Genomic DNA, 72,089 nt, shown 5'->3' with positions numbered 1-72,089 from the left:
AAAGATCCCTGATTTCCACAGTACTGAGATTCTCTAACTCATTCAAAAATTGTCTGCCTAAAGTGGCACACCCACAGAAGGTGGGAGATCCTCTCTCTCTCTGGGCGTGTCTATCTATTAGGTAGTTTTTTGTCGGGGCAAACGAGCATATACACCACTCAGACATAGTTGAGTCCATTGTACTAAGCTCGGGTTCCCTTTTTAAGTTTCTTTAAATCTACTCGACCTCCGAATAAATCTGAGTAGACCATGTGATGCCAAGGAGCCAAGGTGGTCGCTTCTTAACACATCAGTGCAAAAGACCTCAAGCCTGATTGGGGCGAAGGCCGGGCACAGAAAGTGCTCCGCCGCCTCATCCTCCTCTCCCTCTGTTGGGCAGAGTGCATTGTCTGAGATTCCAACCTTTTCCATGTGCTTCGCCCCAGGAAGTTGACTTCAAAGCCTATCCAAGGGTCAGACATGTCGTTACCCGCGATATCCACGTGTTCCGGGACCCATATTAGCAACAAGATATTATGTCCACCGACATAGTTCAACCTGGATTCACAGTACTCAACTACCCTTGAATTGATTGGAGGGCTGTCTAAGGCCATGATCGCTGCTTTGCTGCCGGTGCAGTCTCATGTAGATCTGCCTCTTCACCTGCTTTCCACAACAAGGTTCATCACTTCTTGAACCGCATACACCTCCGCTTGAAGCACAGATACCTGCATTCCAAGAGCAAAGTGTAGTTTGGTCCCGCTGGACTCTACGTATACACCAGAGCAGGAGCCGTGCTCGGTCCTGAAGCCATCCGTGAAAATGCGAAAACAGTGTTTGCCGGGCTGAGTTTGACCACAGTTGAGCCTCTGGCAGCGCCACACTGCATCTCTTGTCAAGTACGACTCTTGATGACATGGAGTCAAGGGGCATGGCGAGGATCGTTGGATCGCAGTCCGAAGCCGGACAGGGGCTATATCAATTCCCATTGTGTTTCAGCCTGCAGATGGCCTTCAAGTCCGCCCTTCGATGAAGACATTAAGTGGTGGTAGACTAACCAGACGTAGTCAGAAAAGGTCCTGTGCAACAGATGGGCACAGTGTGCGGTAGTGCTGATAAGATCCTCCTGACTCGCACGAGAGAGAGTCTACTCATCTACCCATTATTCAAGCTTACAAATTTCTAAAAAAATAAGTAGATTACAAGACTTATAAGTCTGTAGGATATGACTATGTCATTGTTTGTATACTCGTCAGTAAACGTGGAACCAAGTACCGTTAGTTCATCGGCTTCGTAGTTCCCCTCAATGTCGAAATAGCCAGCTATTCATGTTACTCTTGAATGAAAATACTCAGTCATTATCGCCGCCTGGCTATCAGTGAAAATGTAGCTATCATCTTATGATATCGCTTCACACTGCGCCTGTGTCACGGCTTTTATTATTTCCATCAGTGTAGCCAGAAGAACCCTCCAGTAGTCAGTGAGCCGAAAGCTAAGGGAGATCCCAACATTTTCGGAATGTACACCTTCACGCACCCTACCCTCAAGTTTTGAGCCATCTGTGTATACATGAATGGACTCGCCCTGTGTTCGTCCCAATCGTAAAAGGGGATTGGTTGATTTCATTTTGCTTTTTAAATATAACACGGACCATTTATTAGCCGTTTAAGTCCAATGATCAGTGGGTCTTTCTTATAATAATTTGAACTCTTAAATCACTCAAAGTATAACAGAGTGCGACAAATTTTAGCAATTTTGTAAGACACGAGAAAATCGATTTGTTCGCGATACTCTAACTTACTGGTAATAGAAAATGTGTCTATTTAGTTTTCCACCATCAAGATTCAGTTTTTCACGTGTAGATTTTTTTAAAGGACATGAAAATAATACCCAGCATTAAATAATTTTTATTATGTAAAATTATATGACATAGGAGTATCAAATGAAAGATGAACTACCGAGAGTTGAAAACAAAAAAGATATTTTATGAAAAGCCTTGCAAAAAATGTCTAATTTTTTTTTTTAATTTTCGTCATAGAAATATATGTAGGTATCAAATGAAACAAGAATAACAAGAGGATTGAGTTTTTTTTTTCCAAAATATATTTTTTTCCTTGCCCAAAAATGTGAAAATTTTATTTCCTTTTTTTTTTGGAAAATTTTTGTCCTTCAGTATCCACCTACTTTTAGCTATTGGTTAATGAATGGATGTACATTGGCCAACCCCACCCTTTGTCAATTTGATACTATAAAATTAAAAGCGGGTAGTTAAGTCTGATCTACTAGTTATCTTATAACTGTAAATACGGTCCATAATAGTCTTTATTGGAATTTTAGTTTGGAATAAGTTCTATGAAAACTTCAAGGGTATTGCATGATGAAAATGTGCCAGAAAAATGTTCAAAATTAAAAACAAAAATTTCAAAATTTTCGCCAAGGATTGCTATGAAAAAATATATTTTTTTGATTTCTCTAGTTATTATCTTTCACTTGATGGCCTGTGCTTATGACGAAATTTTCATAAAACATTTCAAAATTTTTTTAAAGGGTTGTCATGAAAAAAAGTAAAGAAATTTTCAATTCTCTTGACATCCATCTTTCATTTGATTCCCATATATCTATGCCATATAATTTTATTAAACTATTAAAATTTTAACTGAAACTTTGAAGTCCTTTAAAAAGTCTTGACGCGATGACTACCAGTAACTTACACCATCGTGCACATATCGACTTTTTCTCGTATGAGAATTACTGTTGTTCGTTGTAATAGACCTAAAATTTTTGAATATTTTCGAATTTTTCTGAAAAATGAAAATTACATTCTAAAGGAAAAAATTGATTTAACTCAATAAGTTACACAAATTTTGTAGGTAAAAAACTCGTTTATAGCCAGCTTAACTTACGCTTGTTATTGTTGCTTGCTTTTCCCTTTCTCTCTCATTGCTGGTACCATACGCTCATAAATACGATTAACGGCGTTAAATGTTTTATAGAATCCCTTATCATGCAATATAAAATAACTCATCAAACTCAAACAGCCTTCAATTTTCTCACCATCTCACCATTCTTCATGGTGTAAATTAGTACTTGTACGCTGTAAAGAGATCCCAACTACCTTTGAGCCAAGTGTCGTGCCGCTGATGTCCTTTATTTATCAAACAATAAAGCAGCATGGAGGAACTGGGAATATGCAAAGCGAGTGTGTGTTAGCGTTGAACGGTGGCAAAAAGTACTCGTTGCCATTGAGTGTAATTAATTTTATTCCTATCTTATAAATTCAATAAACAAACAGTGGCCTGAACTGACAGTAGACAAACATGAATGGGGTGATGGCGAAGAATGTGACAGCTGCAATCATTGGTAATGGCAGGCGTGCGATAACCCGCTTTGCAGCCCCAATGAACAACGTAAATGGAAAAGAAATATACCCATTTATATATTTATTTATATATAACGCGTACATATACACACAAATATGTATGTGTATGTAGGTGTTCACACATTTACTGTGGCGGTTTGAATAAAACATTGCATACAGAATTCGAATATAAAGTAATTTCTCTACTTTTGTGACTTAATTGGGCAGGATTTATATTTTAAAATAAAAAAAATACAAATTATACGCGAGAGTTTGGGAAAGTTATTCCAGCAAAAAGCTTAACTGAAGAGTTGCGGAAAGTACATAACCGTAGGAGTAGTCACATTTGTTATTTCTAAAAAGTTGATTGCAGAAAAATTCTCGGAAACTACTTTTCGGCTCTTTAGACTGTGAGAGCCAAAATTGTAACGATCAGTTTATTATTTCTCATACATTATTAATAGCAATAATTTTTAATAAAATGATCGTTTTGTAGTGGACTGCGTTTAGTATAGAGCGAAGCCATGCCAAATGGTCCAAGTATTTTTGACATTGTCGCCGATTTTTCTGAAAATTGATTTATTTGTAGGGGTGTGAATAATAAGCAGCAAGCTGAAAAAAATTTGAAAAAATTTTTGAAAAAAAAATTAAAACAAAAAAAATTTAATTTTGTGATTTATTCAGTGATGAAAATTTTGCTGTAGAGTTGTTTAAAGGGAAATACTACTCATATTTAATACCTTTATATCATTTAAAAAAAAAATTCAGTAAAAAATATATTATGTGTGCTATAAAAAAAATGCAAACAAAAAATTTGTTTGTCAGGAGAAATACCCGCTTCAAATTTTTTTTGCAACAAAATTTTTTTGGTAAAATTTTTTCGGTAAAAAAATATAAGAAACACCCGTTTCAGCTTTTTTCTTATTTTTTTGCAAACAAAATTTTTTGGTTGATTGTAATATTTTGAGAAATACCCGACTCAGTTTTTTTTCTTATTTTTGTCATTAATAGCTAACCCTGTGTTTAGTGCGCCCTAAAAGTTTCATTGTTGGATTGTCATAACTTTTCAAGTTATATTCAAATACGTGCAGAAAACTAGTAAAAAATTAGTATAAAATACTGTTTCAGCGAAGCCCTAGCAAACGTGCTAATGTATCACGTGCGTTTTCGAATCGATCGAATCACCCCTACGTACATTAGTAAGCAGAAGTACATAGTGGAAAAGTTTTGAAGAAAAATAAAACTGTTTCCAAAAAAAAAAAATTGTTTTTTAATTGTATTTTATCCTAAAAAATTTTAATTTTTTTAGTATTAAAAAGAACCGAAGTTATTCCTCTTTCCATACTACAAAATCCATTCTAAAAAAATCGAAAAACCACAAAAATTGTTTACCAAATTCGCTTTGAATAAGATTGACTGGTCCTCCTTATTATATCAGTAGACGGATATTGTTAGGCCTACCGTCATTGTCTGATAGAGGAATCTACTTCTCACTAATTTTTGTTTATGATGTTATCAGTGGCAGCATTAACTGATTTATACCTTCCAAACTCATACCTCGCACCTCAGGCTTCAGGTCTTTGGTACTGACGTGTTAAGAAGCGACCACCTTTGCTCCTTGGCACTAAAAAGGGAACCCGAGTGCAGTACAATAGACTTAATTGTGTCTGAGTGATAAAAAAAAAATACAAAAAGTAGAAGAAAATGATTTGATCGTACACAGGTTAGTTTTGGAGAAACACTTTTTGAAGTGCGGTCTAGAAAAGTCAAGCTATCGAATTAAAAAGAATTCAACAAAACTTCCAACATTTTAATCCGAATTTTTTGGAAAAATGTAGATGTGCTGTTTTAAAGCTCATTAAATTTTGGTTCAATAAAGTGCAAGTTTAAGTGATTTAAAAATCGCATTGTTTTTTGCAAGTTTTTTTACGGACGCTGTTGGGTGTTTGCTTCCATATATATAACAAAAATTTCGAGCATGCATTACAAGAAAAACTGCATAAGATGGGCAAGAAAAAAATTCAAAAATCAACATTTTTTTTAATTTGCACATAGTTTTAAACTTGGATTTACATGGGTTTTGTGAGAGAATTAACTCCATTTTCATATAAAAAATATTAAAATTAAATAAGAAACAAATAAATTGTCAAAACTTGCCAGTAAGTGCCTCTTTTAAATATAATTGGTTGCGTTACTGGAATCTTGCCCTTTTAATGCACTTACATATACATGCATGTATATATTAAAATTCCCACTAACAAAACTTTACTTTGGGCTTTGGGTTTTGGGCTCAGTTTGGGCTCTCTCATAATTTGTTCTTGTGGTTATTAATGAGTTTCCCCTTAACAACCAAAAATTCCCCCTCTACATTGTATACACAATTTCGTACACCTCAACGCTCTCACCTACATTTCCTTGGCGTAACACTCTGAAATTGTCAATTTGCACTTGGTTTCCTCTCATCCTCCATTGCAATTTCCTTCTATTGCCTAAAATCGCTCAAATAGTAAATGCAAGGGCCCGAGTAAAGACCAAGAGACGTAACGTTTTTGTTGGTTATTTGGCAGTAAAGTTCCTCGTTGCTTGGCAAATGATGAGTGAAGTTAGAATTATACGGAATAATGGAAAAAGTAATTAAAATGATTGCTGATAATGTGGCGTAATTTTGTGCGAAGCTATGAAATAAACGAGTTAAGTACTCATTTTGCTTCGCTGGCATTGTGAGCGAATAAGCGGAAATGATAAATGTGTCTCGTGAAGTGAAGTCTACGAAACCTGATGGCAAGTATTCAAATAGAACAGTTGAATGGAGGCATTGTGTTTGTGTTTAAAGCTAAAAGATGCACACAAAAGGGATAAGTATTTCAATAATTAATTCGCTGCTAATCCAAGTTGATATAAACAAAGAAGTTGGTCTGAATTTAAACTGCAATAAATAAAACACAAGCATTTTTTTCATATAGCGCGTCTTTTGCTGACCCAAATTGAAGGTGTGAATGTGAAGCATGTGCCGACTCGAAAGGATAACAAAGGCTATTGGCATAAAGTTTTATGTGTAATGTGACAAATACCAAATGAAAATAACTCAAATGGAAATGACACAAAGGGTAGACTAAAAAATATTCAAAAGATTCAAAATAAAAAAGGGTCTTCAAGAAACAAGAAAATAGTTTGAGTTTCGAAATGCCCAAATGAATAACGAGCGCAAAATCCTTAATTGGATTAGGCGATCGCAAAGAGATGCAATAAAACCGTAACAAAAAACCGGCTGAGAATATTTTCACTTGTTTTTATGCATATGCAAGTACAGTGAAGGACTTAAGTCTACGTACAGCAGCATATTTTCTTATTTCTCAGAAATAATTGAAAAAACTGTTGATATAATATATTTTTATTTTTTTTTGTTTTTTTTTTTAGAATTCTTCTTTGTAAGAAAAATATTAACAAAAGAACAACAAAGCGGTATGCCAAAAGTCCACTTACAGTTCAATTAGCTTAAAAAAACAAATTTATTCATTTTAAAACTAGCTTTTTTGAATACTTTTAGTATCCAATGGGTCTAACGCCGTTATCAATCACTGCCTCAAGGCGTCGTGGCACTGATCCAACTAATTGGGTTAGCTGTTCTCGCTATACTTTGTTCCATGCCTGCATCAGCTCTTCCTTTAACAATTTTTCGTCAGTTATTATACTTTGTCGAATAGTAGTACTGATCTATTTTTATATTTACTTTATAATGATCCATAATACCTTAAATAAGGGTCATCTTTCGAATGCCAGATGCAACTTTAGCTCCCTAAACCATTACGCTACCAGCCCCGTGCTTGACAGTGGATATCAAATTTTGTATTTCCATATCCGCATTTCTTCAAGCAACTATTTATCAATTGAAAATTTCAAATTTACGGTACTTTACAGCTACTCTACTACAACTCTACTCTACCGCTACAACTACTGGATGTATGAAGACTTTGGCCATACCGTTTTTTTGTTGTTTTATTCGTTTTCTTGATATAAAGCAAGGGAAATAATTTAATTCCAAAAAAAACTACATCAAACATTTTTTCACTTGTTGTATATCTTTTGGGAAATAAAGAAAATATGCTGCTGTATGTGTGCTAATTAAGTTAGTGTTATATTATATAATATATATCCCCTATAAATAATAATAATAATAATGCTGCTGTTTGTAGAATTAAGCCCTTCGCTGTATGTGCCTGCGTAGCTTTTGATATTTTTATGGAAAAATTCTTGGCTTAAATTCAAAGGGGTTAGCCATAAAGCCATCGCCTAGTCACCGGTCAAACTGGCCTATCTCCCATAGCTACGTAGCAGAGCCTTTTCATCATCCGACTCTCAAGGCGTCCATGTATATGTAGTGCAAGCGAAATATTCTGAAAGTAGCTTGCTTGAGCCAACCGGGGAAATAGAAGCTGAGGGCCTTAGCAGCGTCGTTGAAACTCAAAATTTAGCATTGAAACGGAAAACATTACCGAAGCTGTTAAGGAAGTAGTCTGGTCAAAAATAACACATTTTCCAAAAAATGTTTTCCATTGTCACACCTGTCAGAATGAAAAGCCTACAGAATAATAATCAGTTTAACTTTTTCGTTTCAGATGTCTTGAAGAGCCAAAATCCTGTTGACAATCCACCTATCTTATTTTTAAGACGCTTACTTTGGCGTCACCCTACTACAAAAAAAAATATGTAAAAAAAATGTTTTTGTATACTATTTGATTTATTTTTTATACTATTTTTGTATAATGACCAGACTACGTCCTTAATACGTCCACACCGGTACTAACAACTCCTTCTCGTAGATCTACTTGCAGCAAGCAGCCCACCAATTTCTATTCAGCATCTGGCTGCTATGGGCTGCCATGCATGCAAACCGTCAGTCGTTCATAAGCGTATTTTTGATCTCGAAACAATTTTATAAGTTGTTGTCTTGCAGTTAGCCAATAAATTTTCGGAGAGTAAGTGGTATAATAAATTTTTGAACTAACGAAACGAGAAATATGATTTTTAGCTATCTTTAATATTAGTTTGGGTAAAAAAAATCCACTATTTTCTCGATAGGTGGCTGTAGTGATCGATATCTCATAAAGTTTATGCTCGTTGTCAAGATGCCATTTCACACAAAAGAGATCTTGCTGTTTTTTTTTTTCTTTTTGTTTTTAGTATATTCTGAGCAATTTTCGCAAGTTGAATTAAATACAGTGGCGGGCATAACTGAGTGCATCATAATTTCTTTTTTTATATTTACAAATGAATTTTTAGAAAATTTTCGTCCACGCCGTAACATGACCAATCAAATTTTAATAATACCAGTGAAAACTTTAACCGGCTAAAAATCCCTTAGATTTTTAATATTGTTTTTTTTTTTTTGTTGCTCACGGCACTTATATTCCATATAAAAAGGAGCATGTTGTAAAAGAAGATACGCAAGACCGCTGACGAAAAAATGAAAAAAGAGTCAACTCTGGTTTTTATAAATTGTATTTGTTATATGAATTTAGAATTTATTAAATCAACGTGATTTTTTGGACGCTTAAAACTTTCATTTATTTTACTAAAATTTCTTAGGCCATGTTCCAATGCACCTGAGCATTTTCAAAAAATTCAATTACAAAAAAAAGATAAATGAGTTATAAAACTAGATTCCAAAAATTTTTTCTGGAAACTCCGATTAAAAAGCTAAAAATTGATTCAATTTCTCTAAATTTTATTAAGTTCCCGCTGTTTGTCAATAAATGCCGCCAGCAGTGTGTGCTAGACGATTCTAACATAACCTAAACGTCACAAACCAAGCTTAGACATATGGTAAACAGACTGCTTCGACACATTAGTGATTTTGTTTTGGTATCATATACTTTTGGTTTTATGAAAATGTCTGATTTTGTTCCGAATAATCGTAATTTGCGGGAAGTGTTGAGTTTCCTCTTTCATGTGAAAAAAAAACGGCGGCTGAAGTGCATCGAGAGCTACAAAAAGTTTATGGAGATGCTGCTTTAAGTGAAACAACGTGCCGAGATTGGTTCCGTCGCTTCAAAGACGGTGATTTTAATGTTGACGACCGTCCGCGAGAAGGAAGGCCAAAAACCTTCGAAGACGCTGAATTGGAGGCATTGCTCAATGAGGATCCGTGTCAAACGCAAGAAGAGCTTGCTTCAGTATTAGGAGTTACCCGCCAATCCATTTCCAAGCGATTGCATGCTTTGGGAATGATTCAGAAATAGGAGACTTGGGTTCCTTATCAGTTAAAACCAAGGGGTGTTGAACGTCGTTTTTTCACCTGTGAAGAACTGCTCCAGCGGAAGGGTTTTCTCGTGACGAATGATGAAAAATGGATTCATTACAGCAATCCAAAGAAAAGAAAGCTTGGGGACTGCCCGGTCATGCTTCTAAGTCGTCGCCTCGGCCGAATATTCACGCTGCGAAAGTTATGCTATGTATTTGGTGGGCCCAAGTTGGTGTTATTTAATATGAACTTGTAAAACCAAGCGAAACCATCATTGGGGATCGGTATCGACTTCAATTGATGCGATTGAGCCGCGCACTACGCGGAGAGGCATAAAATAGTGATTCTTCAGCATAACAACACTCGGCCTCACTTTGCCAAACCCGTTAAAACCTAACTGGAAACACTGAAATGGGAAATACTACTCCACCCGTTATATTCTCTAAATATTGGGCCGTCCGATTATCACCTGTTCCGATCGATGACACATATATTAGCTCTTTGTTCGAAACTCATTTTTGTACCGATGACACAAACATACTGACACTTTAGACGCAATAACTTCACTTCCACTAAACCGAATGTCACCAAGCTTTCACTGGAAAAACATGGCGTAATCAAAAACATTTCTATGACGCCAGTCTTGTTTATTTTGAGCTTCACCTTGTGTATATTAATGTTTTTGTTGTAGGTTTATACACGTATTTTTATTGTTGAAACTGTCGAGGAAATACACTCAAAATTTGTCAATTTTTATTATTTTACCATTTCAGAACTTCAGCCTGTGAGCAAGTTTTTCGTGGACATCCCAATCGTCAGCAATCGTCAACTACAACTGTAATTTGCTGAAAACATTTGTAAGTACTCGTACATAAATAATAAGTTATCGTAATCATTACCAGATTCTACTAGACGATTAATTTCCTTTCTGCCAAATATTGCTCCGAGGCAAACCAAACATATTACAAGTTGATAATTTGGTGTAAGCGTTCTTTTGTGTTCGTGTCTTTGCACTTTTTGTTTGATTTAAGAAATTGAAAGCGAGGGGACTATCATTCAGCCTTACAAAATTTCAACCACCCTAATGCATATACGAGTATACTCGTGCAGTGGAGAGACGTTGATCCAATTTAATTCTTTTGCCAACTTTTAATTGGCACTGGTCATCGTCGTTCCATTGTACTCTCTACTCTCCCTGTGTGTGTGCGCCTCATTTTATCTGTTTATCTGTTGAACCTTTGGCCGGCTATTCGGTCGATTTGTCTGAGTGATAAAGCCACACTTCACCACAAGTTCACTCCTCAAAAAAAAAAACAAAATAAATATAGGTATGTATAGAATATTGATGACGTTGGGTATTTTTTATGTTTTTGTTTTTCACCCTGCTCCACCTCGATATCCTTAACGCTTTGAAAAGCTGTGCGTGCAATTGAGAGTATGTTTGTATATACATAGACATGTTGACATTTAAAACAGAATTCTGTAACGAACAAAAAGTTTGTTAGATTATACTCGGCTTTTGTGAACTTACACATATCTACGTATGTATGTATGTACCTATATTTATTTATAAATACTCAGGCCCATCAGCGGTGCTATATTTAATCGCATTTCAAAAGGTTTAAAATTTTTTTTTGTTTTCCATGGAGCAAACGAAATGGAGAAATAGTTTTGTATGGAAGAAGAAAAATTCGTTAAAAAAACTTTTATCTCAATTTTGCAACTCGAGCAAAAGTTAAATTAAAAAAAGCTAAAGGAAAAAAAAATCATAAAACCCTAAACTCTTTTCAGAAAAAAATGTTCTATAGCAACGAAATTGTCGAAATATTATACCTGCTGCTTCTATTCACCACTCCAATGCTCGCTAGTAAATTCGATTGCACGCCAAACGCAAAATTTGTATGTGAACTTTGTTGATAGCCGCTTAAATTATGTTCGGAGTGCACCATAAACTCTTGTTTATGGGCCATTTTGTAGTTTAATGTTAAACTCGGCTCACATAAATACGGAGTTCACCTTACAAATAGTTTTCCTTTCACTCGCCATAAACTGCGCTTTCTTTTGGTGTTTATGGACATGCAACCCTATTTTACAAAAAAAAAACTTTTGCGACACTTCACTCTCATGTACAAGGTGGCAATTGATTATCCAGTTTTGTTTTTAAATAACTTTTTACTTAACAAAAAATTATTTTGAGTGATGGAAATTTTTACTTTAACCTTTGCGCGCTCCACTGCTTGTCTGCTTGCTTATACTCGTACTGCAGCTGGCTAATTCTCAAGTATCAAATATGTTTGACGTATGACGCCATTTGTAAAAAATACAAAGCTTCTTATAGGGTGATTAATTTTGACCCACTTTCTATATGCATGTAAGCGTTTAAATACATTTCACAGGAAAAGTAAAAGCAAATAAACAAATGGCAATTGAAGCTCTGAATTGACTAATGTTCATAAACACAAGAAATTTTACGATGCAATCTGAACATCATACGAGTATTAGCTAATAAGCGACACGCCTAGACCAGCGGCTCCAAGAATAAGTAGGAATTTTTTATATATTTTACATACTTTAAAATTGATACTTTGCATATTGGAATTGCATAACAGTTTGAGCAACATGTGGCGAGGAGCAGAACACTTGTTTTTTAATCCTCCCATGATGGGATCAAGCCAATTCGCATACTTTTAGGTGGGATGCAGTGCTGTGCACTTTTAGGTGTGTGCAGTGCTGCCAAATCATATGCAACGGTGAATTCAAGCAATTTTTGTTTTTGCTCACTACCTGGCAAGGCGCATTCATTAAAGGTGAAGTCACTAGGCGAAGAACAATATTTTGTACGCTTGCAAAGAAAAGTATTGGCAAAGCAGAAGACAAAGAATGAATTCGCCTTGTTTCATTCTGGGCTGGCAATCGCATGAATACGACGAAAGAAAACAAACAATCAGCTGATTTACCGATATCACCTTTAATAGATTCGTCTTGCTACGTCACAACGATCGAAATACCAAGTCGCAAGAAAACACCACATCAGCTAAACATAAGGTGTATGGACCTTTTTAACGTTTAACGAGGAACGTTCTGACACTGTCCAATCTGCAGAACTTATTCAACAAGTGCATTAACGAGAACACTTCAAAATTAATGAGGTCCCTGAACAAGTAGCTAAATGTTTCTGAAGATTTTGTCCGTCGAGTTGTCCATGAAGACCTCGGATATAAATCCTTCGTTATGCGCAGAAGACAGTTTATATGGCAGCAAACACGAGAACAGCGGTTTATCTTATCAAAGCTCCTTCTAAAGAAAATCAAATACCCTGCAGCGTCTGAGAAGCCAACCGTAGAAATGATAGATGGCTATTTTCCAATACTGGCCTCGGTAGTCTAGCGTAAATGCAGTAGCCTACCATCCCAGATCATGTGGGTTCGAATCCCATGTAAAGCACTGGCCTCGCACTTTTCCAAATTAACCTATTTTCCCTGTTTCTAAAAAACAAAACAATCTCACTAAAAACGTATCCCTTCCATCCTTTCCATTCTTACTCTCGCACAATAGTCAGCGCATTTTTTGCATTGTGGCTACTAAAACAAGAAAAAATAAATAAAAGCATAGTTACACATTGCATCAAGTGGCGCCAGTAAGAGAAAGCGGGCAGCCGTAGCAATAGCGCAGACACATCACTTTAGTGAAGTCCTCAACCATCTATGCGATCCTTCTGCAAGAAAAATGTGTCAGTCAGAAGGCGTTGTTTCTAAGAAACGACAAGTGGGCATTCACACTACTTAGGACTGATAGCGGCAGACTAATCACCTACATTGTCAGAAATCAAATAGATAAACTAAACCAACGTTAGACAAGTCTTATCGAGGCCCTATGCTCCCGAGAGGAGTGAACAAGGAAAAAAAAAACAATGTTCCAATCTGAAGAGGTTCCTGTTGTCACGCACACAAAGTTTCCAGCTACTGTTATGGTTTTAGGTGTTGTGAACAACAAAGGACATGTAATGGCCACTACACTTCTTTACTCAAGGATTTCGTGTGACTTCTGCTACATATATCGTGACATATATCTAGAGACACTAATGAAACCCTGGACTGGCTGCATCACGCCCATATACCTTTGAGCAAGACCTTGCTTCTACACGCAAAGCGATGGCGAGCCAAAGTGGGATGGCTGCAAATTTCCATGACCACATAACCCAGAATTTATGGCCACCTAACTCCCCAGACCTTAATCCTCTGGATTACTGTGTATGGGGTGAAGTTGAGCGTGAACCAATAAACATTCTTATAACACTATTTTTCTCCAAAACTGCAATTAATACCGTTATGGTCAGGGCCGTAGAGAGCAAATCTGGGCCCCGGGGAAAAATGCAAATGCGGGCCCTTTCCAATTATGTCTAATTCATTTAAATACGTATAATCTCGAGTCCGGTCCCCTCTGAGAACTCCGATCCCGGGGTAAAAAACTCGAGTCATTCCGGTAACGTAGAACCAACTGCTACGGGAATGTCCCCTACTTCGTCCGCGGCGACGCTCTTTACCACCTGGACAAAGAAGGTCAAACTGCAGCTCAAGGTCAAATCGACGACACACCAATTTCGACTGTTAACAAACCCAAACATTTTGGGAGTAAACTTTGACAGTTTGCTCTCCGCTAGCCGGCAGTACTTGGGGCAAAGAAAAAAAAATGGTGCTATCGACATTTAAGGCAATTGGCCGCTCGGTTCTAAACTACGCGGCACCTAAAAACACTGCTATTCGGATAGCTACGGGATGCGTTCTGATGTCTCCTCTACAACACCTATGTACATAACAAGGCACATATGCTTCCTGTAAAGGAGCACAACAAACTGCTCAGAAAGCAGTTTCTGCTAGGCTGCTACTGCAGGTCCCACCCATGTAGGCACTTGTTTGAGCCAGACCCGCCCCGCAGGCACGTCAGGAGGCACCTTTTCAACTACACCGACGAGATCCAGGACAAAACGAACCGGCGGCAACTACTGGACCGGACAATGTTTAGACAGACAATAAACGACATTAATCGAGAGACCCTCACCACCTTCTTAAGCTCCCGACCCCCGAATGCCGTAATCGGAGTCCAACCACCACCCACAGCAGATAAAGAGCTCCAGCTACCCCGAGAGACCCGCGTAACCTTGGCACAACTACGTTCTGGATATTGTATCAGGTTAAACTCTTTCCTATCCAGAATTGACCTCGACATATCAAACATAGGTTCAGCATGCAAAGGCACTCCGCATGACACTAACCACCTTTCCACATGCCACATTAGACCCACTCATCTAAAGCCTCTCTCCCTTTGGACTCAACCTGCCAGGGCCTACCGTTAGATGAGCTAGGCGAAGACGACCGGTGATTCAAATTACACTGACAGGGTTTAGCATTGCTGCTATAACAACAACAACATTAAATGAGCAAAGCTTGTTTAAAATCTGACGTCGCTTTATTCTTTCCTTGAAACAGAATTACAAATAGCCGGTCATCATAAAGGGTCATATATAATAAATATATGGCAGTAGTTGGTTCAAGACTTCTGCTTGTATAAATAATTAAATTTAAAAAACAGCAATGTTCACTTCAAAACATATCGACATGCACATACATATATAATATTTTCTTTTATTTCACCTGACTCTTGCTTCAATAATGAATAATAAACGAATCAAGACTTTGACGGAAATTTTCGAAGTTCTCATTGCTTTATTTACCCTTTAAACCGTTTTGACTTCTGAACATAAATTACCAGTTTTCAAACGCAAACAAGAAAATCAAATACTAATAAATAGCAATCAGATGCGGGTTTTAAAGGAAGCCTAAAATTTTTGCGTTATTCTTCGCCAACTCATAAGCAAAAATTTTAGCCGAAGAATCGGACTTTGAGCTCAAAACAACCAAAAGGTAAGGGGTAAAACTTAAACTTAAATATTTAAATAATTTTAATTAAATGCAAGTTATCACATCTAAGGCTGCTGTATACGAAATGTCTTATCTCGGAATTGCTGTAGACGCAATTTGTTAGCCCATGAAAAAGCATCCTTCTGCCTGCACGCCATTTAAATTAGTAAAAGTAAACTTCGCTTTTATGGTCTAAAGGAAGGTGGTAAGACAAGTCTTTATTACTGCAAAGATACAGAAAAAGAACAACACAAAATTAAAACGAAAGCAGGCGCGCCGCGTGACGTGATGCACCTACACTTACGCGCACAAATAAATCTGTATGTACATACAGTCCACGACAAATGCTAGCACATTTTGAGCAGTTTTCACTATTTGTACCCTTTTTTGTTTTCTTTATTTTTTATGTAGTAAGTACATATATCTCATTGCCTAAAAAAACCACATAAATCTAGGTTTCAAACTTTATACAAAAATTCAACGAATTTTCCATCGCAATTTTACGTTTTTATTTAGCATTTCTAGAAAGATTTTTAGTATATATGTAGCCTTATAGCTTATTCAATTATAGTATTTTTTTATTATTTACCTTCCTTCTTGTTTTATTTTTTATAAAAGTATAGCTGATCGTCCACTTTTGTCATATAAATCCACTTTTAAAATTTTATACAAAAATTAGAAAAAATCCCACAAAATTTTCATTACAATCCCACGGTTTTTGATTAGCATTTGTAGTATACATAAAAATACATATATACATAAAAATTCGCGTTGCTTTTTTATAATTTCTTCCCGTGACGATGTTGTGCATTTCCTCCATATGACGAATAATGAATGCACAGAATTTTTTATATGGAGAAAATGCGCAGGAAAAATGCGTCCAGGAAAAAATTATAAAAAATCAGCGGAATTTTTACCCACTTAAAACGTAAACTTTGTCCGAGAAATTCAGAAAGCCTCCAATTTCAAAATGAAAACAACTGAAGCTAACTACCCCCAAAAAATTAAGCAGCTCATCACAAACAATACAAAAAATTAAGCCCGAAAATGGCAACAAACTCGTTCCACCAGTGACAAAACCAAACTAAACAAAGCATCAGCATAGTTGAAAAGCAAATAAATTTTATTAAAAATTAATCAATAAATCAAAAAATATCAAGCTTAAGACCTGATAAAAAAGGTGACTACTCACTTTGGAACTGTACTAAATATTTGAAAATGCCAAACTGCCATGTTCCTCCAATCAAAAAAGATGGGCAAAAGGTGACATGGACAAGGCAATAGCTTTTGCAAAACACCTAACAAAAACTTTCTAACCCAATGAAAATCAACTTGACAACTTTTATACTCTTACTGTGAACGAAAACACCCATTCATTACCAAGAAGAACTCAAAAGAGAAATAACACAACTAAAGGATAAAAAAGCGCCCGGTTTCGATTTCGTTACAGCTGAGGTGTTAAAAAAGTTACCCTCTATAAGTTTGGTTAAATTAGTAAAGTTATTCAATCATTCAATTCATCTCCACTATGTTCCAATCCTGTGAAAAGTTGCAGAAATGATAATGATTCCAAAACCGCGAAAAGATCTGCATCTTGTTTCCTCATACCGACCAATCTCGTTGCAGTCTCAAATTGGTAAGCTATTCGAAAAGCGCACCCTCAATCGATTGACGCCAATTATCGACTCTAAAACCTTCGCATCAATTTGGTTTTCGCAGTAAGCACTTAACCATCGATCAGGTGCACAGAAGCACAGCTGAAATAGAAAACTCTTTTGAACAGAATAACTTGTGTTCAGCAGTATCCTTGGACATCGCATAAGCTTTCGACAAGGTTTGGTATGTCGATTTAAATAACAAACTAAATACCTGCCTTCCAAATGATTTTTGCGCCCTCCTAAAGTCGTATCAGAGCGAACGCTAAGTTCACGTTAAACAAGGAAACGTATACTCTAACCTTGAAGAAATAAATGATGGTATGCCGCAAGGAAGCATTCTTGGTCCGCTCTTATACTTCTTATACCTTCTATATAGCAGACACTTGCCGATACCCACCAATATCTTGATCGCCACTTTTGCCGACTACACTGCCCTCCTAGCAATTGGAAAAAGTGCTGAAAAAGCCGCAGCCTAACTTCAAATTCTAACAAACGCTATTGAAGAATGAACGAAGATTTGGCGTATGCAATTGAACAATACCTAGTCAGTTCGTGCAAACTTCACGCCAAAAATAGGAATCAGTTTCCAATAATACTGCTAGGGGCCGCAAACACTGCAAAATACTTTGGCACAACGCTCGATGTCAAGCTTCGATGGAAGGAGCATATAAAACTTAAACGCCATGCAATCCATCTGAAGATAATAAAAATGAAATGGCCAATTGGACGAAGATCAAAACTTTCCATATATAACAAAATATCTATACAGGAATATTAGGGTGGTCCAAAAATGCATGGGAAAAAATTTATATTAAAATTTTTATGCTGCCGCCCCCCATAATGGTAAAGAATGAAAAATAAAAAGACCCGTATTTTTTTTTTTTTAATCAGACCATATTTAATGGTGCCACCGGGGCTTTGAAATATCCCATGTATTTTGCATGGGAAAAAAATACTTTTTCGTAGATTTCATGTAAAAACCTGGAAAATGAATATATTTTAACCGGATACCTCAGTTTCTCTTCATAATTGGTCAGGGAATAACAACCAATTATGAAATAATTAATTTTTTTGTATTAACTATTTTTTATAGAACCCCAAAAAGCCCCCATAAAACGAAAATCTAAGAAAAAATCGAAAAACAATATTTTATATTACTTTTATGAAAATAGTTAATACAAAAAAAATTAATTATTTCATAATTGGTTGTTATTCCCTGACCAATTATGAAGAGAAACTGAGTTATCCGGTTAAAATATATTCATTTTCCAGGTTTTTACATGAAATCTACGAAAAAGTATTTTTTCCCATGCAAAATACATGGTATATTTCAAAGCCCCGGCGGCACCATTAAATTTGGTCTGATTAAAAAAAAAAAAATACGGTTCTTTTTATTTTTCATTCTTTACTATTTTGGGGGGCGGCAGCATACAAATTTTTTTTGGACCACCCTAAGGTATATAAACAAATTATACAGCCTGTGTAGTCCTATGGGCGCAAGAATGCGGTTGCGCCAGTCAAAGTAATATATTGGGTATTGGAATAAGTTTCCGCCCTCGTAAAAGAGATGTCGATGCTGATACTTTTTTTGTGCGCACTGGTATACTGGTAATTTGAAGGTGCATATGTGAGGTCTCGATCGCAGTAGTTGACATTCGTTTGAAGCGTAAAGATCCTATTTATCTGACGCCAAAAATGTCTACGTTCGTACCGAAAACAAACAGCGGGAAGTCGTACTTCATTATTACCTTTTCCACGCTCCATCAGATACAACTTGTAAAGAGATGGGTTGCGCCAGTCAAAGTAATATAAATATACTTCAATGATTGCAAAATAAAATCCTACGAGATATCCTCAACTCACCTTGGCTCGTTCGCCATAAGGATATTCATCGTGATTTCAAGATACCTACAGTCGCTGAAGAAAAACCTGCAGAAGCCCGCTCCCGCGGGCTTCAAAGGCACGTGAATGAGGAAGCTAGCAAACTCCTCAACACCTCAGGCCTAACCCGACAACTCCATCGAATCAAACCACATGATTTGGCATGATGGCTGTTAACTTAAGGAAGGGACTACGGAAATCTCTTCACAAAATTCTCTTTATGTTAAAAAAAGGGGGAAAAAATAGCTTACACTATATACTAAAATTCGATGAGCTATAAAACTGCATACCGATATATTTTCTAAAAATTCTAATTAAAAATCGTGGAATTGTGATGAAAAGTTTTTGTGTTTCTGTATAAAATTTTAAAACTGGAATTTATATGATTTTTGTGGAATAATGAGCTATACTTTAATAACAACAAAACAATAATGAATACAAGGTTGCCCATATTCAATGGACCCATCTGGCAATCCCTTATCTTTTGACAGAGACGTTAGATCGCTTAATGATATACCACGTTGGAAGCGTCAGTCTAAGCAAATTTTTACCATGGAAACATGCCACGCGAGCGCTCTCAAATTGTTGAAATTTACATTCAACAAAAGAAGTCAATTGTGAAAACTCAACGGGCGTATAAAAAATTAAATAATGTGAAAAGTGCGCCTTCTAAGAACACCATTAAACGTTTGTACGAAAGGTTTTCGACTGGTGATGCTCTTTCTAATCCAAAGAGGCCAAATCAAAACCGACCAAGGCGATCGGATTAGAATATTGCTCTTGTACGGGCCAGTGTTGAGACGTCACCAAGGACATCTCAAAATCACCGTTCTCAGCAGTTGGGCATTGCTCGGACCACTTTACCACGAAGTATCCGCATTGATTTGCATTTATTCCCGTATAAGATTCAATTGACGCAAAGATTGTTGCCTGCGGGCAAGACTCGTCGATTGGACTGGGCCCAAAGAGTCATCGAAATCCGTCGGGTCCGTCGAATATGGACATACAAATAAAAACCAAGAAAAAGGCAGATTTGGTCAAAATATTGTTGTGCTATTGTTTTGTCGCGGCGTGTATGTACAACATTGAGATGTCACTGCGAATGTTAAAATGGACAATGAGAAGATAAGCTGCCATTGGACTAAATTGCATTTGCACTTACGCCTTGCCGTTTGGTGTTTAACGAACGTAGGGCTCAGGAAATTTTGCAATTAAAAAAGTGGTTTTAAATTCTATCTACAAAAAGAGAAATTAAAATCAGCATCTACGACAAGTGATCACGTCGTTATTATGTTTCATTGTCCGCAACGCTGAATACCGTTCACGAAATCTGTTTTATTTAAGGGGTAACACCACTGTACACGCGTAAAATAAACACGATTTTTAAAGAATTTTTTTGTATAGAAGGAAAGGGGAAACAATCACTTTGATTTGGGAAGTTATTACTTATATACTAAAATACAAAACTACAAAGTTTGATCGAAAAATTTTACAAAATGGCGGCATTGGAGACATTTTTGTAATGTGGTTTCTCTTGAAGGAGCTCCGCGGCACGCAGCACAGAGGGTGCAAATTTTAATCTGGAACAAAGAAACATTTTTTTTCTTAATCTAGATAAGAATAGCTAGAGCAACACACAATATTTATTTTTGTGGAATTAGCAAGCATTTGAAGGAAAAAACTCTATTTTGGACTAAAAAAACGGCACTTAAATAATTATAACAATCGTTTAAATTAATCTATCGAAAATCCCCTACGCTCTTCTCTTAAGAAGGTTATTATACAGACGTAGTGAAAAACCTGATTAAAAATATTTAAAATTGTTTGAGTTATGCTGCGTGCCAATTTCAGAAAACGTGTTTTGAGAAAAACGCGTTTAAAGTTTGGAAATTTGGAGAAGTCGTTAGGTAGCAGTCACTAACGCTTGGTTAAAAGCTTAAAATATTTATGAAATAGACTTCGGTAACGTATAAAACTTTTTGTTCTGTATTTTAAAAGGTTCAAAGAATTTTTTAAGCTTATAAAAAAAAAATCAATTTTTTGAAATTTCTACAGTGGTGTTACCCCTTAATATAAGTTTTGTTTTAAGGTGGATTCGGTGAAAAAAATACTTCTTTTTTGATAATATAGATAGTTTAAGATTATCCAGTAACAATATAATATTTTTCTAAATTTTTATTGCATAATATTCAAGATTAAGCGAGTGATAGCGAATCTCCGGAGGTACATCGAAAAAACTTTGCTTTGCGGTGCACCAGGTTGTGCAATAAGTTTTGCTGTTCCACAAGAGAGGGCGTTGCTACTAGCCTTCTTTTCTCCCTTTTTTGTTTTTGTTATGTTGGTACACTCTTCATATGAAGGTATTTAGAGTTTCATTTCAATCTGTCAATTCATTCTTTGTTTTCAAGCCATTTAGTATCGACATGTCACAGGATTTTCTACATACAATAGAAAAAATCAAGTATCGTGCGGTGGTTGAATTTTCAATTTTGGAAGGTTTAGGTAGGTAGGTGAAATGGTTGAAGTGCCGGTCTGGCACTCCTGAAGTAACACTAAAGCGCCGTTTTGATATCATTATGAGACCTCCAACAATCAGATATCTACAGCCTGCCAGAGCTATTGATATAATGGAGGAGATTGATTGGATTAAGGTTGGCGCACTGCCCAGGCTGTCGTAGACAGGAGCGCCCAGTGTCCTTAGTCGTTTAGCTGCCAAACCCGGACATTTACAGAGAAAATACTCTACAGTCTCTTTCTCCGAAAGGTCCCCACAACTTCTGCAATGTGGGTTAAATGGTAACCCAAGCTTTTCCACGTGTGTGCCGATCGTCCAGTGACCGGTAAACACAGCTACGTGTTTGTAAATTGAATGGCGAGGAGTCCAAAGGACTTTCTGAGTCCTTCGTATATCGTATTGGGGCCAAAGGGTTTTTGACATAGCACATGAAGAAATAGAGCTCCATCTTTTCTGCGCTTTGCTGAGAAATAATTTGTGCAGTTCCCCTTTAACAACAGTCAGGGGGATGCCAATGACCGGGTAGGAGGTCTCTGAGGCCAATTCAGCCCCCTTCCTGGCAAGCTCATCAGCAATTTAATTTTCCTCTATGTTCCTATGTCCTGGAACCCATACATACATATGTACAGCAGGAATTTCGATGAAGTCAATATTTATGCAACACAAAAGCTTTCAAGAAGTTTCCAGAAGGACCTGTTCAAAATAGGGAAATGCGAACACCCCACATGCATATACGGTGACGTAGAACATACCTTTTTCCAATGCATGCGTTAGGAACAAGAACGTCGAATTGGAAATGTAATAGACAGGATGTTAAGCAGCGAAGAAACGTGGGAAATCAACAGCGAATTCGCAGAAAAAATTCTGCGGATAAGAAAGCAAGACCTGGATGTGGGCACACAAGCATACATCTTGTAATAAGGAAAATGGAACACCACTCTGAAGTAGTGCGAAAGCGGTTGCAGATTGGGCGGCGGTTTTTTAGTCTCCGGACATACCATTGCTGCGGCGGTAGCTTTGATGAAGCATTACCCTTTTTAAATCCTCTCATCCAAAAAAAAAAATAAAATAAAATAAACGAATAGACGAAGAAGTCATAGTGTTGTAGTCTACGGGGGACTTGTCAATGTCAAAAACAAAAGCTTAGGTTACGCCAAAGTGACTCGTTGGGACTTTCCATCCACCTTTCATAATCCTCAGTCCTCTGTAACTTAAAATTCATTGAAGAAGTTGATAAATTTTTGCCCGAATCATCTTCGATGCATCATGGAGATAACCAGGATAGAGAAGGTTTTCGAGCGTCTATGGATCGGTGCAGAGTTATATGCGCAATATTTTAAGAACGAAATGACTTGATTGCGACTTGTGTCAAATGCGCTGAATATTTTGCGTAAACAGGATCGAAATGCATCCGTTGGCCAAAATGCTATAGAACATACATCATTACCGGTGACGAAACTTAAGTCTATGCAAATATCATTCAAGTCAACTAGCAATCACCAGAAAAATCCACGACAAAGTTTTTACATTGCTGATTTTTTTATATTCTTTTGGTGTGGTCCACTCCGAATTTCTTGCGCGAGATCAAACTGTAGGGTAGTACTCTTCTTTTTCTTCTAGTTACTCGGGTAGTATTCTTCTTCTTCTTAATTGGTGCGGTAACCGCATAAGCGATTTTGGCGGCCATTCTCGTTCTAACTGGCGCCAGTTAGGCACACCAAGTGAACCCAAGTCCTTCTCCACCTGATCTTTCCGACGCCGAGGAGGCCTTCGTCTTTCTGTAATCGTAATCGTAATGAAGCACTTGAAGAGAATATTAATCTCAAGAGGATGGAATAATAGTAAAAACAATTCATGGCTTGTTCACTCCAGCTGTGTGCCGACTCCCACATCTCATCCTCTATTCGAATATTTGTCCAAAATCATTCGCATTCACTTAGCATGCGCCTGTGTGAATTTTTAATATTTTTACGACTGAAATTATCACTTCAGGGAATGTATTTGGGGAGATTGAGACCATTAGGAAGACTTCGCATAAGGAGCTCTAAAAGGAACTCGAAAATGGAGATTACTTTGAAGATTATAAAATATATTTCAATTTATTATTTTTTGCTTGTACAGGACACTTTTTGAACAGCAGTTAAATAATGGACAAAGTTTTCTTCTAATAGTTGCCGCTTCTAAGGAAAAAATGGCAAAAATTGAATGAAATTTTCGATCATAAAAAAGTTTCTCATAAAACTGCACAGCACCATCAGCGGAAGAAAGTTTTGCAATTTTTTTTTTGTCATTTCTTAAATGGTATCACAGAGTGCGAAGCATAGTAAAAGAAAGTAAGTATCTACCAATTTGATGACTTTATGTAAGGCTGCAAATAGAAAATGCTGGCGAAAGCGGAGACAAATTGCGTAAACTAATTAGTGACAGAATAAGTTTGAAATGAAAAGCGAAATCTATTTCACAGAAACAATTAAATATCCTTACGAAAAACGAAGTTTCACTTTAAGAATGGAAAACAATTTGAGGTTGCTGAAGGCAGTGCTGATTTTTTAAATATTTTTTTAAAGGTAAGAACGCATGGAAAATGTGAGTTGAGATATTCATCAGCTATCAAAGCCTGCTCTGTTTAAACTGATTGCGCAATGAAGAGGTACTAATAAAAGTTGCGAATTTCCATCACTCTCAGTATGACAAAAAAAAAAACAAAAATCATTGGTCCAAAAATTATTCTCCAAACAATATAAAATAGTATCGGCTAAAGCAAGAAAGTTTTGAAGTTTGGCTTCGTGTTTTTACTCTAACCCAAACGATATGTAAACACGGTGTTGCTTCTCAAGCGATGTTCCTCCCGTCCGAGATACGTGCATATGTTACTGAAGGATCTTTCACAAGACGCACCTAGATGTTGTACTGTTAACACTGTAAAAATTTAGATTCATTCAGGTTTCACTCGTTTTATTCAAAATAAATATCTTAACAATTATATGTGAAAAATCACAACCATTTAAATGTTCACACGGGCATGTCTACAAGTAAAATCCGTCAAACCGTTGATTCATGAAAGCCTAATTGTTGGGAACGTCGAGATATCGATGTTGAAAGCTGTTCAGCAAAACTTTGCGCTACAACAGCAATATTCTCAATAGAACGTCCAGTTTTTGGTCTGCCAGTCACTATTCTATCCTCGACAGAACCAGTTTCTTGTCATTTTTTGACCAACCTTTGAATTTTCGACTCACGATTATTTCCACTAAAAAAATCGCAAATTTTGTAATATGTTCTTCCTAAAGATCGACCATTTTTATAATAGGTTTCAATAATTTTAACGCGTTGTTCTAAGCCCAACATTGAGGGTAGAAGGCAACAGTCGCCTTGTATGGTTGTAGGAGCACCATTCGAAAAAGACGGGGCCACTCGCCTAAAGATACGTTTTGGTTATATAACACAATTATAAAGCCAATTTAGTTGTACGGAGTCTTGTGGAACTCACTGGAAAGGATGGCATCAGTTAAGAAGCTGGAGAGGGTCCAAAGGTCCGCCCTCATTGGAATCAGTGGGATGCTTCGTGGCACTCGAGGACGTTGCAGGAAAAACTGCCGCTGCACGCGCCGCAATCAGACTGAGTGAAATATTTTCCATTCATATTCCCTCATGGGAAGAATGGGCATTGTGCAAAATTTGGAGGCAGGGCATGACAACCTGGTTTACAGATGGTTTGAAGTTGGATGAGAGAGTCTTCCACACCGACTCTGCGAGGAGCTCCCTATCAAGCTCAAATGAGGTTTCCAGACCACTGTAGTGTTTTCCAAGTGCAGGTAGCCACAATTAATGAAGCAGTGGATTGGTTTATTACTTCTGTATTTACTATAAAGGATGTAAAGGTCTACTCCGACAGCCAAGCGACAATTAGGGCCTTGAGCTCTTTGTTTGTACGTTCGAAATTAGCCGGGGCTTGGCTTTTCTCTGCATTGCATCCGAATACTGCAATATTAGACTTATTTTGGTTCCCGGTCATAACCGCATACAGGGAAACTGCTGCGCTGATGAGTTGGCTGGATAGGGGACCCTGGAGACGGTTCCATCGCAAAATGAGATGATTGGAGTTCTTTTGAGAACCTGTTATTTCCTTCTGGAAAGATGTGACTCGCATCGATTCAGCGAGCGTTAGACTAGTGCGCAAACGTGCAAAGACGCGGGTAGATCAGAGGGACTTCTAAGACTAAAAAAGCTGCAGTTCTCGACTTTGGTAGGTATCCTCACCGGACACTGTCCGTTAGGTGTCCATGCGGTGAGGCTTGGGATTGCTTCGAATCTTTTCTGCTGAAGCGAAGAGTGGAGTCATATCAGCACCTTCTTCTCAGCTGCCCTGCTTTCGTTGAGCAAAGATTTAGACATCTGTGCTCTCACTTTGTCGCTACACCCCGGATATTGTGGGCTAAAATGTAAAAACATCTGGTGAAATTCATCAGTAGCTTGAAGTGGTTAATACGTACGTAAATAGCCACTGTTGGTCGTCATCCTCTAATCCAAAGCCCCTTCTACTTTTTTCCACCTGTCTGGTTCCTTTCCTTCTTCTTTCCCTGTATGGTATCACAACGGACGAATTTTGAATATTTATCTCCAAGTGGGCACCTCGCAAGGGCAGCAATTTATCTTAACCTAACCTAACCTAACCTCTATCGCGTACATCTGTCTATTTGACATATGTCAAAAATAATTCCGTATAGGAAAATAGTATATTTCTATAAAATACTAAGAATAACGTGAGATGGAGCGATTTGGAAGTATGATATTTCCAAAAATTTCAATATTTAGTTCTGTTGTAAAAATGTTTAATTTTTTCATGCAAACCTTTTTGAGGTGAAGCTTTGAAGAAAATATTAAAAACAAAATTAAGTAATTTTAGTTAAAAGAACTTCGGTATTTGGAGGTTTATCAAAATGGTCCAACTCATTTGAATCTTAATGTAGTACCGAAATATTTTGGTGGAAATCTTAATTGTATATTAAATTTCTTTATCCCGTAGAAAAACCGAAACTTTTTTGGTGAGACACTCTAATATGATATTTATACATTTGCTATAAATATATTAGCTTTAGTTTATATATGAACATTTTAAATATGTAAATGATTTTTTTAAACTCAATAACAATTGTTTAATTTTATTTATTTTCAGTTCAAAAATAAGTAGAAGTCATTAAAGTACAGAAGAACTGAAAGCTCAAAAAATTTTACAACACTCGCATCAACATCTCCTAATTCCCATACACGCCTACGTGCGCACAAAGACATAATCATTGCAGTCGTTAATATCGCCACCATTTGCACCATCAGCAACATTGACCCGGTCGCTTCCGCCACCGCCGCTGCCACCACGACTACAGCAATGCGTCGTTCCTCGTTTACGCCCGTCTTCAGTTTGAGCACCCAAGAGCCGCTCATCGTAGTCGAAGAAACAAACCCCGCCGATGATGGCGAAGATACGGAGGGTGCAGCCGGTGGTGTTGATACCGCAGCTGCTACACGCAAGTCCACCAGCGACGATTCTGATCCCGACTCGCCCGTCAATCCCTATTTGTTATGCCCATTTCCGGACATGCAACAGCGACGCAAGCATTCATTGCCATCGCTACAGATCACCGAGGGTATAACTGCCAGTCAGGTAAGGCGATTGTCGGAGGTGGGTGGTGAAAATGGTGGACTTAGTCCCAAAGAGGTAGAATTTCTGGCAACATTATCACAGAAAGCAAATCCCGCTGCGGGTGGCCGAAGACATTCGGTAGTCACAATTTCAGCTGTACCACCGACGCTGTTCGGACGCAATCGACGGGAATCACTAACAGGCATGCCGCTCAGGTGAGTACAAAGTAGCGAAGCGGAAGTAATTGCTAACACACGCATGGTGTGCTTGATACTTTCAACTGAAGTTTGACTGATTTTAGCTCAAAATATCAAATGGTATTCAATTTCCGTTGAGGTGCACAAATACACTCGCGAGAACGGCTCATCAAGCAAATAACCACATACTTACATATGTACAATTCTCTTAGTAGGTAGTGTAACTCCGGTGTTAGCAAATATAGTTTGATTTTAAAACTAAAAAAATGTGTATACATATGTATAAGTCTGCATATATGTGAATATATACATACATATGTATGTAAATTGCACAAACGAGGTGTGTTCAAGAATAAGGCAACTTTTAATTTTTCCCGAAAAATATTTATTTATTTACCAATTTCTAGTTAATGCCCTTCAATGTAATCTTCCTCAAATATAATGCACCATTTCTGATAAGCAGCTTTTGGTATTGCTTTGCTCTGCCAGCGAAGCAATCTCCCCCATTGTTGCAAATCTACGTACTTTCAAAGATCTCTTCAGCTTTGGCAATAAGAAGAAATTGCAGGGGACCAAGAGTAATCAGTTATTGACGGCATTCAACAGATCCTAAGCGGCGCTCCTGCGATGGCGCTTTTGGTCAAAAATAAGCAATTTCGGTAAAAACTTTGCTGACACTGATTTCATGCTCAAATCAGTTTCATTCGTGAAAAATTGCATGGCATGAATCAACCGATATACCAACATCCTCAACGGTTTCTCTAGTAGTGATTCCAAAACAATTTTCTTTACTGCTTCAAACTTTCCATCTGCTGTTGATGTGTTGGGGCCTCCAAAGCGCAGTACTTCATTGGTATCATCTCAGACATTTTCGAACAGCTGGTACCTCTTAACATATAAGAATTTGTTTTGGTTCAGAACAGACTCATCGCATACCACTATCAGCATCGAGGATTTTGGATTTGGATTAAATTCCATTTCTTTCACAAAACTTGATTCAAATTCATTAAAATAAATAAATTATAATTAGTTGGCGCAACGCTTTTGGTGTGTTTGGCCAAGCTGCTCCTCATATTTAGGGCGTGCGTCTTGATGTTGTTCCACAAATGGAGGGACATAAAGTTTTAAGCCGACTCGGAATGGCAGACGCATATTTTTATGAAGAGCTTTTTCATGGGAGAAACACACTCGAAGGCTTGCTATTGCCTGCCGTCGGATGACTGCTATTACAATAGAAAAAAATTGTTCTATCATTTGGTGTTTCATTCACGGAGACTCGAACCTACGTACTCCATATGTTAGTCACGCCAAAACCCATTCGGCTACGGCGGCCACCTAGCTTCTCGTCAGTTGTTGAATAAATCTTTCTCCTTTTACTAAAGATACAAATTCATTATTCCATTTTTTTTCCGAGGACCCATAACAATTGTCTCGTCAGTCTGGCAAACTTCGGATATAAGTAGTGAATTTGCGATGTTTTTTTCATTCTCCTCCCTACAAGAGCCACATATTGGGTATTCGATATTGTTTAAGGTGGTCATATGTTGGCCACACGAATTGTGCTACCTCTACCGCCACACTCAACTTTTTCAAGAAACATTTAATTATTTTGCTGTTGTTGATGCTGCACCAATGGCCGTTGGGGCTTTTGTACTCAAACTACTAAATCTTCCAAACGGCTTCTGCAAGAGCTGGTCTTTGTGCCTTTTCTACTCGAGTTCCTAACTTTACCAAACGCATTCTGCAAAAACTATCAAATAATTGGCAAATCCACACTTCGCCAATCCAGCGATTTCTGAAACCGCAATTCTCGCCATAATGCTCGCAGAATTTGCGGTTCTGGATAATTTTAAGGAGACAAAACTATTTTCAACTACAGTTTGTCAAGAGAACATACTAAAATATTGCAGTCATTTTCACTTCTTTAACTAAAATCATCGCTTCTTATTGCAATTGTAGAGCGCTTCTAATTTATTTCATTAACATGCATAGTTACCAGTACTTCGTAACGATAGACTTTTTGAATCCACCAAAGCAAACAAAGATAAATACTTATCTCAGCTGTGAAGAAAATGTATTTACATATCTATTTTCGACATCGTTTGCTAAAATGATTTTATATACCGTTATCTCACTGAGTTGTTACATGCCTTAGTCATCAATGTGATCGTAGGTTATTAAATGATCAAAATCTGCAATTGGAAGACCACGGAAAAAATCTCAAATCCACACATTTGGACAAGAAATCTTTATAGTGAGCTTAGATGTGACTGTGGGGTTGAAATTTCTCATGAAACAGCCCGTCATATTTTTGAAAAGCACAAATATACTTCAAGAGTTGCTCGAATAAAGCATTTGCTCTCTGCGCAGCATATTGAAAGGCGGTTGTCCTACACTATAACTTATCCAGCTCAACCAGAAGCTACTGATATTCTGCGATGAGACTGTATTACAACGCTGATGCCAATAGAGTGTAGAGGCAGCAATTAAAGGCACTGGAAAGGCGTAATATAATGCCGGCAATGAAATATGGGAATTTTTCTGTCATGCTGTGGGAATGGATATCCAGCAAGGGAATAGGTGGTTTGGTGTTTATAGAAGCTAAGATGGATGAACAACAACTGCAATATTTGAATATTTCGCAATGCCATTTGATAAATAGTGCAACAAAATTTGGCCTGATTGTTGATAATAAATCTCAGTTTAAATTCTACCAGGTGAACGATCGAAAACATAAAACTCATACGGACAGAATGTGGCTTCTTTTTAATGGCTGTAGAGTATCCAGCTCAAAGCCCGGATATTAGTCCAATAGAAAATTTGTGGACATATTTAAAGAAAAGGTTGTAAAAAAAGCGTTCAATATGTCGAGCAGAGCTAAAAATGTTATTTTCGAGGAATGTCACAAGATGCCCCAAAACTAAAATGTTCAAAAATTTATCCATTTTATGAGAGGTAGACTACAAGGGGTTATAGATGTCATACAAAGTACTGATTCACATTTATTTTTTTTTCATATTTAACTTAACGCTATTAAGTCCAAATGTAAAAAGAACAAATCATAGGCTCCCCACGCAGACAATTCGCCAACTCAATTCTCATTGCCGATCAGGAGGCGCCTATCCAAGTACAGGGTGGGCCAGAGAGCGTTTGCTTTTTGAACCACCTATTTTTTTGAGAATGGTAACACAAATGACATGTCAAATGTGTTCATAATTTACTTAAAGGTTTGACATTTACGAAATGGGACGTTATACGCTTGAACAAAATTGGGAAATATTGAAAACCTATTTCCAAAGTGGTGAGTCTTTTCTGATTTTCACATCGTTGGCTACGTCAATAAGCAAAATTGTCGGATTTGGGGCTCAGAAACTCCACAGGTTACTGTGGAGAAGCAAATGCATCCACATCGAGTCACTTTTTGGTGCGGTTTTTGGTCTGGCGGCATCATCGGGCCATTTTTTTCGAAAATGAGCGAGGAGCCGCGGTTACAGTAAATGGTGAGCGTTACCGTGACAAGCTCAACGAGTTGTTTCCAAAAATTGAAGAGGATGACATGGACTACATTTGGTTTCAACAGGACGGTGCAACTTGTCACACTGCCAAAGTTACACTCGAACTTTTGGCTACCGTTTTTGAAAACCGAATAATCAGCCGAAATTCCGATATCAATTGGCCGCCTCGGAGCTGTGATTTAAGCCCGTTGGACTACTTTTTGTAGAGAGTCGTTAAGGACAAATGCTATGCGAAGCATCCAAATGCGATTGATGCTTTAAAACACGAAATCGAAGTTGCCATTCATGAAATTGGAGCCCAAACAATCGAAAATGTGCTTAAAAATTGGGTTCATCGAATGGCCTACTGTAAAGCCAGTCGTGTCAGTCATTTGAACGATATTATTTTTCATTCATAAATGACAATGTTCAATCTTCAAAATAACAAAAAAAAGTTTGAAAAAATACTGATTAGTTTTTTTTTATAGCCGATTCAAAAAGCAAATTTTACATGGCCCACACTATTTGTCTTAGTGGCAACCGATCAGTGGCAACTGGTAAGAGCCAATCTTAAAAAAAATATTATTTTCAAAAGTGAGCAAAAAATTGTTTGGAAACGAAAGAAGTTTTCTGTGTTAAACTTATCTCCATATTATGATTCAATAGTTAATATGTACACTAGCCGCCAACCCCGTGTGGTTTACTTACGCTTACATGCTTTGTTAGATGTTTGTTCGACCTTCTCACCCAAGTGCGGTAATGCAGTTTGCCTATCTATGGTTTTATAAGAAGCTTTTCGTTGACAGATATTTTTCTATCTTGTGTATTGTATTTCACTTCCACAACGGGGCTTGAACCCGTATAGTAGTTACTCTCAAATTCACTCGACTATGGCGGCCGCCGTAGCCGAATGGGTTGGTGCGTGACTACCATTCGTGAGTGCGCGAATCTCCGCATGAAACACCGAAATGTAAATAAATTGTTTTCTAATAGCGGTCGCCCCTCGGCAGGCTATGACAAACTTGACTGTATTTCCGCCATGGAAAATCTCTTCATAAAAACCATTTGCCTTTCAAAATCGGCTTAAGATAGTAAGTCCCTCCATTTATTTATTTTATTTTTATGGCAGCCGTCATTATTTTAAAAATATTATACAAAAATTAATATTCACACGAGTGCTCCTTATGAGGCGTCTGATAATCTTTTATAAATATTTCAAATAACAAAATATTTGTTTCCTAAATGGAAACGCGCATTGTAGAGAAATAACTAAAAGGTCAATAACTAAAGCTCAAGGTTTTTGCGTTTATTTCTGCACCATCACAAAACTTAGCTTTTATATGTATGTACGATTTTATGGAAATTTTTGATTAGTTCTCACTTTCCCTCTCTGTCTCCTATTTCCTCAGCAGTGGCAGTCGACGCGGCAGTATTATTCAAGGACCACCACTTACCGACCATCGAGGCAGTATACACAACTTGCAACTAGACATCATGGATGGCATTGTACAGACCCGCAAGCGAGCCGGCAGTGGCGTATGGACAGCACCAGTTCTGCAAGAAACCGAGAATAATGTGCCAGTGCAAACATAAATCATAACAACGTCCCCCTATACCACCAATCGGCCCACGACCATCATACTTAAAACCAGCAACAGCATCGACATTAACGGCGGCAGCAGCAGCAACAATAAGAGCAGTAATAAAGATGAAAATAATGATAGTCAAATTAGCACCAACAAAATAAATAAAAAAATCGACAGCAATATTAGCAAACGGAGTGCGGGCAGTTTGGATGTGGCAATAGCTGAAACATCAACAGCATCAACAACGACAACGGCAACTGGTAACAGACCATCAACATCGTGGCATAGTAATTTAGTTTCACGTTTCGGCGCATTGCTCTGTTGGCAATCGCTGGACTGCTGAAGAGTGAAGAGGATGTGCATAGCAACTTCAGTTACGGGAGCGGAACTGAGATCGCATTGTGGTGAGGAAAGTAGCGCTAAATGTGGTCGGTCATAAGTCAACTGACCACCGACAGCAACAGGAAATGTCAACAGTGCACAGCGAGGGTCAACAATATGAAGTGGCTCAATTTGGTGGCCAAATACGAAAACAATCATAAACTTTTCCGCTTTTGCGAATTGCACGGTACAAGAAATTGCCACAAAGGTGAGTCACAGAGCCATCGATTTACCAGCATCGCAAGTATGCGTTCAATGTCAATAGCATTGACGCTGCAAATGTATGAAAATTGCCAAAGTTCAACCGAAGGGGGACGTTGGAGAGAAAAAACAAAACTTCGATTATTTTCTATTTTCTGGCTTTGTTTTATTTGAATAACAAACAACGGTGAATATTAAGAACAGAAAGCATTGTACAGGTGAATGTTTTCCAGGTAGAAAGTAAGTGGATGTACATGGAGCGCATTCGAGGAGGATAATAACTAGCAAAAATACAAAACTACATCTGTTAAAGCTCGGAAGGAAACTACAAATAATGTGAGTAAGTTTTATAAATAAAGCGTATGCCCATTACTAAAACTACTATTAAAAATTGATAAAAATTGGTATAATTATTATTTAGGATGCATGTATGGGGTGGCCTATTTAGCGGCTTTGATTTAAAAATTGAAAAAAAAAATTATAGCACAAAAATTATTTTTTTCCAGTATATGATTTTGTTATTCGAAGGAGCAAATATGCCCTTAATTTTTTGAACACGGTTCTATTCATGGGACTGTCTTAGCTGTTTTATCATGCACTTATTTATGATCTCCACTGTGCATAGCTTTATACAGGGTGCGCCATATAGCGTTTGCTTTTTGAACCACCTATTTTTTTGATAAAGGTAAGAAAAATGACGGCCGCCGTTGCCGAATGGGTTGGTGCGTGATTACCATTCGGAATTCACAGAGAGATCGTTGGTTCGAATCTCGGTGAAAGCAAAATTAATAAAAACATTTTTCTAATAGCGGTCGCCCCTCGGCAGGCAATGGCAAACCTCCGAGTGTATTTCTGCCATGAAAAAGCTCCTCATAAAAATATCTGCCGTTCGGAGTCGGCTTGAAACTGTAGGTCCCTCCATTTGTGGAACAACATCAAGACGCACACCACAAATAGGAGGAGGAGCTCGGCCAAACACCTAACAGAAGTGTACGCGCCAATTATTTATTTATTTAAGACAAATGACATGTCAAATGTGTTCATAATCTACTTAAAGGTTTGACATTTACGAAATGGGACGTTATACGCTTGAACAAAATTGGGAAATATTGAAAACCTATTTCCAAAGTGGTGAGTCTTCTTCTTCTTTTCTGATTTTCACATCGGTGGTTACGTCAATAAGCAAAATTGTCGGATTTGGGACTCAGAAAATCCACACGTTACTGTAGAGAAGCAAATGCATCCACAACGAGTCACTTTTTGGTGCGGTTTTTGATCTGGCGGCATCATCGGGCCATTTTTTTTCGAAAATGAACGAGTAGCCGCGGTTACAGTAAATGGCGAGCGTTACCGTGACATGCTCAACGAGTTGTTTCCAAAAACTGAAGAGGATGACATGGACGACATTTGGGTTCAACAAGACGGTGCAACTTGTCACACTGCCAAAGTTACACTCGAACTTTTGGCTACCGTTTTTGAAAACCGAATAATCAGCCGAAATTCCGATATCAATCGGCCGCCTCGGAGCTGTGATTTAAGCCCATTGGACTATTTTTTGTGGGGACCCGTTAAGGACAAATGCTATGCGAACCATCCAGAGACGATCGATTTTAAAACACGAAATCGAAGTAGCCATTCATGAAATTGGAGCCCAAACAATCGAAAATGTGCTTAAAAATTGGGTTGATCGAGTGACCTACTGTAAAGCCAGCCGTGGCAGTCATTTGAACGATATTATTTTTCATTCATAAATGACCATGTTCAATCTTCAAAATAAAAAAAAAAGTTTGAAGAAATATTGATTAGTTTTTTTTTTTATAGCCGATTCAAAAAGCAAGTTTTGCATGGCCCACCCTATAGCTAACTTGCAAAGATTTCGCGTGGACGCCTTTTTAAAAAGGATTCCTTAAATCATCCGATCTGGAATGCTTTGATAAGCTAAATGTCTTAGGGCAGAAGAATTAAGTAAGTTTCAAAATTTGTGTGGGTAAAAATTGATAAACATCAAATGAAAAATTATAGAGCTAATTACCATAGTCTTCTTCTTCTTGATTGGCGCGATAAGCGCTTACGCGATTTTGGCCGAGTTTCTCAAAGCGCGCCAGTTGTTTCTCTTTCCGGGTAACTGTTGGAAACACGAAGTGAAGCCAAGTCTTGGAGACCTTCCTCTTCCTCTACTACCATCAGCTGGCACTGCAACGAATACTTTTAGAGCCGGAGCACTTGCATCCATTAGGATGACATGACATAGCTGCTGGATCTTTATTCGCTGCGCTATGTTTCTGTCGTCGTAAAGCTCATATAGCTCATCGTTCCATCGCCTGCGATACTCGCCGTCACTAACATGCAAAGATCTAAAAATCTTCCTCAGAATCTTTCTCTTAAACGCTCCAAGGGACACCTCATGGGATACTGTCGTCGTGTTAGTGTTAAGTGTACGTTTTTTTCGTCGAGATAGGAACTAAAAATTTAGAACCAGCAATGGCCATAGTAATTATTGCTTATTTCAAGCGTGTCAAAATCAAACATAAATTGTCAAATAAATTACTATTTCTTTTGTTTTTATACTTAAACGTTATTTTAATTCCGATTTGGCAACTGCCAAGCAATAAATCGAAAAATGTAATATATAGCAAGCCCAGTTATGAATAAAAGAAATCTCTTAGCCGCCGGCATCTACCGCTCTCAAATGAATATTTTTTTTGCTTTTCTCTTGCATTAAAATAATTATAAAAAATCTAAGCAAAAAACCATGAAGCTATGTGCATGGATTGAAATCGATTACTGAAATACATAGCAATCAAATAAGCAAGACGCCTCCGGTTAGTTTTAAATATTATAGATTTTGCAGATAGTTGCTCATACGCACTGTTGTACAGCATGGAAAACATTTTGAAGGTGCTCTCATGCATATGCATTTTCATAAATAAGCAGTATGCGCTAATGCAGATGCACACACATTTCTATGCGAGTGCATATTTCTACTATGTAGCTAATGCCCTTGACCTTCCTTTACAGCAGCTGAACCAAAGGGACTACTCTCCTGTTGATATACTTATATAATATTATATTATGCATGTGTACATATGTATGTGTGTGTGCAAGTGCGTACGTGCAACTGTTTAAACTTTAGTCGCTTTTTCCGCGACCCTGCAAGGACCGTGATTATTCTTGCATTCACTTACTTATGTTTAAGTGACTCAAGTGTATGTATGTATATACATATGTACGAGTACATATACACGATTGAGTTTATTTCCCTGCGGGAAATGTAAGTCACTAACTGCATGCAATATAAACTTTTCTATCTAATATTGCTTGGAAATGAACTAGGCAGGTATTTTTCTGGATATTTTCCGCAATGCTGCAATTCTTTGCAATAATCAATACAGTTAAAGGAATATACAGAATAAACCAACTACAGTTGACTCTCGTTAATTCAAACATGCGATATTTCGAAACTGTCATTACCTCAAAGTTCTGAAAAATCTCTTTATAATTCGAATTATGTCCATAAATTTTTATGCACTCGGTAATTCGAACGAAAAAATCATTGCTACGATGCGGTAATTCGAACTCATATGGTCAAACACTCAGCATTTCTTGGTATGTTAGTAAGAACTTTGATACTTGGGACTCCCCTGAAAATACATTTACATAGTCACATATTGACGCACGCTTCCGCACTAATCGCTTGGTTGGTATACAGATTAAAAGTTTGTATTAAATAAGAGTTCTAAAAAGTATAAATGTTTGACGATTGCTGAAAAGAAGAAATTAATTGAAAAAGTAGAAGGAGGTGAGAAGCAACGCGATGTTGCAAAAGAATTTAAGATTCCTCTCAGTACTCTCTTAACCATAATAAAGAACAAGGAGAAAGTTACTACTGCTCAAATTGCTGGAGCACGGAAAAGACAACTAAAGCTGAATTTCCTCGTCTGGAAAAAAGCCTGGTCATTTGGCTTAGACAGTGTAGAGGACAAAAAGTATCTATTAGCGGAACTTTGTTAAAGGAAAAAGCAAAAGAGTTCGCGTCTACTCTAAACATACAAAACTTAGCGGCAATTGAAGGGTGGCTTAGAAATTTCAAAAAGAGGAATTGAGTCGTGTTTAAAAAAGTTTGTGGAGAAAGTGGAACTGTTAATGGTGCTGTTTGCTCAGATTAGCATGGAAAATGGAAGACACTGATTGAAAACTATGATGCCTGAGACATTTTCAATATTGATAAAATTTTGTCTGCGACAAAATTCATAAATTGCCATCAAAAGTTTAAACTTTTTAATCAGAATCTTCAGAAAACTTCTAAATGAACAGTTTTATTGTTCATTTAATTTTCTATATATTTATTATATAGGGTGACGCCAAAATTAATCATCTTATCGGAAGATTTATAATTTTTGCAAATGGCGTCGGATATGAATTAGAATTGTGAACTAAACAGCTGCAATCAAGGCGAAATAATTAAAGGTGGTGGTACTAGGCCAGCTAGAAGTAAAGGCAGAAGCTAAAAAAATCAATTTATTTATAGTATTCAAATTATTTTTATACATCTTTATATATAAAAATTAATGTTTGTCTGTATGTCATCGATGAACTCAAAAACTACTGGACCGATTATTATAAAAATTGGTATATATATGTATTTTTCCACGGAGAAGGTTTATAGAATATGCTCATTGATTCCACTTACCACCAGGCGGCGCTGCAGAGTAGCAACTTCTGCCCCGTTTAACCGATTGTCATGAAAATCAGTATGACCATGTATTTTTACACAGAGGAAACGAATATCATTGTGTGTGGATTAAATTTGAAGAATCCATGCTTCTCAAATGGACAGCTCTATGTGGCTTGCTCACGCGTCGGAAAACCTTCTGATTTATTCGTCTACGCACCAGATGGAAAAACAAGAAACATTGTGTATGACACAGCACTTCAATAAAGATCGAATTGAAACTAAACTTTGTAATGTCACAATTTTTTCGAAATAAACGAAATCAATAAAATGGTTTAGAATTGATTGAATATTTGTGTACTGATTTTTCTTTAAAGTTATTTTTCTTAAATTTATTTTAGTTGTTGGCCCAGGAACGCGCGCCGGGTACAGCTAGTCCATAATAAACTTTGAATTTAAATTCAATTATTGTACAAAATTTCAATTTTCCATTTACAAATTTGAATGTATTATAAGTAATACGTTTCGTTATTCAATTTTGTGCTGAGATCCACATTCGGAAAGGAAAACGGCGAAAAGGTAAAAAAACAACTCAGGCGACGTACTGCTAGCACCTTTAATAGATTCGCCTTGGCTGCAATATGCAATGGAATGTGTAAAGATCAAAATAAAGATTTTCATCACACAAAATTATTTTATTTTCATTAAATAAAAGAGTTACTCAAAACTAGAACTGATTGATTAATTTTATAAACATGATGCAAGTTCTAGTTTCTAGCTGAAATAACGCATTAATTTTCGAGATTTTTTTTGTATACGACGTCCAGAATTTTCTTGCCTATGAAGCATTTGTATGTAAAAAAAATAATTAAAAGTACTCATCTACAGGTAAACACTAAGCACTTCGAAAACCACGTAAGCCTTTTTTCGGGCAACGTAAGCCAACAATCCTCGGTGAAACACCAAAATTAAAAAAAGTTTTTTCTAATAGCGGTCGCCCCTCGGCTGGCAATGGCAAACTTCCGAGTGTATTTCTGTCATGCAAAAGCTCCTCATAAAAAAATATTTGCCGTTCGGAGTCGGCTTGAAGCTGTAGGTCCCTCCATTTGTGGGACAACATCAAGACGCACGCCACAAATAGGAAGAGGGACTCGGCCAAACACCCAAAACGGGTGTACCCGTGTATATATATATAAGCCAACAAACCTTCTGATTTACTAAGTACTGTTTCTGTCGCCATAGAACTGATTTAAATAGTTAAAACAAAAAATTGTAACTTAAGGTGTCCTGGTAGTCGCGAAAATTAAGGGTATTTTCAGGATTTTTGTTTTTGAAATAAAAAAAGGAAAACGATATCTAAAATTTTTAGGCTTTTTATTTAACTTCTTTTACATACAAAAATGAAGAAAACATTTTTTTAAATTTTAATAATTTTGAAAATGGCACTGAAGTTGACCCTCCCGAAAAATTGGACCTACACGGTGTTGTCCATTTCGGCTATTCTATTTATCTGAAATACAAAACCCAACAGAAATTATTAATCAGTATGGCTATAGCTATGTCCCGTACAAGAATAAAAAAAATTTGATAAAGTGGAGCGGTTCTGAATTTGACACTCTAAAACTTGGGTTTCTTTTTCAGTTTTTTATCAAAAAAATACAAAATAATTGAAATAATAATATGATTATAGTATTTCAGAGGATTCGGTAGAATAGGTTTTTTTTTTTTGGCAACATCAGGCCGAAAAAAGTAGTTTTATGATAATTGAGTTTAAAGTTTTGAAAGTTGGTATTTTCCATTGAAGCCGACGCGTGAGGAATCTGACTCTACCTGCTAAACTGACTGTAGAATCAAAAATACTGGGAGTATCCTTCCAAAAATTCGACGGCATTTTCTTAAAAGTATAGGCTTTATCAGAAGCTTATATCAGAAAAAAATCGATTTTTTGAAAATTCTAGACCACTTTAATGTGATTTGCTAATAACAATAACACAGATTAGCGATTATCAAAGTATTAGCCCTGTAAGCCCTGGCAGCTACTATTCGTTCTCGTATTAGTTTTAGTATAATATTATATACTTATACATATTAGAGCTCCTTATACCCGGGTATCGAGCAGTGTTACATTAGAATTAGATTAGTCCTTGTAGTCAGAACTACACGAAGGTTTGTGTTGACATCGCAATCTACACGGCGAAAGAAGGAAAACAAATCAGCTGCTCAACTGATATTATCGTCTTGGCATTGTGTATAAGTAATTTGTAAAAGTCAAATCAAAAATTGCTGAAGAAATTCAAAATAATCAAATGAATTCATTGCCCGAACCACTCGAAGATTTTCAAATAATGAGCATCGAGCACGTGAGCGGGTAGGTAGGTGAAACGTTTGTACTACCACTCTGGCACTCTCCAAGTTGCACTAAAGCGCTGTTTTGATAGCATTATGAGACCCTCAACAGGCAGATATCTACAGCCAGCCAGAGCTCTTGATATAATGGAGAAGATTGATGGGATTTAGGTTGGCGCACTGCCCAGGCTGTCGTAGAGAGGAGCGCCCAGTGTCCTTAGTCCTCTAGCTACCAAACCCGGACATTTACAGAGAAAATGCTGCACAGTCTCTTTCTCTGAAAGATTCCCGCAACTTCTGCAATGCTGGTTAAATGGTAAGCCAAGCTTTTCCACGTGTGTGCCGATCATCCAATGACCGGTAAACAAAGCTACGAGTTTGGAAATTAAATAGCGTGGAATCCCCAAGCCTTTCTGAGTTTTCCCCTTTAACAACAGTCATGGAAATGCCGATGACCGAGAAGGTCTCTCTATCCGCAAACTGGAGTTCGAGGGTCGGCCCAGGGCAATTTTTCCAAGTAGGTAGAATTGGAACGGGGGAAAATCCTCTATCTTCATTCATGGCTCCAGGATAGAATCGGGATTCGGAGCAGGGGTTTTCTATAAATCAGCCAATTTATCTATTTCTTTAAAATTGTCGTCTAGCAGCGCTAGTATTTTTCAAGTCGATCTTTGCGATCTTGCAAGCATGCAAATTGCTTAGGGAACGTGGAAGAGAGAGATATATTAAAATTTTTTCAATAGTCAAGCCGCGCTTAAGGCTCTGACGACGCCATGGTGTAGATCCAAACTACTCCTTTTAGTACGAGTTCAAATCTCTTGGGTATGCAGGTAAATTTTCTCTGATCTGGGTTCCACGACATAGGAGCATAGAGGGAAATGAAATTGCTGATGAGCTTGCCAGGAACTGAATTGGTCACCTGATAGGGTACTCGAAATAAAATAAAATTCCAGCGTTTCCTAAAATTAAATGTTTATGTGAATATCCCAATTGAAAATTATAAAGGGTGTACAAAGGTTAGGAATAGTTAAAAATCATTAAAAGGAATTTTCTGGAATTTTTCTTGCAGCAGAGTTTATCGGTCAGTAAGAGCTTTGCTTTGAAAACAAAAAATTAACTATTTTTTATAGAGAGTTCAGGGTCTCCGCAAAATAAAAAAAAAATGTTAAAAACTAAAAATGTAAACTTTTAGCACGACCATTTATATTTTTGGGACAATGTTGTAGACATTCGTGAAGAGAAATTGAACGAGAAGATTAAATAGTATCGATATTTAAACATTTCGTACCAAATTAATGGAAAAGCGCATTCGCCCCATGGGAATTTAAAGGTAATTTTCAACGTGTTGGCGGCAGGGGTAAATATTAAATAATAAATAAAAAAAATAGATGTATCATTTTGTTGGCCATGAAACAAATTTAGCTTCAAGAAAAAAATGGATTTTGAGCCACTCTAACGCATATACATAAATCTCTAATCCCACTCTGTTACGTATGTTCGCACTAAAAAAGTTAAATAAAGCACTGGCGGGCTTCTCACAGTTTCACAACTTAAAAAAATAGTAGTCATCAGTTAACAACTTATAGACTTGCCGCAAATCTGAAAAATATCAATAAGGATTTTAAATTTAAACCAGAAATGTTTGGCTTTCAAACAAATCGCTTGAGCTACCAATTGAGAAATTGATCACATTCATGTTTCATTGCTATGTACCATTCGATTGTTGTCGAAATATGACATGACAGACTTGAAACATCAAATTTTAGAAAATATTCCACTACCATTTACTAGCTACCGCACACTACGGGTGATTCTTCTTCAATTCAGGAAAATCTTCAAATGCGCTTCTATCATAAAAAATGTGTCATATAAACCCATCTGCTGTTAGGCGGCGACATGCAGCTGAAAGTACTGCCATTTGTAGGGCAACCTCGCAAAGCACGCAAATTGGAAGAGAGATCAAGGGTACACACGCACATACGTATGCAGCACATACTCTTATATGTGCATCAAGGGCAATAAATGCCACTTTGTACACGTATGCATCGTTTGCGTATGTGTGCACTAAAATGGTCAGCCTTCGCAGAATTTAATTTCCGGATGTATGTGCTCCAGATTATCTGCAGACTTGCATACCTTACACGGCTTAAGTTGAGTTAAGGAAAAGAGGAGTGAAGGCTAGTTTATTTGAGGCTCTAAAATGTATTCAATTTTCGCTCAACGGTCCGGAAACAAAGTCATGTATCGCGATATTCTGATCAATCTGCCAGTTATAGCCGGCGACATAAAATTGGAGACTTCTTTGTTTCTAAGAGCACAAATGGGCGTTGAGGTCATGATCCACCGAATAGAGGTCACACACAAGCCCATAAGCTACGTCGGTTCTATTTAACTTTGATTGCGGCAAATTCTAGTGATGCCAAAAGCGACAATCAGGCGGCACTCAAGGCGTCGTCATCCTTTGGGATTACGTCCTCGTCAGTCCTTGAGTGCATCGCGAAACTGAGAATATTAAAGATAAAAAAATAAGTAAATTATTGGCGCGTACCGAGTTCCCCTTCCTATTTGTGGTGTGCGTCTTGATGTTATTCCACAAATGAAGACATCTACAGTTTTAAGCCAGCTCCGAACGGTAAATAATTTTCATGAGGAGCTTTTTCAAAGTGAAAATATACTCGGAGGGTTGGCCATAGCCTGCCTAGGGACGACCGCTATTAGCAAAAACTGTTGCTATGATTTTCCTGTTTCATGCACGGAAATTCGAACTTACACACTCCTAAATGATAGTCACGCCCAACTCATTAATATTTCTGAATATACTGGCATATGCACCATCGCATCCGGCTCATATGGGTCCCCGAACATAGGGTTATACCTAGGAATGAAGTAATGTATGCATTGGCTAAAGAAGCTGAGACTTCGTTATTAATAGAATCCAAGCCGTTCCTTCCACCGTCAAGGAGGAGCTTTGAAGCGCAGAGCAAAGGCTACGAAACCGAAGCTGGTACCAAAGTATATGATACGCCAAGTCATCATTGGGAGGACACAATCAGAAGAGATTAAGTCATATCATAAACCTCCTTAAAGATAAATTGCTCACGGGTATTCTCACATCTCATTAAATGCTCACGGGCATTCTTACAGGTCACTGGATCACAAGCTTGGCATATTGTCCACTGACTTCTGTCGTTTCAGCGACCAATTCCCGGAAGCTCCAACATACGTTCTTCTCGAATGTGATGCTATAGCAAAAAGAAGGATACGATATCTCAGCCGGATGCGGCCGGAAGAAAGCAACATGCACTCAGCCTAGACTAGTTCCATCCTAGGTTTACGAGTATTAAGACAGCTGGGTTGTCCATGAACTTTAATTTCAAATTTCGTTGCTATTTGGTGATTTTGTTGTATTGGAGGCGTGTTTGAAGTGTGCCAAACGGTTGTGCAAATTTTTGTGTAAACTTTTGGGGTCATCTTTTTTTCGCGACTTTTATCTTGTGACCTATTGATCCTAGAAAAATATTAATAGGACTATGAATAAGTTCGTGCGGTTTTTTTCGAAATTTGAAACTTTATTGACGTAAAATGGTTACAAATTTAATATTCAAAGTATTGTCCATCGCTTACTACTACTTTTTCCCATCTTTCTGGCAATTCACGGATTCCCTTTGTGAAAAATTCGGTCGGTTTTGCCGCAATCCACGAATCGATCCATTTTTTGACTTCATCGTAATTACGGAAGTGCTGGTCAGCCAGGCCATGTTGCATCGATAGTAATCGGATGGCGCAAGGTCTGGACTATACGGCGGGTGGGGTAGGACATCCCATTTGAGCGTTTCTAAGTATGTTTTGACCACTTGTGCAACATGTGGCCGAGCACTGTCATGTTGCAAAATAACTTTGTCGTGTCTATCGGCGTATTGCGGCCGTTTTTCTCGCAGTGCTCGGCTCAAACGCATCAATTGTCGTCGGTAGACATCCCCCGTAATCGTTTCATTCGGTTTCAGTAGCTCATAATACACAACACCCAGCTGGTCCCACCAGATACACAGCATAACCTTCAGGCCATGAATATTCTGCGCCGACGTCGATGTTGAAGCATGGCCAGGGTATCCATACGTTGCCCGACGTTTTGGATTGTCGTAATGGACCCACTTTTCATCGCCAGTCACAATTCGATGCAAAAAACCCTTTCTTTTGTGCCGTTGAAGCAGTTGTTCGCATGCCATAAAACGGCGTTCAACGTCTCTTGGCTTCAATTCATACGGCACCCAATGGCCTACCTTTCGGATCATTCCCATGGCTTTTAAACGTTTGGAAATGGTTGATTGATCAACTCCCAAAGTTTTTGCAACCTCTTCTTGCGTTTGAGTCGGATCTTGATCGAGCAATTCCTCCAATTCGGTATCCATGAACTTTGGCGGCGCACCCTCGCGTTCTTCGTCTTCCAAGCCAAAATCACCACTTTTAAAGCGTGCAAACCACTTCTGGCACGTTCGCTCAGCTAGAGCATGCTCACCATAAACTTCCACCAAGATACGATGACTTTCGGCTGCTTTTTTCTTCATATTAAAATAATGAAGAAGAATTCCCCGCAAAAACACATTATTTGGCACGAAATTCGACATTTTCAAGTGTGGTAAAAATATTGTTGTTTACGCTTCAAATAAAAAACTTATACTGACGTTTGTGCCTTACGACAGTAGCTCTCCAATGAATGTTTGGAAATGTGGATCGATGGAATAATAATCAAGTTACGCCATCTGTTGTAAAACCGCACGAACTTATTCATAGTCCTATTATTTTACAAAAATTGTAGGTAATGGAATGAAATTTAATAATATATTTTCTAAATATGGCGAAACTTAAATAAAAAGAATTGTAAATAATATTTGTATTGTTTTTTTTCACCATGAAAGAATAACCAAATTTTATAAGAACATATTTTTATTAAAGCTAGAAGCGTTCTTTGGAAATTCTGTCTCTTTGATTTTCTCGAAAAATTATTATTTGAATTTTTTTCTATATGGGTCGGCCAACGTTGCTTACTTGGTAGATATTCTTTACAAAACACAAACCGCCACGCAAACAAATCATTTTCAGATAAGATGTCGCTATTTGATTGTATACCTTCTACTCAAATATGAACGAGACGTTATCAATAAAACGGTCCGCGGATGACATATGGCAAAAATAAATTTTTTGTTTTTTGGTAGGACTGTTATAAGCTTACATGGCAAATTTCAGCGTGATATGTCACATAGTTTGTTTTCTGTGCTACTGTAAACAAGTCAAGCTCGAGTGTGTTCTTCGAATTCTCTATTTATAATAAATTAAATCAAAATAAATATTAGAAGTTAAGAAAATGACCCTAAATGACACACACAAAATTTTCGAGATAATACAGCCAAAGTCACTGATTTTTTGTGATTTGCTGGCAAAAACGTTGCCGTTATTAACTTTGTTTGAGATTATTTACAGCCTTATCACGCACCTCTATCCCAAGGAATGATGAATAGTGAACTTATACTTTTATCAAAAAACATAAATTATTTTAGCTTGAAGAAAAAAATCACTGATGTTGCAATTTGTGTTGCTGCTAAAAGAGCCGGAACAATGCACAGACATAGCCAAAGGGATACCAGTTTTGGCGCTTCAAACTTCAAAGACTCAGTTTGGTAGGAAATGAGAGGAAATTGCCAACAAGCTCAACGCTAATGGACTGCCACAAAGAACAGCGCCTGAGAGGAAGAAAATATTTTCTTTGCATGCAATGCAGATACATTTGGCATTGAAATAGTTTCTATTTATGTACATAAATCTGTAGGCACGTGTTTTTAAAAAGGATACAGAAAAAATTAAAATAGATATAAAACTACATACGGCAAGGAGTAACTGTAAAATATTTTATCACACTTGAAGTAGGTAGTGGTATGGGTACTCTATCTTAAAGAGTAATCAATTTAGAGGTATCGGATTTGAAATAAATCAACGAAAATTCAAATTGATTGGACTATTTTTTTATTTTTTTTTAGAACCATTCATGACATTTATTTTTTAAAGATAACCTTTCAAATATATAACTGCACCGTAAATCGTCCAGCCGTAAACACCAATTTTGAATAACTCACTGGAAGACTTCGGCCGGTATCTCATGAATAACTTTAGTAATATTGGCTTCTAATGCCTCAATTGAAGCTCGTTTATCCACAAAACATTTAGACTTTACATACCCCCACAAATAAAAGCCCAAGGGTGTGATATCACACAATCTTGGTGGTCAATCCACTGGTCCGAGATGAGAGATAAATTGCACAACGAAACTTAAATGCATTAAATCCATGGTTCCACAGGCTGCATAGCAAGTAGCGACGCCTTGTTGTGGAGATCACGGGCTTCAATTTCCGGCATTAAAAAGTTCTTTTTCATGGCACGATGGCATTCGTCATTCACTGTTACATTGGCGCCAGCCTCGTCTTTGAAGAAATATGGGCCGATGATTCCTCCAGCCCATAGGCCGCACCAAACGATTGTTTTCAATGGATGTAAAGGCTGTACGTGAATGGCTTCGGGTTGCTCTTAGCCAAAGGTGGCAATTATTTTTATTGACGTAGCCATTAAGCCAAATATGGGCCATCATCGCTATACACCATAATTTTGCCTAAGCGCGTCATGAACAGTTTTCACAGAGCGTCGATTTTCGTAATACAATGGCACGATTTGTAAACGTTGTTGAGGCGTAAGTCTTTAGATTATGAAATGTCAATGAATACTGAAAAAATTATATATTTAGTTTGGCAGTAGTCTTTCGTGATCTATCAAAAAGCCCTATTGGAAAAAGTTGTCTCAATTTGAGCACCTTTTAAAATGTTTGCTCAGTAAGCATACGAGTAAAGGACCAGTATGACATGGAATATGTGCTGATATATGGCTTAAATTAGGACGTCATACGGCAGTTTTTTGGGGCAATGTGTGCGAAAGGTGGACTTTTAAATAGATGTTGCAGAAATACTTTCTAAGTAAGGTTGCTTTAAAAATACATTATTAACAAAAGGACATTTAGAAATATGTGGTAATGACCAATTAAAAAACTGAGTGTCTTCACCTAAGTGACACTTCAGTGGAGAATTTAAAAAATTATGTACGAGGTACGACAGGGACAAGAGTTGGATAGTCTCTTCATTGTAAAAAAGTTGAGATGGACGGAACATGTTTTCAATGAGCCTGCCTTCTTATAGTGGATGAAGGAGGTTTTGATGTGGATAGAGGAGGCTTAAAAACACCAGCACCAGCGCTAGCTTTCTGAGTACTGCTAAAAAGTTTAAGCTAATTAGTATTACAAAGTTTTAACGGTATGCGACATCTACTTGGAAAAGCATTTTGCATACTCAGAGCACATAAATGCCAGCGCCGATATGCACTGGCCATCTTAAGTGCAACCTTTGGTAGGAGAGTGCCAAAACTAGAACTTCATAAGTGAATAAAACTTTAATAAACGAGTCATGTGCTGGGCCTACTGGGAATACCATGCAAAAAAAAAAAGCGTGCCGAACATGGCATGCCTCGTAAGTAGTGCGGGATTGGGTAATAAAATGTATTAAAAAGCATTTGTTTCGTTTTATTTAACTTCTGCTCAAATATGAACGAGACGTTATCAATAAAACGGTCCGCGGATGACATATGGCAAAAATAAATTTTTTGTTTTTTGGTAGGACTGTTATAAGCTTACATGGCAAATGGCAGCGTGATATGTTACATAGTTTGTTTTCTGTGCTACTGTAAAGAAGTCAAGCTCGAGTGGGTTCTTCGAATTCTCTTTTATGACTTCAATTGTCTCAAAATGTTTTCCACGGAGCAGCAACTTGAGCTTGGGAAACAGGAAAAAGTCACATGGAGCCATATCAGGCGAATACGGTGCTTGCGGAACGATATTAACATTATTTTTGTTCAAATAATCGCGAACAAGACGTGATGTGTGAGCTGGTGCATTATCGTGATGCAAGAACCATGACTTGTTGTCCCACAATTCCTTCCTTTTAAGACGAATGTTCTCGCGGAAATGCTTTAAAACGTCTAAATAATATTCAGCGTTAACCGATCGGCCTTGCGGAAGGAACTCCGAGTGCACCACACCTTCGTAATTGAAAAAAACAGTCAGCATAACCTTAATTTTTGAGCGACTTTGGCGTGGTTTTTTGGGTTGATGTATAGCCCTCTTTGAACGATTTGTACCACTGGAAAACACGTGCACGCGATAGAGCAGAGTCCCCATAGGTTGTCTGCAACATTTTTAAGGCGTCTGAAGCCGAAATTTTGTTGGAATAACAAAATTTCAAACAAATTCTTTGTTCAACTTGAATTTCCATCGTTAAATTCGAAGAACACACTCGAGCTTGACTTGCTTACAGCAGCATAGAAAAAAAACTATGTGACATATCACGCTGAAATTTGCCATGTAAGCTTATGACAGTCCTACCAAAAAACAAAAAAATTATTTTTGCCATATGTCATCCGCGGACTGTTTTATTGATACCGTCTCGTTCATATTTGAGTAGAAGGTATATGATTTTGCTATAGTATGAACTATGTTTTTATAAAAAAAATTAAAAAAAAACGAAGAAAATATTGAAAAATACGGAGAATTATAAATAAATTGTCAAAGATTTGCACTTCTTGGACTGCTCTTACTGTGAACACAAAAAAATGTCAATTAAAAATAAAAATTTTTTCCCATCAGTTTTAAAAATTTTATATTGGTAACTGTTTTATTAAATCTACCAAAATGTGAACAAAATGTAAGCTACCAAAAATGGTAAGGAGGTAAGTCCATTAGTCTTATAGTTTTTGCTGCTTTGTTTATAGCAGAGATCTTAGCTTGTAACTCGCTACACCGGTTTGGGAGTCTAAAAGAGCAATTTAAGGATAATTGTTCCGAGTTTTATTGTTTATGTTTTTGCCGTCAGTATAAATGTCGCTCCCACTGTCATCTGGTTTGCCAATCCTTTCTGTCGGGTATTCGTATTTTATAGTCATTGTTCAGATCTATCTTGGGAACCAGAAAATCTGTTTTCGATACGTCTTGCAAGTGTGCCACAGATAGTAGAACTGATACATGACCGTGCGTGTTTTTTTTAGCATGCCTGAAAGCAGATTTGGCCGCTATCACTTTAGCACATAAAGGGTTTTCCAATAAGAGGTATTATTATTCCCGTAAAAAATCAATAGTTTCGTTGCTTGTGTGGCACGTAGCGCCGTCTTGTTGAAAATAAACGTTGTCCAGATCAATACCTTCCAATTCGATCTCTGGATTGCGCTCCATTCAACCACGTCGAGCATAGAGAGGCTTTTTAACAATAACTCTTGGATTTTCTGAGCCCCATATCCGATAATTTTGCTTGTTGACGAAGCCACCGAGCTGGAAATAGGCCTCATCACTCAAGATGATTTTTCGAAGGAATTCCGAATCATTTTCATGCATTTCAACGTTCTTGTGTTAACTGGACTTTATAAGCCTTAAGACCCAAATCTTTGTACAAAATACGGTGTAATGACGTTTGTGGAATGCCTAATTCCAAAGAACGACGAGGAATGGACAAACCTGGGTGTTCTTCAACACTTTCGGCACCAACAGCACTATTTTCGGCTGTTATTGAGCGACATGCAGGGGTTTTACTCTTCACATCACTAACTTGTCCTAACAGCTCGAATTTTTCCACCAATTTTTGTATTACGGTCCGACAAGGTGCTTCACGATGACCCAAAAATGTTCGAGTTTTACGAACCGTCTCTGCCAAATTTTCACCAAAGTTACGGCGAGATAACTTCCCATATGGAGTTCCTCTAGTAACTGTTTTTCCTAGATTCCCGGTGTTTAGATCACGGTGATTACTGATTACTCTGTTAGATAGCATATTGTCTACCCTTGGAATAATCTTTTCGTTCATACCCATGTTCGTCAACGCTGAATTTATCGATTTCACATTAACATTGTTGAACGTTCTTTCGATATCCAGAAAAGCCGCCAAAGAGAATTGGGTGTACCCTAAATAAGCCTAAAGTATGCTTCAAAGAAACTGTTTAGACATATATCGATATATATCGTATATCGATAGCTCTTAAAGAATTTTAATGCAAATTGTATTCGCCTAGGCTTCTTTAACTGTGGACATAAATCGCCTCAAACTGCAAAAAGTGAGGGCGAATGTATTTATGCTACAAGAAAATACACATTTATACTACCCTACATTACCATGAACTCTTGATGTCAAACTATATAACTTGTATTTTAATAATAAAGAGCAAAACTTAACAAAAACTTATATAAAAATAACAAAAACAAGAATACAGGATGATCGTGAAAAAGCAAAGGAAAAATATGAAAGCACGCGCACATGTAAAAATAGTTACAAGCTCGTTGAAAGCGCAAAAACAAAAAAAGAAAAGAAAATAAGTCTTAAAAAATGTGAGTAAAATACTCGGTTACAAAAACAAAGCAAAAACAAAAAAGCAAATAAAGAGGAGCTGCAAGTGTGCAAAATTGCGAAAGTGTAGCAGAGTATCGCCAACAATAAGGATTTCTCTAGCGCATTTCCACTTTCCGACGTAAACGGAAGGAAACTCATGCAAACAACCGCACATAAAAGGAGCACACGTTCATTTCTCCATACCTATGTACATACGCATAAGTACATATATATACGCACATACCCTGCAGGGAAAATCTAGGCTAGACTAGCGCAACAAATTCTAATTTCAAGCTGGCGAGATCGGTGGTTGCACAGCCATTCAATTAATCATCCAATTTTTTTTTTTGCGTAACTGTAATAAAATAAAATAAAAAATAATTTGAGTGATGGGAATCTTTATTTTGACCTATACGCGCTCCATTGCTTGTTTGTTTGTATACTGCAGCTGCCTAGTGCACAAGTGTCAAATGTGATTGACGTAAGATATAATATCATTTGCAAAAACTATAAATCATCGGATTAGGTGATTACTTTTGCGCCACCTTTTATATATACATTTTTTATTTATTTACTATTGCATAATTTTCTTTTGAAACACGATGAAGAAAAATGATAGTATCGCTATGATGATCCCGTTATTTTCCTATCAGCGAATTTGACAATATCAGCTGATTTTCGTATATGTGACCAGATTACTATTTTCGTAACTTTTTTAGTATTTTTGATTTTCTTCTCTAGCCCGGATATTTCCTCCTGACATTCCTCTAGTATCTTCTAATTAAAATGGGATATTTATAATTATGTAAAATATAATTTTTTTTAAATTAGTTCAATAATTCACTCAGTTCCATTTAGCTTTACTTTTTATTTATCATCTGGTCACATTGTCGGAGATTGTGATTATTGTTCTTTCGCCGTACTATTGTGGCTGTCAGAATGAAACAAGACGAATTCATTATTTTTTTTTTTTTCTAGTTTCTCAATACTTTGCTTTGACAATAAAACGTATAGAACAGTGTTGTTGGTCTAGTGCCACCACCTTGCCACTAATGAATGCGCCTTGTGTTGTTTAATATTCGTGTGTTATTTGTATGTGACATTTTTCCAAATTTATTCTTCTTCCCTCTCCGTCGCAACTGCAGTGCTGCCTAGTTTTGGATAAAAAAAAGCACTAAAATGTCCATGTAAAGAAATAAAAATACTAAATTTTTATTGAATTACTTAAAGAGATTGTCTTTATTGTGTGTATTTTTTTTTTAAATAAATGTGCTATGGTTATGTACAATAGCCAAATAGCCAATAACTTATGCTAAGAGAATTTCTTAAAAACAAAACAAAAATTATTTTTTATTATATTTGAGGTTATGTAACAAGATAAGTACTCCTCTTTCAAAAAATTCGTATTCATTTCTTTAGTATTACTGCTATGTTTTTTTTTTTTTTTGATTATTTATGCTATGAATACACACCTCTATGGCTTTAATTCGTAAGGTTTTAAATATTAAGAAGAGTGGAGAGAAGAAGATCCAACATTCTTTCATAGCCTCAGAAAAAGCAAAAAATTAGATTTACACTTTCAAAACGTCAAATTTTATAAGAATTAACAAATTTTCAATAGCACGGAAATCTTCTCAGCATAAGCTTTAAATGCAAGAGGGGGTTTTTAGCCTTTTTTAATTATACAAATATTTTTATTAACTAACAGTTTCGGTAGTTTTAAATTAAAAAAAGAAACAAACACCAAACTCAAAAATGTTCGCATTTTGGGTATAAAAAAGCTCTAAATTTATTGCGAAGAGCAAAGGGTTGGCATCACTGCACAACTTCAACAATGTGACTTCACACATTCTCTGATGGGCGCAATCTTGTTTCTTTTGTTCTTGCTTTTGAATATTAAGGTAGAAGTTTGATTGAATTAGCTCAAAATTCTCAGTGATTTTTGATACTTTTTACCCTGAAGGTATGTACTTTTTTCCCATATAACGAATGAATTTATTTATACGCGGAAAATGCACAACATCGTCAAAGAAAAAAATTTTCAAAAATCAATGGAAATTTTAAGCGTCTTCAAACTTGCACTTTGATATACTAAAATTCAATAGGCTATAAAACTGTGTACCCAAATTGAAAAAAAAAATTTCATTGAAACTTTGAGCTTCTGATGCAAAATTTGTCGAATTTCAATAAATCTTGTTCAAATTTTTAAACTTGGATTATTAAGGGTTTTGTTATAGAATGAACTATATTTTTATAAAAAAAAGTTGAAATTAAAAAATAAATAAGTAAATAGTCAAAACTAACCAATAATAATTTGCTTATACATATAATAATTTCAGGGCTGTATAAAGTGTATTTTAAACTTATCAAAAATATATGAAAATAAAATGAGTATCAGTTTTGGGGAAACATTTTTCGCTTTCTTCTCTAGCGCAGTGTAAAATTTAAAAGTTGCATGAAAGATGTAGTAGTAGCCCAGTAGCTTAACAGTTCGGAATCAATTGAGTTCCCTGCAGGGTATTTATGTACCTACATACCTAGACACGCGTACATACATATGTACACATTAAGAATGCAGTTCCACTACTTGTGCAGCTATTCTCTGGGGTGATGGCTGAGTGTGTTTGAGAAAAAGCATTTTGTGGGTGTGCAACAAGTGAACATTTTCAGTAGAGTGAATCAAATTAAATTTAAATTCGGAGCAACTTAAAGGGCACAATAAGGACATTTGCATATATGTATGGATGGATGTACACTTGTGGAAATGGGTTTTCATGCACTTCTACACATACGAGGTATACATATACTTGTATGTACATGTGTATGTATGCTTATCAAGTGCGCTTAACGAGCGGTGTAATAGCATTTTAATTGAAATTCACCGTGTTTTGTGGAGTGGATTAACAATGGGTGCGTGTATACTTATATAAATGAGTGTAAGTGTATGTTTATATTGAAATGGACGTTGGTTTTGACTTATTTGTAGATATGCTTATACTAGAGGTAGAAACTATCGATATTTGCCTGTACTACTATCGGCCAAATTTAACTCAATATATTAAGGCTTTTATTGCGTTATACTAATTTTTTACATGCTTTTGAGATGCACATATTTATTTACAACACATTTTTTTCTAAAAAAATCAGCTTGTTGTTGCCTTAAGTTTGGTGCGTCTATCATTGATAATTAACCCGATCTTGCTAAATATCCTCTCCGCTTTTTTGTCACATAATGGTAATGGTTCAAGCAGCAAATGATTAAGAGAAAAGATATAACAAGGCAACTTAAGTAAAAATGTGTTTTGGCTTAAGCATCTGAACGACATGGGAATGGAGTTCAGTCTGAAATTTGAAGAAATCATCACCGTTACAGAGTGGCACGATCGCTGTGTGCAACTTCTTACTAAAATGAAAATAAAAGCACTCAGCATGGCAAGGCAAAAAGCACAGTCAAGTGCGACGCGAATTTATAAACATTTAAACTACTCAAAAGGGTAATCATATATGAAAGAATATATGCGATTAGCTGACATTAGAACAATTTTCAGAGCAAGATGTAATAATTTACTAAAGCTTAATGCAACCACGTATGGAAATACATACCTGAAAAATTTGCACCCTCTGCAATTTATTATAAACGAGGAAGAAGTCCGGTACTGAAAGAGATCAGAACAAGATACCAAAACGCAGCGAAGCTAAATGAAGCAGAAGTAATAGATATACTTAATGGCCACAATTGGAAAAGACTAACGTGCTTTATATATGTACTCAGCCTTACGCTATAGAGAATTTCTTATTGCATAGTTTAATTTTTCAGCTGTGACAGACAAAATTGTTATTGCCACAAATTTATTATTTCTTTCCTTATGTATTTATATATTTAAATAAATAATTGTATAAATTATTAAAATATAAGATGCAATATTTACAAATAAATAAAGAATTACTACAATTACTAGAGAAAAGATATTTAATAATCTGTTCGGAAAATTTTTTTTCATAGATTTACCTTCCAAAACACTAATGGATCAGAACTACATATAATTGCAGTTGAGCTGCTTCAAATATTGTTTTTTGTAACATTTGCCGCCCTTGTTGGTAACTGGATTGAGTACTGGTTGATTGTAAAGGGTGATCAAATTGGAGATAGTTTTTCCAATAGGACTTTTTGACAGATCACGCGTGACTACTGCTAAACTAAATATATAATTTTTTTCAGTTTTCATTAAAATTTCATCATAGAAAAACTTACATCTCAACAACATTTACAAATCGTACAATTCTATTACGAAAATCGGCGCTCTGTGAAAAGTGTTCATCGCGCACTCAGACAAATTTATGATGTTCAACAAAGTGGTCCATTTTTGAGGCAACATTTGAAAAAATTTAAATTTTCGTTTTGTAAATTCGAAGAAATCTGTTTCCAATATTCCGGCCACTCTTTTTTTCGGTAACAAAACTGCGAATACTCCAGCAGATGCCGCTAATCTCTTCGCTGAGTTATTTAAATTCAATTTTGCATCAGCCTCCGACGGTGAGGAATATGTTTTCTCCGTTATAGAACCATCTATTGACTTCGGCAAGTTAGCATTGTCCACTGAAGATGTCTTTAGAGACATTACTCGACTTAAATCTTCTTCAAACACTTATGTTGATGGTCTGTCTGCGGTGTTATTCAAGCAATGTGATTTTTTACTATATCCTCTGTTGTTAATCTTTAACATAACACTAACTTCGGCTACTTTCATTGATACCTGGAAATTGACTTTCATTTCACCCATTTTCAAGAGCGGTAATAAAAACGATATTAGTATATATCAGGCCTATTTCAAGGCTTTCAGCCACTACAAAGCTTTTTGAATGCATCATCGAGGACAAATTGCTTTTTGCTGTCAAAAACATGGTGCGTCCGGAGCAGCATGACTTCTTTCCGGGCCGCTCAACAGTGTCTAATTTAGCTGTATTTTCGGATGATTGGACCGCTGCTTTCCAATCAGGGCACCAGGTTGACACCATTTATACCGACTTCTCTGAGGCCTTTGAACGGGTTTCCCATATAATATTAATAAAAAAATTAGCCTGCATTGGTTTCCACTCAGCCTTCTTAAGTTAGATCTCATCTTACATACAGAATCGACATTGCTTGGTCGTCGTTGCTTGCTCTGGGTTTCCACAAGGTAGTAACTTGGCCCGCTTCTTTTTGTTCTGTTTATCAATGATATTCACTCTTGCTTCTCGCCGGCAAGATTCCTACTTTAGCAAACGACGTTAAGATTTATTCGACGATTACTAGTCCCCTCGACTCGGAATTGATGCAAATTGATATAATAATAATCTGCAACTGGTGTATCAATAATCGTCTACCGCTCAATATAAATAAGTACTTCCAAATTACCTTTTCTAGGCGTGCTACTTTGTTGTTGTTGTTTTAACAGTAATGGTAGCCCTGTCAGTGTAAGGCATATCACCGGTCGTCTTCGTCTAGCTCATCTAGGGGTAGGCCCAGGAAACATGCGGTTTCGACATGTTGGGTCCAGAGGGAGAGGGGTGTTAGATGAGTCGGTTTTAGGGGGCATGTGAAGAGGTGGTTAATGTCATGCGGGGTACCTTCACATGCCGGACATGTGTTTGGAATGCCGGGGTCGATTCTGGATATGTAGGAGTTTAACCTGCTACAGTATCCAGAACGTAGTTGTGCCAGTGCTACACGAGTCTCACGGGGAAGCTGGAGCTCTTCGTCTGCAATAGGTGGTGGTTGGACTCTGATTACGGCATTCACAGGACGGGAGTTCATGAAGGTGGTGACGGTCTCCCGGTGGACGTCGTTTATTGACTGTCTAAATACTGTCCGGTCCAGTAGGTTGCGGTCAGTTTTGTCCTGGATTTCGTCAGCGTAGTCTAAAAGGTGTCTCCTGACGTGCCTGGGAGGCGGCTCAGGCTCAACAGGTGTCTGCAGGGGTGAAACCTACGGTAACATCCAAGCAGGAACTGCGTGCTGAGCAGTTTGTTATGCTTCACTACTAGGAGCTATTGTGCCTCGTTATGCAGGTCTTGAATGGGGGACATCAGGAGGCAACCGGTCGCTGTCCGAATGGCGGTATTTTGACATGTCTGTAGCTTTATCCACTGCGTGTCGCTAGTTCCGGCGACCAGACAGGCGCAGCATAGTTTAGAACCGACCGACCAATTGCCTTAAATGTCGAAAGCAACAGTTCTTTATCTTTGCCCCAAGTGCTGCCGGCAAGCGATTTGAGGACCTTGTTGCGATTTTGGACTTTAGTGGCAATTGCAATTGGCAATAAGCGTGCTACTGTTATTGACTCCTCTTATCACATATCAAGAACACCCCTGCCGCGTGTAAATGAAATTAAAGACTTGGGTGTAATATTTGATTCGAAGCTTACTTTTACTAGTCATATACATTTAATTATTGTCAAATCTTACGCCATGCTTGCTTTTGTTAGGTATCATAGTTCCGATTTCTCCGACCTTTATATGCTGAAGCTTTTGTATACGGCGTTTGTGCGTTGAAAACTGGAGTACGTATCCTTCAATTGGTCTCCGTATTATACGTACCATGCTGCTAGAATTGAATGAATCCAAAAAGTATTCTTACATTTCGCGTTTCGTAATTTTCGCTTTTTGGATCCTATCCCAACATATGAAGCGCAATGCTTATTGGTCAACTTAAAATCATTGCAGAGCAGGAGAATAATCCTATCTTTATCTTTCATTTTTGACTTAATCCGTGGTGCTGTTGACTGTCCGGTGCTTCTTGAGAGAATTTCCTTTAATATTCCGGCCAGAGTTCTGCGTAGGTCGGAGTTCTTCTATGTTGGTCTTTCAAAATCCCTTTATGCTCAGAATGGTCCTATTTCGAGAACATTAATTGAGTTTAATAAAATCTCTAAATTTGTTGAGACAGATTTTTCATTTTCAAAAGATCACCTATTAAAATCTTTCGAAATTTATTATAAATAAATAGTTTAATTGTACTTTCTTTTTTTATTACCTATTAGCCATAAAATATGTTCACTTAGTCTATAAGTATCTATTATATTCATTGGCTTAATAAATAAATAAATACGTTGACATATACATATGTACATATAACTCAAGCCTTTCTTCATTCGACTTACATGATTATTGCTTGTGACCACAAATATACGTATATATGTATATGTCCATAAGTGCTTACTATCGCCAAATGGACTTGCATATATATACGTGTGTGCGTATGTAAATATGTGTAGTTAATTGGAATTGCGCATTTTACAATAATCCTTGCTTTATTATTTATTTAAATCTTCCATTTCCGCTTGCAGGTCATCGATGGGATTAAATGCAAGAACAACAACAAAAACATCTGAAACAAGCAATTATGCTCTAATCTCTCTCTAATAACCGCGACGCAAATATTAGCGAAAACTTAAGTCATTAATCAACAATGAGAGAGAAATGGGAAGGACACTCATACCAACATACACTCGCAATCAAACCAGAAAAATAAATATTATTTTCATGAGATAATAAAAAGGAAGTATTTAATTATTATTAAATCAGGAATTGATAAATTAGTGAATCTATATTTAAAATATGTGTAGATGTGCTTTTTTGAATGACACACACATATGTAAATGCACATTCATATACAAGCCGAGAATATACGGAAATATATGAGAAGGGAAATGCGCTTTGCGGAAAATATATAAAACGAAAGTAGGGAGACTATAAGGGTACTAAGAACAAATATGTGTTTATTTAGAAATTTATTCCAAACGTATTTTGATTGGCATTAAAGAGTTTTTAGTATTATGAAACTTAAGCAACTCTACTAAAAAATTATGAAAATATATTTAAAAATGTTTAGATTTTAATAAAGCAATACACAGCAATAAAAAGTAATTGAATGTAATATAATACAATATGATAGGTAAAATACGATAAATATAATATTATTTCATAAAATAATTTATATCTAATAATAATCATTTAAAAGTATTACAAAATACTCATAATACTTACGCGCAAAATGCAGAAAACAAAAATTGTGCAGCTATTGTATCCTCTATTCATTTGCCAACTAATATTGTAGGTATTCTAAAACATTAAAAAAGGAATCAGTCCTTCAAAAAATTTGTATGTCAAAGTTTTTCAACAGGGCCACAATGGTTTTGTATTTAAATACAGAGACCCTTAACTTTTTTTATGATGTGGCAATATCAAAACGTCCTGCAGGGGTGACGCACGAACAACTTTTGCAAATTATAATAACTTACGAGGATCGTTTAAAGAGTATAATAACTTACGAGGGTTGTTTAAAGGGTAGGTTAGGTTAGGTAAGGATAAATGGCTGCCCAAGCGAGGGCTAACTTGGACAAATAATCAAATTCATTAATTTTGAAGTCATAGAGAGGAATAACAGAGGGGGAAAACAAATCAAAAGCACCGAGGAGGAAGGAAGAAGGAAGACTATGGATTGAAGGATAATTACCAAACAATGATTAATTGCATTACCTTAACTGCCTCAAACTGCTGATGAAATTCACCAGGTGTGAAATGTCTAGACTTGCTATATCCGCCGTTGTAGCAAACAAAGTGAGAGCCCAGATATATAAATCTTAGCCCGACATGAGCAGGGCAGCTGCGGTGAAAGGACTGAGATGATTCCAATGCATCTTCTAAACAGTTTCTGCAGAAAGGAATTCTGGCAATACCAAGTCTCACCGCATGGATACCTAATGCACAATGTCCGGTAAAGATACCTACCAAATTTGTTTGGCTTTGTTAGCCTCAGAAACTCCCTCGAGCGCCGCCGACCTACCCGTGGCCCGAAAGGTCTCACGGTTTTGCACGTTTGCGCACTAGTCCAGCGCTCACTGAGTTGAAGCGAGGCTTATCTTTCCAGTAGCAGACCACAGATTCTCAAGAAAACCTCAAGCTTCTCATTTTGAGGTGAAAGTGTCTCGAGGTTACTCTGTCTGTCGAACTCATTAACTCAGCAGTTACCCGTTATGCCACTGCAAGCGGGAACCCAAATGAGCCTAAAATCGAAGTATTCGGATGCAGTCGAGAGAGAAGTCAAGCATTTCCCGACTAATTTCGAACACACCAACAACGAGCCCAAAGCGGAGCCGAGCCAGAAGTCGTAGTAGATATTTACCTCCTTTACAGTAATTGCAGATGTAAGGAACCAATCCACAGCTTCTTTAATTGTGACTACCTCTGCTTGGTAAACACTACAGTGGTCCGATAGCAGAAATTTGAGCTTGATGGGGAGCTCCTCGCAGAATACCCTCCACGAACCCTTCCGTCCAACTTCGAGTCATCCGTAAATTGTGTGGGGTAACCCTTTTTTTGTTTCCGACATAGTCTCCCTTTTGGCTTATACACTTCGTCCAACGCTGTTCCAGTGTTATGTTCTCTTCGGAATATTAGGATTTGTCCAAGCCTGAAAAATGGCCATTCGTTTCTGCAATCACCTCCTCATTTAAATAAAATCTTTTTCCCACCAGCCATTTCTTCAAATTTGGGAACAAATAGTTGTCCGAGGAAACCAAGGGAGCGAAGTCTAGAAAAAAAGGGGTTGGTGAAACGAGTTGGAACCTATTGCCATTAATTTTGTTGGCTGGTGCGTTGTGATGATGGAAAAGGACTCTTTTGAAAATCACTCGATTCAAACGAATGCCAAACACAAATAAACCGATCTCACTGAAACTTGGTGTGCGCTCTTCCAAGAGATGCTACTAACTAAACACAACCTGGATACTCGCCTGTAAGATCATCTGTATAATTTTGGACAGACTTTTAAAAAGACCCTCGTGCTACCGAAATTCTGAGGCTGTAGTCACCATTTTAAGTGTATCTACTTCAACGAGCACTGTATGATAGAATGCATTTTGCACGTGTTATTTTAAAATTAAACACAATAAAACAGTTTCAACGAATTCTGTAAATCTCTAGGAGTAATAACTCAGAAAAGCTAAATTTGCTCCGACTACCTGGTACTCCCATCAGAGAAATTTGCTGATCCCAAAGGGCTACAATTTAAAAGCAACATTTTCTTAAATACAGGCTTTCACAACACTACTGTCGAACTGACAAGTCGCTGCGCAATTTAGTTGGTAAATGATACCCGCTTGAAAAATACTTGTAAATTTCACGATCTTACAATGATGGAAAAATAGAGCAGCGAGCAATGATAAAAAATTATTTTGAAAAAAAAAACCAGCTATGAAATTAAACCGGAGCTAAAAGGGATATACAAGAACTCTGCGTCTTTGCTATTAATTATAATTTATTGATTGTAACTGATTTTAAAGGAGGCATTTTTAATGAAGACTGTCCAGAACATCCAAATGAGGTTATCTATTCAAAAATTGTTCAAAAAAATTCACAATATTGTAATTAACCAGCACAGAGTGAAAATGCATGAGATTGCTGAAACTGTGGGTATTTATAAAATAAAAAATTATTTTAAAATATTTTATCAACTCATTTGGATAAGAAAAATATTTACGCGAGAGAGGCCACTTAATTGCTTACAATTGGCAAATTCCATGAATTAGGATACGAATTGCTTTCTCATTCGCCACATTCACCAAATTTGGTACCGAACGTTTATTTAAATTATTATACAGCGGTCGTATTTTAGATTTGAATGATCGCCCCACGGGGCAAGCAGTGCATCCTAAAGAAGATAAATTCGAATTTACATATTCACTGAACCGACATATGTATATCGTATGTGCCAGTGAGGCAACGCACCAGTCGAGGTGCTGAAAATACCACAGCTTCAGATCAAATCAGTCGATTTCAAACCAGGAATAAGGAATATTTCAATCCACATTGTGGCCAATTTCACATAAAAATATTGGCCCTAAACCTTTACAAAACTAAATTTATTGAAAAAGTAGAGCCTCTTGATCATTTGAATCGGCATAACTGCTTCGATTGTAAATAAAATGTTGACAATTTTTTCGTTTCTTATTTAATTTTAATAATTTTTTTATGAAAATATAGTTCATTCTCCTAATAAAAATCATATAAATCCATGTTTTAAACTTTGTGCAAATAAAAAAAAATCATACAATTCCTTTCAAAATTTCACATTTTTTAAGCAGAATTAAAAAAAAATGTCGAGTATCCAGTTTAATATATTAGCGGACGAGTAAAAACATGGCATGTCCTGCTGTGACCAATGTTTATTGGATATTTATTCTGAAAATGGTATAAGTAGAGCTGCATGTAACTGATGCTGACACATGATTTGCTATAATTACAGTGGAGGTGAATATTATAAGTTGCTCCTAATAGTATAATTCTGTCACCATCATAGCTTCCTTTATGACATAGCTTCATAGCTTCCATCATAGCTTCCTTTAACATTGGCGCATAGCACCTTAATTCGTTCCACGATTTCCAGCATTCACCGATTTCTTTTTGTAACGACCCCCTCCATGTAGTCTGTAGACATTTTACAATTACAACTTGGGGCAAGCCAGTGCTTCCTTCACAGTCGCGCTCCATACGACTCGGTTTATGGCGTCGCTTTTCCTGGCATTTATAAGACGTAAATCTGCTTCAACATCATCTGCCCATAATAAGAGAGTTGAAGGTATTTTTTGTAATGCTGCTGTCGTCCATACTGAGTAGGTATCCAAACCATCTCTGCCGCTGAGCTTTAGGGAAACGCACAATGTTTTGACCTGAAATCACCTGTTCCATCTCATCATTGTGCCTGATTCTGTAAAATGCATTAGCGGGAAGCTTCCAAATATCCTTCTTAGGATTTTACGCTTAAAGCGGAGATGTTGGACGTCAGTAACCATGCTTCGCAGCCATATGTTGCTACTGGTCTTATTAGCGTCGGGTGGATTTGTAGCTTACACGACCTCGATGGTAATTTATGGTTGAGAAGTTTCAGAAATAACTTCTATTAGTACTTAGTAGACCCTCATTCACGCCGATTAGGGGATCTGCAGCGCTGCTAAGGTTTACACCCAGGTTTTCACCCCATTTTATGAAAAATATATGGGCCGCCCTCCAGGTTACCATAGCGTGTGTCGCTTAAAGACCTAACGAGGATTTTTGTCTTACCAACATTTACTTTACAAGGCCGACTTCCTTTGCTTTGGTTATCAGCTCCAGCGTGCAGTCAGCGAGGGCGCGTTGGTTTCTCGCAACGATAGCAAAGTCGTCAGCATATTAGCAAATCTGGATGCATTTCGTGAAAATGGGTCGATATCGCTGATTACAAAATTTAAAACTAGGTTAACTAAAACTAGATGTGTAGGCATTATAGCCCAACAAATTTTGCTCTAATAGAGCGCAAATTTCAAATAGCTCAAAATTTGCGTTGACAAGTTTTCTTACCATACAAAAAAGTGTCGAGCGCGCATTCGTTAAATGGAGTAAAGAACACTAGTAAACATTTTTTTTGCAAGTCACTGCAATTTTTGTTGCATTTCAGTGGGCCTTAAAACTGCATACTCAAATTTTTTCTAAAAATTTTGAATAAAGTGTGTGGATTAATGGAAATTTGTAGAAATATGCACAAAGTTTTAAGCCTGGATTTATGTGATTTTTGTAGGAGAGTGAACTATATTTTGTATAAAAATGATTAAAACTAAACTAAAATAAAATAAATAATTAGCGCATGCCCTTCTGTTAGGTGTTTGGCCAAGCACAGTTTCAACTCGACTCCGAATGGCAAATGGTTTCTTATGAGCAGCTTTTTCATGGCAGAAAACACTCGGAAGTTTACCAATAACTGTCAAGGGGCGGTAAATCGTGAAAACTTCTCCGTTAGTTCGATTTATTGCTTTCAAATTCCCATTAAGTCGTTAATTTTCGATCCGCTTCACCAGCCAGTGAAATAGACAAATTCGATTTTTCCACTCAGTTTCTTAGTTGAAGTAAGAATTCGTATAGATTATTGAAAATATAAACGTAGAAGTAGATTAGAATATTGTATGTCTAACACTTGAAATCAAAAAAGGTATAGATTTTAGTAAAAATGTAGCGTAAATATTCCTAGACCCTCAGGTGTTGTTTGTTTGATTTTTTTTTATAAAATACGTTTTCATATGCTAATGAATTTTGTCATTAATATAAACTAAATTAAAAAAAGCGAAGTTATTTACTTGAAAAACTAGTTAATATAATATTGGCGATGTATGAGTTTCAAATATGAAAATATTGTATGCCAAATTGTAAATTAGCAAAAATTGTATTGCATTGAGATGTACCACGTACCTTACCTTTAAACAAAAAATTAGTGAATTAATAATGATTACATAATAACTTAAAAAGTAAAATGTAAACGTATAATTCAATTAAAAAATAATAATTTCTCATGATTTTATTTTGCAGTGTGCATAATTGTGCAGACTGTTCAAAAAAAAAAATTATTTAATTCTTTGCGCAAAAATTACAAAAACTTAACAATGTATTCATTTAAATTACCTTTTAGAGAGGTTTAATGGGACCGGCATTTAAAATAGCGTATCATGAAGCAAAATATATTTTAAAGAAACAAAATGTACTTTAAGAATATCTTATACCTTATTTTCAGTTTTCATAATAACATTTTTAAAAAATAACTGAAGAACTCTGATTTTGTATTATTTCAAAATTTCAAATATATTCCCAGTTTTTATAAAAACACATAGACCCTACTTACAACAGCGTATACTCGCCCAGTGGGCTACAGTACAGAACATGAGCATCTAACAGGGTTAATATTATTTTTATTTTTAGCTTATCAGTAGGAAGTCTTCTCATCTTCTTTGTACAACAAATTTTCCATTAAGTTTTAAGAGAATTTGGCTCAAAGTGTAATAGAATTCACTTAGGAAAATTTTTTTAGTAACGATAGCGTTTAAGCAAGATGTAGTTGAAACCTGAGAGACTTTGTCTGAAACAAGTAGTTCTAATTGCATTAGGTAACAACTTTATTTTACATTTATTGGATAGCACTGCGAAGTAATTAAGAGTTTTTGATAGATTTTGCGGGGCGTTGTATTCGCAATCGCCCTCAGACATATTAGATCACGGCAGAAGTTTTAGAAAATTTTAGTCAAAGTATGAAAATAACATAATGTCATATATTAATGCAGGAGTAGGTGAAACAAAAATTAAAAGATCACTAGTCCCTATAGCTATTTGCTCCTTTTAAGTCAGATATGAGAATTGATAGAGTGAAACAAAAATTCAGACATCTCTTTCTCGTCACTACTGGCTGTTATTATTTGAAATTACGCCTGTTTTTTTTTATTTTAGGCACTACAGCCCACAAACCCTTTAGTCGGCAATTTCAATCACTGCTCCAGCAGAATGTTAATGTTAACATGGCAGTGTAAAGTGAGCGTTGGCACATGCTGTTAAGAGGTTGGCACTGCAACAGCGAAAAATACTGTAAGCACATTTTAGCCATTTTAAACTGTGTAAAGTATAATATTTATTTCAAAGTTGGAAAATAAGAAAAATGGGTGCCTGCAGACGAAGAACGTGCGAACCTAAAAATTTTTTAGTTTAAAAGAACGAAAATTATTTTTTCGATTGTATGAGTGCAGGTGAATAGTTTTAGAAATATGTAGGATTTTTTTATGTACCAAGTTTTGCAAAAATGTTTTTTTTAAGTTAAAACTTTTCAAAAATGTTTTTTTCTTTACATTTTTTTCAGTTAAAAATTAATTTATTTGAGAAAAAGAAATTCATAAACATGTTTGTTTTTTGGTAATTAAAAATTTTGTAATTGAAAAAAAATTTTTTAATTTTTTTGATTTTCATTTTTTGAAAATGTCTAACTTAAAAATATATAGGATTTTTTAATTTAAAAGTTTTCAAAAAAATGTTTGGTAAAACGTTTAATCAAAAAAACATTTCTGCATTAATTTTTTTTTAAGCTCAAACTTTTCAAAAATGGTTTTGTTAATGTTTTTTTGTAAGTTAAAAATTAATTTAATTAAAAAAAAGAAGTTTACAAACATGTCTTTTTTTGTAATTAAAAATTTTGTAATTAAAAACAGATTTTTTATTTTTTTGTTTTTTATATTTTGAAAATATCTAACTTAAAAATATGTAGGATTTTTTAATTTAAAAGTTTAAAAAAAAATGTTTGGTAAAACTTTTAATTAAAAAAACATTGTTGAAATAAATTTTTTTTTTAATTTTAACTTGCAAACTTTGCAAAAAAGTTTTTTTTAGCTAACATTTTTAGATTAAATCTATTTTTACTTTCATGCACAGTGAGTTGATCACGCCTTGTTCGATGTTTGAATCTGACCGCCTTAAAAATTGTAATTTCATTTAAAGTTTGTGGTTGTCAGTCCACCGTTGCGCCAAAATTTAAAATACAAGTATTTAGGCATTTTCCACTTTAATAATTTGAGTATGTAATTTTTAAGATATTAGGCCATACTTTATAAAAATACTAAAAAGTACGAAATCGTCGTTTTGATGCCATTATGAGACCTCCAATAGACAAATATCTGCAGTCAGCCATATATTCTTTGAATTTCTGCAATGGTCTAACCTTTTTGAATGCGATAGAGCTTTTACGATCCTTTAAAATATTATGCAATCAACTTAAGGAATACAAATGGGCAAAGTATTGGCCCACTATCAGATCATTCGAATATTTCAGGTATATTTTTGACCAGCTGTGAATAGTGTAAAAGTAGCAAGTAGCATTTTTTGCCAATACATACTACTTTTTTTTCAAATCAAGAAGCGATACAAAGTTTCCTTCTTATTTTTTTTTTTTTTTTTGTTTTTTGGTTTATAATGTTATTTACTCCATTTACTTTTAATTACCAAGATCGATGACACACCATTCGTTTCGTCGGTTCTACGTTACCGAAACGACCCGGGTTTATATCCGGCCAAGGACTGTCACTCCAGCAGCATTCCCCGTATGTAAGTATGGGGAATGTTTATGCTGCTACAACAACAACATCACACACCATTAGTGTTTCTTTAGATTAATTCATTTCAGTTACAGTTACTTACAGTTGTATGTTAGCTTATGCTGTTAAATGCTATGTTGAGAGTACAGCACTAAAAAGTTGATGTAACTAACTTTCAAAGAGCATTTCTGCTTAAGTTTTTAAAAGTAGTTACTTTTATCAAAATGACGCAATTAAATACATTCTTTATTAAATTTAAAATCAATGTAAGTGAGCAAGGTTGGGGATTTACATTTTCATTGACATGGTCTTATAGCATTGACAGGCAGTGGCGTTAATCCGGATTACGCGAGACAGTTAAACTGATTAAAATTGTAGTGTGACAGACGGTTGTTACGCCGATTAGTGAACAGCTGATTTGTTTATTGGATAGTTTTGACTGCAGGCAACCGGTATAAGTTGATCTGATACTAATAAATAAAATTTAATAAAAAAAAATCTTAAATTGTAAATAATTTTTGAAACTGCTACGAAATATCAAAACAATTAAAGTAGCTTCGAACATGTTAGTGCAAACTAGCATGACATCCATGACATCTCAGGAAAGGGAACGAGAAATCTGGAAATTTTGAGTGCTTCTTCTGCTTGCTTAAGGAGTTACATACGTCCAGAATTTTCAAAAAATCGATTTTTTTACAGATTATTATTCTTTATAGTTTTAGGCGTATTTCTGTGGAAGTCGACTGTAAAGTCTATACCATAGATACAAAGTTATGGTAGAAAATGTAACTGCCCGACGAGAGTTTGATGTGCACAGTTAGCTGTCCTTCGTTTGAGGCAGCTGGCCGTTACTACTCGTTTTTCTCGAAACTACTTTTTCCGGCACGGTCTGCATGATAACTCATACAGTTTTTAATATTTTTTGATGCGGTTTTTTTTTAAATATGCGAATGAAATTAAAAAAAAGTCTTGTAAAATAAAGTTATAGTTATAGTTGCGGAGCCGGATTTTTGATATTTTTATAAAAAAAATTTATAAACATAATTAAAGTGTGACGTAAAACGCATACTTTTTTTTTAATGCCGTAAATTGCAAAATTTTTCAAAATTCAAAAATCCGGCTCGACAGACTATAACCACAACTTTATTTTACAAGAATTTTTATAGATCCATCAACATTTCAAGGAGAAATGATGTAGACCGTGGAGCAACTTTTTTCACTGTACTTTGGGTCACGTGATTTTTTATATACTAATTTTGGAAAGAAAAATTAAAAGTTTAGAAAAATTAAAATAAAAATAAATAAAAAAATAGTTGAAGTACTAATAAACAATGTATAAACTTTTTTTATATTTATTTCTATTTTATCCTTTCCAAAAACAGTTTCCTTTTTAGCGCATTTTTGGCGTTGCTGGACTTATGTAACCCCTTTTTGGAAGGATATTCCCAGTATTTTCGATTCTACAGCCGTTTTAGCAGATAGAATCAGATTCGTCACGCAACCACTCTCAAAACTTTAAACTCAATTATGTCAAAACTACTTTTTTCGGTCTGGTGTTGTCAAAAAAAAAACTAAAATTTTAATATGTTGTGCAAAACATCAATGGCTATTGCTTAGAATCGCTAGAATCATATTATTGTTTCAATTATTTTGTATGTTTTTGATTAAAAAACTGAAAAAAAGATTTCATTTTGTCAATTTTTTTTATTCTAGTAGAGGACATAGCTACAGTCATACTGATTAATAATATTTTTGGTTTGGAATAAAACGAAAATGCCATAAAATACTTTATCCTGTTGTGCTCATCATATTACTACAGAAATTTAATGGTGAAATAACTGTTTTTATTCTTTCTTGTTTTTCTTTGTAAAAGTTTAATTATTTTTAATTCACAATAGATATTGACTGTCGTTTTTCGGCAATGTTGTTATCGAAAATGTTCACTAATCCTCTTAAATTATGGGAATTAAGTCTGATAGTTAATCCGGTTTAGTTAAGCTTAATTCCTAAGATAATTCCGAGTTAAGTTGTTTATACCGATTAACGCCACCATCTACTAAGTCCACTAGTCCAAATAAATCCCATTTTTTACATTGGTTTATCAAATTTTAGCTTCAATATTGAGGAAATGTAAAATTTGTGAACTCAATTTCGGATTCAGTATTCACAACAATACCGAAACTAACTAGTCGCTTCGCAGTGCTAAAATTAAAACGTCTACTGACAGTGGCAGCGACAAACTTCGATGTTTAGTTATTAAATGTATAGTTTTTTTTTTTTTTTTTTTTTTAATACAAATGAGGTACTTACTAACCATTTGTTGAAAAACTAACAACTCATAACATTTTCACAAGTAACAACATGGAAAAAATTAAAGACTTCATCAGATGGCAAAGTTTTTCTAAAAAGACATGCAGAAACCAATTCGAGTTCACTGGAGCCCCTAGTTGAACGAGAAGCGTTGGGTTACCGCATGTCGCGCCAAGCCATCCTTTCAAGTCGAAATAAGCGAATCATAAAAATAGAATTAAAATTGTGTGTATGCCTGTAGCTGTACATACATATGTGCATGCATACTCAACTACAACTACAAATGAATAACACACTTACATATATGAATTAAGAGACTCCTAAGTTTAAAAGTCGCTGGACGACAAAATCTTTCATAATACTGTTTAGTGTTATATTCCATTGTTATTGTCCTAGCAAATAGTCAAAATTACGTAATTATGTAACATAATATATAATGCAAGATTTTTAATAGTTAATTTTATTAATATAAACATAAATACGCATAAATATATGCACTAAGTAAACGTATGAACAATCAGTGTTGAAAATTTTATTAATTCTCCATAGAAAGTTAAGCATTTAAGTAGAGCAAAAATCTCTACACATAAAGAATAACAATTGAACATAAATTGGCATGCATACACACATACATACATGTGTAAAAAGTTTTGCATTTACAACTACATATTTAACTTTGCCTAACTTTGGAGGAAATACAAAATATTTTGTGTGTGTTGTATTAATTTAAATTTAGCGATAACATACACCTATACATATGCAAAAGTATTTAAGTACATATGAATGTTCGTTGAAAAACTTGTAGTAAGTAAATAAATACAAATATGAAAGCAATTACAAAAATTATTCCAAGATTAATTGCAATATTTACGTAAACTTTACATACAAACGCATATACATACACATATGTAAATTATAAACATAAGTTATTAAATAAAATATTAAATATAATATATAAAAAAATAAATGTTTTTGTGTATAAATACTCGAATAATTATGTAATATATAAGGATAAATGCTAAATGTTAATATCATCACTGGAGTCATTACGGGGATGCTGATCAAATAAGCGAACGTCTAACAATTACAACAACAACAACAGCAAAACACGAGCAAATTACATTCAAATACATATTTTTATTAGTAATCATTCGTATTGTATTTGTGAACAAAAAAATATAATATGTAATTATAATAAAAATTCGATAAAATATATGGAGACTCTTTTCTTATTATGAAACAAACTTTGAATGTGTATTAAATATGTAAATTAATAGTAATTATTATACCGCAGAGAGTCTATGAATATTAGTAAAAATTATTAGTATCAGAAATCAAGATAATTTACCGTTAAAATGATGTGGTGTTAGATCGATAATAGCGAATAAAACAGTGACGTATTAATAAACAAACTATAATGGAAACAAAATCAGTAATTTCATTATCCAATAAAATGAAAAATGTGGTTTTATTTCAAAGCAAATTAGTATTTTTTTTTTTTTGCTGATGAGGAGGTTTAAAATGCCTAATGCATCACCAAAGCTGCCGTCACAGCAGTGGTATGTCCCTCCTGTTTGGGAACCATTGCCCACCACGGCACTGCTTTCACATTACTTCAGAGTGGCGTTCGATCTTCGTCTTTACATGATGTATGCTTGTGCGCCTGCGTACAGGTCCCGCTTTTTCATCCGGAGGATTTGAGATTAGTAATAATTTAAATAATTAAAATTAAAAAAAATAACTAAATAATTTAGTGATAATTTAAATACAAATAAGAAGAGGGAGAGAACCGTGAGAGAATGAGAGGGAGAGAGAGAGAAAGAATATACATATATCTAAATAAATTCACAACATTTGCACAGAATACAAATAGACAAAATTTACAAAAAAAAAAAAAAACAACAGCTGAGCGTATTGAAGCTTAAATTATGACAATGAACAATTGTTTTTGTACTCTAGCTTTAAAGTATAACATGTGTGTAGGTTTTTTTTTTTTATGGAGGTGGCACAAAGCATTGAAAGCCGAAAAGTGTGAGACTTGCCTTTCGGCTCACCCACTAAAACCCACCCCAGCTCCGTTTCCCTCCCCCAGGACAACCGTTAAGTAGTACTTCACGGGAGGGGGAGCGGCCTATTGCCTCTTCATGAAGATCTGCGCTGTTGTTCAGCGCGACGCAGTTTGGAGATTACTATTTTTGCCATATTACCAATGTTCTTCTGACTCTAACATAATATCCACTAGGTTATCAGCCGAAATTGGCTTCCCCACCCTAGTGCTTAATTCCTCCCTTTCGAACACAAATCGCGGACAGACAAAGAAAACATGTTCTGCGTCTTCTACAGCTGGTGCACAATGAGAACAGTACGGGTCGTCTTCGTGCTTAAACCTATATAAGTAGGATTTAAAGCACCCATGTCCCGTCAGTATTTGGGTCAGATAGTAATCTAACTGTCCATGTTCACGGTTAACCCATTTGGAAATTGTGGGAATCAAACGGTACGTCCAGCGTCCGTTGGGGGACAAGCTCCATTTCTCCTGCCATGAACGCAGGCTACGCTCTCTTGCTATCTTGCGTATTGTCACCCGTTCTGAAGTAGCTTTCTTTTTGTATATTTCAGCATACTCTGTTGCCATTAAGTTAATTGGGTATAGTCCTGCTATAATCATAATGGCGTCTTCCGATACCGTTCGAAAACGCAGCACACACACGCATCGGTACACTGTTTTCATGCACTTCACATATGAGGTGCAATTTGTGGCTTCCGCCATGCTGGAGCTGCATACAGCAAAATCGATGAGACCACGGTATTAAGTAGTCTCCTGCGGTTTTGCCTAGGGCCTCTAGTGTTCATCATTATGCGCGTCAGTGCTTTTCCTGCCTCTGCCGCTTTGCTGCTTGCGTACGATATGTGATCTCTGAAGTTCAGCCTATGGTCGATTATTACTCCCAGGTACTTAATGAATGGTTTCGATCCTATGCCATGATCGCCAACCATTATGTTGGCCGACTCCACAATCTTCCTGCTGCTAATTAGTACTACTTCGGTTTTATGGTCCGCAAGAGTTAGACCACTGTTGCACAACCATTCCTTTACCATGCCAACAGCTTGGGTGCATGCTTCTTCGGCTTGATGGAGTGATTTAGTCACGGCCACAACAGCTATGTCGTCAGCAAATCCTACAATTTGTGTGTAGGTGTGTAAGTATATACATATGTATGTAGTAATAAAGTAGTCATCGAACTTTGAAATTATTTTTATACAAACGATATATGTATGTACACACACACATACATATGTATGTATGTAGACTCATTAAACGAAGAATATGCAATGTATT

The 72,089-nt window shown here is 36.3% G+C and overlaps 1 protein-coding gene across 3 annotated transcripts; it reads left to right on the top strand.

The window, feature by feature from the left end:
• Positions 1 to 15,252: 15,252 nt before the first annotated feature.
• On the top strand, positions 15,253 to 58,087 carry LOC129239050 (uncharacterized). Of its 3 annotated transcripts, none has more exons than XM_054874323.1 (5): positions 15,253 to 15,499; positions 15,567 to 15,701; positions 26,727 to 27,406; positions 32,295 to 33,390; positions 57,854 to 58,087. In XM_054874323.1, the coding sequence occupies exons 3-4, from the start codon at positions 26,937 to 26,939 to the stop codon at positions 32,473 to 32,475; spliced, it is 651 nt and encodes a 216-aa protein (XP_054730298.1). In that variant the 5' UTR covers positions 15,253 to 15,499; positions 15,567 to 15,701; positions 26,727 to 26,936; the 3' UTR covers positions 32,476 to 33,390; positions 57,854 to 58,087. The 3 variants fall into 3 exon arrangements, with proteins under 3 accessions (XP_054730298.1, XP_054730295.1, XP_054730296.1); XM_054874320.1 differs by having other exon boundaries at positions 15,256 to 15,499; positions 32,292 to 33,390; XM_054874321.1 differs by lacking the exon at positions 15,567 to 15,701 and having other exon boundaries at positions 15,256 to 15,499; positions 32,292 to 33,390.
• The last annotated feature ends 14,002 nt before the right edge of the window (positions 58,088 to 72,089 follow it).

The sequence above is a fragment of the Anastrepha obliqua genome, chromosome 2, assembly GCF_027943255.1.
Source record: "Anastrepha obliqua isolate idAnaObli1 chromosome 2, idAnaObli1_1.0, whole genome shotgun sequence".
NCBI lineage: Eukaryota > Metazoa > Arthropoda > Insecta > Diptera > Tephritidae > Anastrepha > Anastrepha obliqua.
The sequence above is the reverse complement of the archived record's forward strand: the minus strand, read 5'-3'. Positions and strand labels throughout refer to the sequence as shown.

Bases quoted from the DNA above. Each gene is read 5' to 3' on its own strand.
- LOC129239050 (XM_054874321.1), top strand. From the start codon at position 26,937: ATGCGTCGTTCCTCGTTTACGCCCGTCTTCAGTTTGAGCACCCAAGAG. The intron at 27,407-32,291 runs GTGAGTACAAAG...CTATTTCCTCAG, and splicing joins CTAACAGGCATGCCGCTCAG to CAGTGGCAGTCGACGCGGCA.